This window comes from Humulus lupulus, chromosome 8 (genome assembly GCF_963169125.1).
Source record: "Humulus lupulus chromosome 8, drHumLupu1.1, whole genome shotgun sequence".
NCBI lineage: Eukaryota > Viridiplantae > Streptophyta > Magnoliopsida > Rosales > Cannabaceae > Humulus > Humulus lupulus.
The window spans coordinates 35,722,430-35,794,518 of record NC_084800.1 but is presented as its reverse complement, the minus strand read 5'-3'; the positions used below and the strand labels follow the sequence as shown (position 1 = coordinate 35,794,518).

Sequence of the window (72,089 nt, the reverse complement as noted above, 5' to 3'; positions counted from 1 at the left end):
TTGGTTTTTCAACTGGCATAAAAATCAAATTTTTACTTCGGTTTTACGTCCTAAAGTCATGATCTCAACTATCAAACTAACTCGTAACTCCTTAATGGCAGAGAAATATCATCGTATACAATATCACCCATTAAACCCCCTACTGTCATGCATCTCGACCCAGAAACAAATGAACTCAACAGTCAATCCACAGAAGCATGCACGGCTAAAATATAGAGCATAAAAGTTCTGGACTTTCCAGAAAAAAGACCGTGGAGATTTGAGAGAGTTTTCGAGGGTCGGAGAACTCGCAGACTGAATCTTGAAACGTTGGAAGACGGTCTCCAGAAGAAAAAGGAAGCTCTGATTTTAGGGTTTCTTGAAAGAGTGATAGCTTGCGTAAAAAGGAAAAGAAGACTTTGGAGAGACTATATATATTTTTGTCTGTGGCGTAAAAGGGGAGTAATCATCAGTTTCCTCTTTTTCGAAGCATGGGGAAGGGTGATAGCCGTCGAAAGATTAATTAGGAACCGAAAAGCCGTGATTATACAAGGGTAGGTTACTTTTCCCAAGATTGCACGAATTACTCTGACAAGTCTGGTGGGGTAGTCGAAGGGTCGTTTCCTTAAAAGTTTATTTATTGCTCATAATAAATAAACTTGGGGGGCAAATGTTATCCAAAAAACAAGCACGGATGACGTGGCAAGTGATTTCTAACACGTGGCTGACATCTGGCAGAAGTCTTGTTCGACCATCGACTAGAAAGATTTCCGTGGCGCAACGCTCAATCGGTATATACGACCAGCTTGGTCGTATACTCGTTATATTTGGAGAAAATCTTATGTAGTTATGATCATATCCGAAATTATCTCCCATGATTTCCTGAGTATTCGATTATTTAGGAAAGAATATATGTAACAAATTAATGTAATATTCCTTGAGCCTATAAATAATAAGAAGATAGCTCAAGGAAAGGACTTTTGGGCTTTCTAATTACTGGAGAATAGAGATTTACAAGTGAGCTTGAGCTATCACATTCGATATATTGTTTTGTTCTTCAGAGGTTGGTGAAACTCATTGAACCCTAGTTCTTTGATCACTCCTTTGAAATATTATATCAATAACAGCTCAAGTGGACGTAGGTTATTACCAGATTCTGGGGCCGAACCACTATAAATTCTTGTGTGCTTTACTGTTTTTGTCATTATTCTCATTTCAACATATCTGTCTACATCAAGAATTTTTGACTCCGTGTCAGTTGACCAAAATCGGGGTCAACATATACAGTATGATTTATTTTTTTCACAAAAATTTTGGTTTTAAAATGATTTTTTTTTTTAAAAAAAGAAAAAGAAATTTGTGGCAAAAGTCATTGAGTAGTCTGAAAAGTTACACTTAAGTCAATAAGTAGTTTTTTTAATAGGCAATAAATAGGCTGAAAGATTACACTTAAATCATTAAATAGATTTTTGGCAAAAGTTAGTAGGTAATTTGAAATATTACACTTAAGTCACTAAGTAGTTTTTTAGTTGCAAAATTCATATTTTATACTAATTTTATCTTATTTTTAATTAATTAATAAAAACATAAAAATAAATAATTCTAACATTGAAAAATTATTTGAAATTTATTTTACAAATAAAAAAAATAAAAAGTCATAACATGAAAATTTTATTTTAAATAAACTAAGTATTAATTAATTTTAAGTTGTATTTTTTTCTAAAATTTAATTTAACAAATATTGAATAATATTTTTAGATTATAAATTTTAAAATATATTTTTATTTTTAAAAGAGATTCTATTTATTATATTGATGTTATGAATATATATTTTTAGACATTTTTTTATTAATTAAGATAAAATTTGTGTAAAATGTGACTTTTTGCAACAAAAACAACTACTTAGTGACTTAAGTGCAACATTTTAGACTACTTAATGACTTTTGTTGCCAAAAAAACTATATAATGACTTAAGTGCAATTTTTGAGACAACTTCCTAACTTTGAAACTAAAAAATCTATTTAGTGATTTAAGTGCAATCTTTTGAGCTACTTAATGATTTTTGCCACAAATTTTCCAAAAAAAATTATACGATTTGATAAATAAAAATATATAAAATACTTAGAAAAATATCGAAATTATTAAAAATATTTAATTATGAATTTAATTACTACTGTTTCTTAAACTTAAAAACTTTTTTTTTGGGGGGGGGGGGGGAGTTTTTTGTTTTTATGGCTTTTATACCTATAATTTACAAAAATATGGGGAATTTTTTTTCTTCCAAATTATATGGGAAATTTTATATAAAAGCTCAAAATTTATGGAAAAATGAAATGTAACTATGAGAACAGAAAATTACATTCAAAACATAGATCAATTAGAAAAACATGGGCAAAATTGATTTCACAACAAATTCAGCACCTAAAATCATAAAATAGCTCAACTACCCACACTACAAAAAAATTGGGCTAATGCGTCATGCCTATCTCGGCATGCCCGTGTGTGTCCGCTGAGATAGGTCTTATTTAAATAAAATAAAAAAGAGGTCTGCCTTGGTTTTGAGCCCAGAATTTGGGCTATCTCGGCGAGCTTATTGGGATCGCCGAGATTGGGTACTTAACCAAACCCGACCCCCAAACCCTATCATTTTCTCTCAATCGTTCTCCCCTTTTCTCAAAGTCGACAATGCTCTATCATTCTCCCCTTCTCTCAATTGTTCTACCTCTCATTCCTTCAATCTTCTCTATCGTTTCTATTTCAATCTCGCTCTTGTACCTTCAATCCTCTCATATTGTGCGTGGAGGTTGATTGATGGTGAATATTACATATTTATTGATTTTAAATGTCTAAATAAATTAAGTTTAATTATTATTTTTATTGAATTAATATGATTTATTTTATATATGAAAATATTTGATATGATTTAATTTATTGTTATTTTGTAAGAATTAAATGTGTATTTTGGCACTTTGAATTAAAGAAGCCCAGCCCGTATGGTTAAAGCAAGCCCAAAAGACCCCAGGCTTAGTCCATCTCTTCTCTCCTCTCACCTATGCCTACCAGGTGTTGGCCCCTCAGCTCGCCACGCATCCCAGCTGCTGCAGCCCAGCCAGCCCCTGCGCTTGACGCATGTCCCCCAACCTGCGTGCCGACCCACGCCTCTGCCCGTGTGATTTTCCCCACGACCCAGCCAATTCTGGCCCACCTACCTGGTTTCCCTCCTTCAACCAACCATGCATGTCCATTCGCCTGCTAGCTGCCACAGCTTCAACGCGTTAGCACATCAGTCAATGCTCTAGATCAGTCTAAATGCCATCAACTCCATTTTGTCAATCACATTCCAACTCCATGCACAACAAAAACAAAACAAAAAATTAACAATTATAACAACAATACAAATAATATTAATAATAGAAATGATTTTAATATCAGATTCATTATTAATATTTATTTTGTAAGCCCAAACTTTTATTTATTAATTTTTAGTCCTTTATAAGCTCTATATATAAGAGCTCATTTTCCATGGTTTTTCATGTAATTTTTAGGTAGTAAAACTTTACAAAATTTTAGTATCATTTCTCATATTTTCTCTCTAGAATTGTTAGGAGAATGTATAACATAATAGGCTAACCTTCTTAGGAATGTTAGGATGATCATATATGCACTATGACTTTATTTGGTATTTTTGATTCACAATGCGCTTCAAGTTTATATATTCGAGTGAATTTTTTTTTCATCTCTTTTTCTTCATCTTATTATCTTTATTTATGTTTGCTAATAGTATATAGATTTTGTCAAGCATTTTCTATGTATTATCAAATTAGTGAAAATAATATAGATAATGTTATCCAAAAAGCAGGCACGGATGACATGGCGAGTGATTTCTGGACACGTGGCTGACATCTGGCAGAATTCTGTTAGAGTATCGACCAGTAAAATATTGCAAGCATAGGCAGTTGAGTTTTTCCTACGACCAGCATGGTCGTACACTCCGCATATTTCAAGATAATTTTATAAAGATCTTAGTCAATCCCGAGATTGTCTCCAATAATTCCTCATTATCCGATTAATTCGGAAAGAATATGTGTAACAAATTAATGTAATCTTCCTTGAGCCTATAAATAGAGAAAGATAGCTCAAGGAAGGAACTTTTGGCTTTCTAATTATCTGAGATTAGAGTTTTACGAGTGTATTAGAGCTATCATATTGGATATATTGTATTGTTCTTCAGAGGTTGGTGAAACTCATTGAAACCAAGTTCTTTGATCACTTCTTTAAAATATTATATCAATAACAGCTCAAGTGGACGTAGGTTATTACCAGATTTTGGGGCCGAACCACTATAAATTCCTGTGTGTTTTATTGTTTTTGTCATTATTCTCATTTCAACATATATGTCCACATCAAGCACTTTTGACTTCGTGTCAGTTGACCAAAATCAGGGTCAACATTATGGTGCTTTCATTGAGAGCTTAATACAATATTGTTGAAATATCAATGGCGAAAACAACCAAGAAGACTGGACAGGCGGCTAGCGCTGCACCATCTCAGCCGCCTCCTCCTCCTCTAAACGTGACCGAAGATGAGCCACATTTGGAGTTCGATGAGGACGAAATGGATTCTGAAACGATGGGGAATACCCTAGGGGTATTGCAGGACGAACTGGCCAATCTGAGGGCCAGCCAGGAAAGTGCTGCTGAGATTATGGCACGGCAGCAGCAAGAAATTGAGCGACAGCGCTTGGAACTGAGTGAAAGGCAGGTGGAGATGGACCGCTGTCAGAGGGAGGCCATGGCAACCCTCGAAGCAGCCCTACAGCTGGCTAGGAGTCAGGCTGCACCTGCATCGCAGCCTGATCAACCTTCAAATGGGCCACCCCAAAGGGGCCCTAATCCTAGCCCGCCGATCCAGCCCTCGAGCCCCCAAAGGCCCGAGCAGCCACCGATGCCTCAGGACAATGTCCCGCTGAGGGACCCTGAGGCAGAGCCTCCATCCCAGGCTGGTCGCGGCAATCCCCTGCAACCAAGGCAGAATAGGGCCGAACAGCCGCCCCGCAGTCCTAGACGCCATAGGGGCGAAGAGCCAAACCCTCCGAGTAGAGGACAACATCCTTCTGGAAATAGAAGGAACTCAGAGATAGGCTCTGCGGTCTAGGGCCCCCCATAGCATGATAATGCACGGGGACCTACCGACCAACGCAGGCCACCCTCTAATGCTCGGGAGGTTCCAGCACGGGAAGGCAACCGAGGGAACAGTCGATCCCATCATAGCTAATCAAGATTCAGAAATTGTCATGATTATAATGAGGCCGACTCAGGTAGAGGAAACGTCGGTCGGAGAAATGAAGAAATAGGTGGGGGCAGAAGCCTACCACCTAGGGATGACCAACCCGAAAGACGTGACGCTGGAAGGCAGCCCAGACAAAATAATGTCATTAACCGGCTCGGATCTAGCGAGTAGTGGAGAAGAGACGAAGATTTAAGAGACGTACTCAACGATCACCGGGAACGGCACGACGAGTACGTTCCTCCAGCACCAGAGGCCCCGACAATTCCTGGCGTCGTGCCGGCCCAGATAGATGCCCTCAACAAGGCAGTTCAACAGCTGGTCGGGGGAAGAACATCTTATATCGATCACGATAGGAGAAAGGGCACTCCTTTCGTTCAGAGGATAGCTATGGCAGAAACTCCTAGCAAGTTTAAGATGCCTACGCTTCCGAACTTTGACGGGTATGGTGACCCGGTATCTCACGTCAACAATTTTGAGATACAAATGGACATTCAGAAAGTGTCCAAAGACGCTCGGTGCAGGATCTTCCCTGCAACACTTTCTGATGCAGCACATGAGTGGTTTTTTAAATTCCCTCCTGCAAGTATAGTTTCCTAGGAGATGTTCGTGAAGGAATTTTACGGACAATTCTATGCGGGTCGTGTGCACCCAACTATGGCAAATCAGCTGGTCGAAATACGCCAGCAAGACAGAGAACCACTGAAAGATTACGTCCAATGTTTTATGCAAGCAGCTGCTGGAGCGAAAACAGTGGGAGATGAAGGCAAGATGATGTCCATAACTGCAGGGGTTAAGCATCGTACGCCTCTTTGGAACTGCCTCAGAAAGCATGGAGTCAGGACTACCCAGGAATTTTTGGATCGAGCTGATCGATACATCAAGCTCGAGGATGCCATTGCCAATGAAGGAAAAACCCCAGGCAAGGATAAGCGAACTGCTGAGCCCGCCAAAGCCGCCAATGGGTCGACACCCAACGACAACGGTAAAGGCAACGGGAACGGCAATGGCAATGGAGAATGGGGGGAAATGGCCACATAATGAGCCTTCCACCTCTGACAATAAACGAGCCAAGGGTAATCGTTATGAACCTCAGTTCACTAACTACACTGCCCTTATTGAGTCTCGGGGAGAGGTGTATCAGGCCACGAGTTTTAGCGTGCCTTATAAGAAACCTGCTCCCATTCGAAAAGATATTTCGAAGAGAGACACTACCAAGTTCTGACGTTACCATAATGCCTACGGACATGATACACATGAATGCAACCAGCAAAAGGATGAAATCGAGTTCCTTATTAGACAAGGACACTTGAGAAGATATGTACGGGCCTCGGGAAATTCCCAACGAGAAGCTTCAGGTGGCAACGAGCATCCGCCCGCACACCAACGCTCGCCACCTTTGCAGCCTGACCCCGTAGCTGGCACTTTACTCACCATCTGTGGAGGCCCACACCTCACGGGAAGCAGTGGAAAGGTGAGGGAACGATATGCTCGGACCCTATGTCACGACCAGGACATCGAGATGATGACTGTGGAGGAAAGGGCATCAAAGAAGGCTCGGTCAGAGGAGGGTGAGATAACCTTCTCTGATAGCGACGCCGAGCATGTCCGGTTCCCACATTTCGATCTGCTGGTCGTGGAGTTCAAATCGCCAACATGATGGTGAAAAGAGTACTAGTTGATACAGGAAGTTCAGTGAACATCCTGTACAAATCTTCGCTGGAACGCATGAAGTTGTCCGTTAAAGATTTGGAGCCCTGCAACCAAAAAATTTACGGCTTCTCTGGCGAGGGACTCACCCCAGCAAGGTCAATCAGACTTCCAGTGATAGCAGATACAGCGCCTGTTACCAGGACATTACTCGTTACTTTTATAGTAGTTGATTGTCCTTCAGCGTACAATGCTGTCATTGGAAGGCCCATACTGGTTGATCTCCGGGCCGTCACCTCAGTATGGAATTTGGCCATTAAATTCCCGACAGACGCAGGGGTAGGACGCGTGTTGGGAAACCAAAGAGAAGCAAGGGAGTGCTACAACGCCTCAGTTACAAAGGCGAAGAAGGGAACGTCAAAGAGCACTCCCCCAGATAGGTTGCATATGGTTATTGATACACAAGCCCAATCCGGTGATGGAGTCACTAAATAGGGTGTTGCCCAAAGTGAGGATAGGGATTTAGATCCTCGCTTTGGGGATTTTGAGGAAAATTTTGGACCCGTCAAGGACCTGGAAGAGGTCCAACTTGATGAAAAAGACCCGACCAGAGTTGTGAAGGTCGGGAAAAACTTAGAGGCAACCACGAAGCATGCACTGGTGGAATTTTTGCGAAAGAACCAGGAAGTCTTTGCCTTGTCACACAAAGACATGGCTGGGATAGATCCTGCAGTTATCAGCCATGTCCTGAACGTAGACAAAAGTTTTCCACTCGTGCAACAAAAAAGAAGGTTGCTCGATAAGGATAGATCGAAAGCCTTAAAAGAAGAAGTTGAAAGATTAAAGTAGAATGGGTTCATCAGGGTAGCTTTTTATCCGTCGTGGGTCTCTAATCCAGTACTGGTTCCCAAGCCTAATGGCAAATGGCGAACCTACGTGGATTTCACAGACCTCAATAAAGTCTGCCTAAAGGATTGCTTCTCACTCCCAAGGATCGACCAGTTGGTGTACGTAGACGACATGCTGGTAAACTCGAAACAAGCAAAAGGACATGTGAAGGATTTACAGGAGTGTTTCAACGTTCTGAACAAGTACCAAATGAAATTAAATCCTCTCAAATGTTCCTTCGAAGTTGGATCAGGGAAATTCTTAGGGTTCATTGTCAATTCAAGAGGAATCGAGGCCAACCCCGACAAGATAAGAGCCTTGATCGACATGAAATCGCAAAAAAAGATCAAGGATGTGCAAAGTTTAACTGGAAGAATTGCCGCACTAAGTAGATTCATTTCCAAGTCGACAGACAAATGCGTCCCTTTCTTTAATCTACTTAGAGGCAACAAGAAGTTTGAATGGATAGGAGACTGCGAGCAGGCTTTCCAAGCCCTCAAAGCCCATATGACACATCCTCCTATTTTATCAAAGCCTATGAAGGAGAAACTTTGTTCATCTACCTGGCGATCACCGAAGTTGCTGCTAGTGCGGTACTAGTACGAGATGAAGAAGGCGTACAAAAGGCGGTTTACTATGTAAGCAAGAGGCTAATTGGAGCAGAGTTGAGGTATCCTCCCATCGAAAGATTAGCCTATTGTTTAATCTTGGCCTCGAGGAAGTTACGTCCTTACTTCCAAGCCCATCCCATTACAGTCTTAACTGACCAGCCCCTTCGACAAGTTCTGCAAAAGCCTGAGGTGGCTGGACGCTTATTAAAATGGGCAGTCGAACTCGGGCAGTTCAATATTACATATTCACCGCGAGCAGCAGTAAAAGGACAAGTCTTGGCTGATCTTATTGCTGAGTTCACTGAGCTCCCAAACAACGAATAGTGCGAAGAGTCTAGTGCGCCTGAACCCCAGGATGAAGCTCCTTCGTGGAAGTTATTCACGGATGGATCATCCAACGAATCTCACGCAGGAGCAAGAGTGATATTGATAACGCTAGAGTGGCATCGATTTCACTGCGTTATTAGGTCCAGCTTCACTGCGTCAAATATTGAAGCTGAATATGAAGCACTCCTCACTGGGTTAAGATTGGCAAAAGACATGAGTATAAAGGTGCTGGATATTTACAGTGATTCACAGCTGGTAGTGAATCAGGTCCTAGGGGAATATCAAGCACGAGGCCTCAAAATGGTGACCTACTTAAACAAAACTAGAGATCTGTTGGCTCAGTTTGCTCAGTTTGAGAAGTATACCCTCCAGCAAATACCTCAGGATCAGAATTCGAACGCAGATGCCTTAGCCAAACTCGCAAGCGCGAAAGACGCTGACACTTTGAATATTGTGCCAGTAGAAAGATTGTGCGAGCCGAGCATACGAGCAGACAAAACTAATATGGAAATCCGGATGGAGGATACATGGATGGCACCATACTTGGAGTATCTCATGAATGGTGTACTACCAGCAGATAGAAACAAAGCCAGAACTCTTCAACGGCAGGCTGCTAGGTATATACTGGTCGATGGTGTTCTTTACCGAAGAGGATATTCCATGCCACTGCTCAGATGTATTACATCGGAAAAGGCTAAAGAGCTGATGAAGGAGGTGCATGAATGCTTCTGCGGGGATCACACTGGAGGGCAAAGTTTGGCAAAAAAGATTCTAAGGCAGGGCTATTTCTGGCCGACTATGAATGAAGACTCGATGGAGTTTGTGCGAAGATGCGATAAGTGTCAGAGATTTTCCAAGATCCCATGCACAGCTCCCAATGAGTTAAAGCAGATGCAGAGTCCTTGGACTTTCGCAGTATGGGGTATAGACTTGATTGGATCCCTGCCAACGGGAAAAGGCGGAGTGAAGTACGCAGTCGTAGCAGTCGACTACTTCACCAAATGGGCCGAAGCTGAGCTGCTCACTACCATAACGACCAAGAAAGTTCTAGACTTTGTCATCAAGAACATTGTTTGCCGATATGGTTTGCCTCAAAAAATTGTCTCAGAAAACGGCACCCAATTTGACAGTGACTTATTCACAGACTTCTGTGAAAGACATGGAGTCATTAAAAGCTTTTCTTCAGTCGTGCATCCATAAGCAAATGGGCAAGTTGAAGCAGTGAATAAAATGCTTAAGGACACCCTGAAGAAAAGGCTCGAAGATGCTAAAGGAGCATGGCCAGAACAGTTGCCCGAAGTCCTCTGGTCGTATAGAGCTTCTCACCGAACAGCGACAGGTCATACCCCGTTTTCCTTAGCATACGGGTATGAGGCTATGTTGCCCATCGAGTTAGATCCGCGCTCCCATCGACGAATTACATACGACTAGGACCATAACAGCCAACTGATGATGGAGTCCCTAAACTCAATTGAAGAGAGACGGGAAAGAGCCCAACTCCGAGTAGCTGCGTACCAGCAAAAGGTCGCCCGGTATTTTAACTCGAAAGTGAAAGAAAGAAAATTCAACGTCAGAGATCTAGTACTACGACGAGTTTTCTTAAACACCCGCGACCCAACTGCTGGAGTGCTCGGTCCAAACTGGGAAGGACCTTACCAGATTGAGGAAGTCCTTCATCTAGGCACCTACAAGCTTGCACGCTTAAATGGAGATCTCATTCCACGCTATTGGAACGGAGAACACCTGCGCAAGTATTATCAATAAACAGTCTTTTTAAAAGGACTGGCTTGTATTAATTTTTACTTTTTACAAGTTTCGAAAAAGGGTTAGCCACGTTGTATGGCTAATCGCTTATAAGTGTAAGATCTTTTTAAGATCACTCGTAAAGACATGTTTAGTCCATTTTTAATACGAGAATATAAGGGACTGTGCACAGCCAGTCATTCTTGCCAACCTTTGTAAATTTATTTTTACAAGTATTTGTTCATTACGTGTGTTGTTTCGCTATATTATGAGTGTTACGTTTCCTACCGAGCAGTAATGTTCGCACAGGTCATGGTCAAGGCAAGTGACCAAGGACCTAAAGCTCCTCGATTTCCTGTTATCCCCATTTCCTGGCGTGGGCCCAGGGCGGCGGTTTAGGCCCATGAATTGGGCGTTTGAGTGTGGGCCCGGCCCAAGCCCGCTTGGTACAGGAATATCCGAGGGGGCACGGCCCTAGTGCTCTTTCGGGGCCCTGATGGTGCTCTAGGACGGTTGTCCGGGAGACGTACAGAGCTTAAGCCCCGTTGAAGTACGCATGAACGTTCCCGGAGCCTAGCTCGATCCGCGCCTGTGGTAAACGAAGAGGGACAAAGGTAAACGTACTCGGATTAGGTCCTCCCCGGTTGGTAAGGGAAAGCGTTTGTGACTCTGAAGCCGCCCCACTCCGCGTGGGGGTTGTCCCCACTTTTCGTCTGCAGAAAAGGTCACCTCGGGATTGCACGTCGCTGTTTCTGATCTGCGCTGCCAAGTACTCTGACTGATCTTGTCCCCTGAATCTGCCTCGTAACTTGAAGTGCCCAGACCAAAAGCACTGTTTTGTCAGGCGAAGTGTAGCTTTTGGGCAACCTTATTGGGCCTTGAATAGTCTTGAATTTATGTATGTTTTATCTTTTATATTAGGCTTCCACTTGAGAAGCCAAGAGTATCCATATCTCTAATGGGCCCGGGTTATACCCGGCCCAGACCCAGTGTTCCCATGAGTCTATAAATATAGGCAATGGAACACTGGAAAAATGATCTCTCTTCAACTAATATACAGTTACTCTGCCAAAATACAGAGAGAAACACCATTGTAAAAGACTTTCCAAGCTCTAATACAACTGACTCGTGGACTAAGGCTCGTTAACGCCCCAACCATGTAAAAAATCTTGTGTTACTTTTCTATATTTCATATCTTTAGTCTTAGCTAATATTCATTAGCGCGATTTCCGAAAATCTCGGTAAACAGGTACATCGATAGCAAAGCATACCAAAAGGTATGTAAACACATGAACAAAATAAGTGAAAGCATGCTACGGTACTTAGAGTATTTTTCAAAATTTATATTTTGATAAATCAAGCCAAAGTACTATGCTAAGTTCGGTCATGCGAACAGATGTTATAATAGACATAAATATTATAATATCAAAATGCATTCTTTTACACCGCGAGCAGTACTGCTTGGATGTAATTGTTTAAAGTAAAAGGAAAGTTTGCTGCCCATGCAGCAAATTTAAAAATAAAAATTTAGTCTTTACATCACGACCCGTGGGTCGTGTAATTAAAGAAAAGAAAAAGAATAAAAAAGTTTAAGGAGCATTAGGAGCAGGAGGGTCTTGCTCAGCATTCTGGTTGGTCGCATCCTCGACAACTTCTCCTCCCTCCGCTCCGGCAGCTGGCTCTTTCTTCTTCTGCAGCCAATCGAGGAGTGCAGCGGGCTAACTCAGCATTCCTGGCATCCTCTGGAAGGTAGTTGAAGTTGGCACTCCGGTTGTGTTTCCAAAAGTCGTAGAAACACCAAAGTGTCGCATTCTTGTACCTCTCCAGATGTAATGCCCCAAATTTCCTAATGAGGTTTAGGACCTTGATTAGGAGGTTGGGAGGGCCATAATTGATTTATTATGGTATTTAATGATTTTATGCATGCTTACGTGAATTATATTATTATATGATAGTGAATGCATGCATATGGGAGTATTTATTATTATAAGGGTATTTTGGTAATTTGGCCACTGTGGGCGTAATTTTATATTTTGGGTGCATGGTTATGATTAATTAATATAGCCACATTATAAGGTGGATTGGTTCGAGCTTTTCAACATGAGACGATCATGAGATGTAAGTGTTCGGTCTAGTCATAACGGGTTTAAGTCCGGGGCTCGGGGTGAGTCTCGGGGTGAATATAATGATTAGAGCATTACCGGGAATTAAAGGGTAATGAGATATGATTTATTGGTATTTGGGAATATTGAGAATAGCGGGAATTGGAGAGCATTAATTATAATTAACGAGATAGGCGGGAATGGACGGTTTTACCCTTGGAAGCCTTTAAAGGGGTTTATTTGGCTTAAGGGCATTATGGTCTTTTGACCTTAAGAATTTATATCAGGTTTGGGGTTTGGAAGGTTGTAGAAACAAAACAAAAACAGAGAGCCCCATCCTCATCTCTCCCTCTCTTCCCGTACAAGCTTCTTCCTTCACTTCTCTTTGAATTTTGAGAGCCCAAATTGAGGAGTTGAGCTAGGAAATCAAAGGTGGAAGCTTAGGAATTTGGTTCAGCCATTGAAGGAGGTTCAAACTCGGATTTGAGGTAAGTTCAGCCATGAGTTTCTGGTTTATACTCTGTTTTGGGTTTAAACTTTCAGCTTGTGATTTCATGGTAAATAGTTGGAATTAATGGAAGTTTAGTTGATGTTTAACTTGGGCTTTGATGTGGGTGAGTTGTTGATAATGTTTAGTGGTTAGATTGAGTGTTTGGAGAAGGTTTGGAACTAGTTTGAAGGCTTGGTTCTAAGGGAATATGCAGGGGAGGTCGAGCTGGTGCGTTGCTGATTTTTGGCTGATCTGGGTAATGAGCCGCGGCCTGGCTTTTGTGTGCCGCGGCCTAAGGTGGCTTCTGAGGCAAATATGCCTTTGTCAGGGAGATGAGCCGCGGCATGGCTGTGGTGAGCCGCGGCCCATCAGGACAGATTTGACCAAAATTGTGTTTTTAGCTTAGGGATGTTTACCATAGGCCTCGGGGTTGATCCTACTACTTGGTTAAGTGGGGATTGATGTCCCGGAGGCTAGATATTGGTTCGGGAACTAATGTTGATCATTTTTATTGATGATACCTTATATTTGGTTATGACTAGGTGATCGCTAAAGGACTAAAAGTTGATCGTTCTCAAGGGTCGTTCTTTAAATCATTCTAGCTCGACTTTGAGGTAGGAAAACGGCACCCTATGTACATGTGACATGCGTGGCTATTCTTGATGCATGTTGGTTGACTGTTGAATGTGACATGCATGGCTATTATTGGTGCATGTTGGATTATGGAATATTATGCATATGATGCATGAGAAACATGTGATTAGGACATGCTTGTATACCGTGTATGATATCGTTTAGAGCTTGAGCCTCTGTGTTTATGCATAGTCCTAATTGTTCTAATACCTGTTAAGTAAGCATGCTGAATACCTTGGTTATGGATATTGGACATGTGATATATGTTTGGTGGCATGGCTTACCTGTGTATGGCGCTGACTTATTAGTCAGAATCGACAATTGTGTCAGATCCGTCTGTGAAGCTGTGACTTATTAGTTAAGTTCACAACGGGCTGGGCACTGGTCGTGTTTCACTGACCCAAGGGTTAGAAGTGGCAGTGCGTTGTGAACGCCAGGCCAAATAAAGATTAGATCTAATCGAGGTTGGCATTGAATGACTCATATGGGGTATTAATGCTGGACCGACCGGAAGGTCAATGAGAACTATAAGCGCTTGCCTGGTCTAAGACCAGATGATCATCAGCCAAGGTATATGACCCCGGTGACTGTTTGTCACATGGCTGGGGGACGCTTTCCTTAGTTACAACTCTAAAGTCGAGAGGATGGTTATGTTGGTGACTAATCACCATGCACCTATCCTAACCAAGCTTATGAAGGAACCACTTATCAAATAAGCCCTGGTGACCCTATCGTCGCATGGCTAGAGAAAGTTGTACCCACTTCTGTGACTTTTGGCTATTGTCACCTACCTGTTTTGGACCGTTGGTCCTGAATGGCTGTTACAATTACTGTTGATACTATATCATGTTACCAGATGATATTACATCATGTTATCTGTTGATACTATATCATGTTATGTTGTGTTTTCTTGCTGGGCTTCGGCTCACGGGTGCTACGTGGTGCAGGTAAAGGCAAGAGGAAGCTAGACCATCCTTGAGTTGGAGAGCTTAGGTGATGACGTGTACATACGTAGCTGCTCGTCCGCCACGGCCGAGGTTTAAAGTGGAACTAGGGTTGAACCCTGTTTTGCCGCTTAGAACGGCCTGTTGTAAATATTTTCTGTAATAAACTCTGAAACTTTATTTTCGGGATCCCAATGTATATACTAAACGTTCTAGTGAAACGTTACATCTTAACCAAAGTTTTTAATCCCTAAACCGCTAATCATACTTAGTTCACGATTTTGGCCAAATAACTCGGTTAGCGAGTTTAGCACCGTTTACAAGGCACACCGTAACGGTCCCTGGAGTTTGGGGGGTTACACCAGATCTTTAGCATTGGTGAGCTTCAGCTGCTCCACGTGGCTCTCAAGAACAGCTACGGTCTTGTCCTTAGCAAGGTGCTCCTCCTTAAGTATCTTGACTTCGCGATATTGGATTCGACTGGACTCCTGGAAATCGTCCTTCTGTTTCTTCAAAGTTGCCTGAGAAGCTTTATTCTCCGTCAGCTTTGCCACCAAAGCATCCTTCTGGTGGGTAACCACCTCTAACTCCCCAGCATGCCTAGCTTCTGCAGCCTAAAGCTCCTCGATGGCTTTCGCCTGAAACTCCTCGACGGCCTTTGCTCGAGCCTGCTCGATAGTAGCAGTGGCGCGGGTACGAGCGGCAGTTATCGTCAGCATGGCCTGCAGTCAAGGAATAAAGGTTAGACTATATTACAAGAAGGAAAAGTAAAGACCAAGAGGAAGAATACTTACACTGGCCACTTTGTTAAGAGCCCTGTTAAGGATCTGATCGACCCCCATGCTCTCAGCTTCAGCCATTGCCTCCCTGCAACGGTCATGCTTCAAGATATGAGAAAGGCGATCTTTAGCTGATCGCAGGGAGCGGTTCAAGAGTTTGGTCCTGGGAAGTTCTGCCTGCGGGGTCTGTTCTCTTCGGGCCGCAGGCGGAGGGTTGGCAGCAGGGGCAGTCTCCTTTTCAGCAGGAGCAGAAGGTTGGCCAGTAGGTCTGTCCTTGGATGGATCATCTGTTCAACCCTTCTTGGCCGGGGGTGCTTGGCTTAATTCGCCATTATGCCTCCTGGCTGATTTCCATCGAACCAGGGGGACCTCCTCTTCCTCTTGGGTCTGATACAAATTGAAAATGTTGGGGGAAGCCATCTCTGCAGATAAAGAAAGACATGCCGACAGTAAGACAAAGGCGGATAAAAAATCATGGAAAATCAGAAAAGAGGTCACAAAGTTTAATACCCGAGCTACAACTACTGGTCGCTATACTACTGACTCTATTAGTCATACACTCACTATCTGGCATGAAGAAGTCTGGCCCTAGATTTGGAGTATACGTAAAACTGTCGTCCCCGTAAAACAAGTGACAGGGAATTGGCAAGCTATTTAAAAGCAAGATAACAATACCATTTTCGTCTGAGGATTCATCCAGGTCTATGATAGACTCTGTTGCCTTTTGTTGCCCCTTGCCTTAGGACACAGAAGGCCTCTCTGCTGAAGGGACACCAATGGGTTCCCTGATCGTAACCCCCGTTGGCCTCCTTCGGGGAGGAGACGCCGAAGGTTGCTGCTCGGGATCCCCCTCGGCCGTGGCATCTGCCACCATGGGTCCTCTTGTTTCATGGCAAGGAGCCAAGAGGCCAGATAACCTCAGATTTTCATCAGTGACCAGGGACTTAACGCTTTTTTCAGCGTCTGCCATCCTGGTCAGTGCGTTAGACCTCAACACCATGTCTGGTGTTGGGTTCGGACGTAACCATGGTCCTAAAAGGCACAGTATACTTTAGATAAGTGCAGAAGATTTTGCTAAGGAAAAGTATCGACCAGTGAAAGTAGCATTTACCTCCTCAAGCGAAGGCCAGGTTGTTCGTAGTCATGTCTGGCGTGAGGAAGTACTCTCTATTTTACTGCCCCACGTTGGAAATGTGGGTAGTGTCACTCAGGAACGTTCGGCTTGTTTCCTGGTGACAGAGATGAAAAAAACCCATCCCATATTGTTAAGGGTTGGACTTAAGGTCAAAGAGGAAGTTGACTTCATGAGGAGTGGGTTCTGGCCATTTTTTGAGTTTATAAATGATATAGAGTGCAGCCAGCATTCTATATCCGTTTTGAATAATTTGAAAGGGGGCAAAACCAAAGTAGTTGGCCATCCCCTGGTAGAATGGATGTAGAGGGAGGATAGCCCCCGCCTCTATGTGATATCTGGACCAAGCGCTATAGACGCCCCCAGGCAGGTTAGCTCTTTGGTCAGCAGCAGGGATAGTGAGATTAACCCCGATAAGAGGATACTTCCTACGATAATTGGCAAGCATCCGGGGAGTCACCTGGCTGGTAGGAGAGAGATACCACTCGACATCAGGAAGGTTTTGTTGCCGAGGGCGAGCCCTGACTTGAATACGAGGGTTTGGGGCATCATTTTCTCGACCACTAGTCGAGGGAACCCTAGCCTGCGAATTAGGCTGGGCAGGAGAATTTGGATTTTTCAGGGTTTGGTTTTTTCTGGCCGGGAGACATAGAACGGGCCATTTGAGGTGGTGATGGATGAGGTCTAGAAGAAACTCTGGAAAATGGAATCTCGTGAACTCGGTCGATCGGTTGTTCTTTGCCTTCAAGCAGTTGTGCAAGAAGATCGTCGTCGATGGGCCGCTCACCTCCCCACAAATCTGGCATTAAAATCTGCGAACAGAAGAATGGGGAGGTGAGGATGAAGAATTTTGAAAGTTTTTTAGAATAACGCTGGTCGAGTATAAAAGTTAAGCTTTTATACAACAACATTCTAACAAAAAACTAAATTTTTTGCATGAACAGTTTGATAAATAGATCAAAAAGTGAAAGCAAAAAGTTTTTCGAAAAAGCTTTTTCAACTCCTTTTAGGGCGAGAAAAACTTGGTTTTTCAACTGGCATAAAAATCGAATTTTTACTTCGGTTTTACGTCCTAAAGTTGTGATCTCAACTATCAAACTAACTCGTGACTCCTTAATGGCAGAAGAAATATCATCCTATACAGTATCACCCACAAAACCCCCTACTGACATGCATCTCAACCCAGAAACAAATGAACTCAACAGTCAATCCACAGAAGCATGCACGGCAAAATATAGAGCATAAAAGTTTTGAGACTTACCAGAAAAAAGATCGTGGAGATTTGAGAGAGTTTTCGAGGGTCGGAGAACTCACGGACTGAATCTTGAAACGCTGAAAGACGATCTCCAGAAGAAAATGGAAGCTTTGATTTTAGGGTTTCTTGAAAGAGTAATAGCTTGCGTAAAAAGGAAAAGAAGACTTTGGAGAGACTATATATATTTTTGTCTTTGACATTAAAAGGGAGTAATCATCAGTTTCCTCTTTTTCGAAACATTGGGAAGGGTGATAGCCGTCGAAAGGTTACTTGGGAGCCGAAAAGCCGTGATTAGACAATGGTAGGTTACTTTTCCCAAGATTACACGTATTATTCTGACAACTCTGGTGGGGGTAACCGAAGGGTCATTTCCTTAAAAGTTTATTTATTGCTCGTAATAAATAAACTTGGGGGCAAATGTTATCCAAAAAGCAGGCACGGATGACGTGGTGAGTAATTTCTGGACACGTGGCTGACACTTGGCAGAATTCTGTTAGAGTATCGACCAGTAAAATATTGCAAGCATAGGCAGTTGAGTTTTTCCTACGACCAGCATGGTCGTACACTCCGCATATTTCAAGATAATTTTATAAAGATCTTAGTCAATCCCGAGATTGTCTCCAATAATTCCTGATTATCCGATTAATTAGGAAAGAATATGTGTAACAAATTAATGTAATCTTCCTTGAGCCTATAAATAGAGAAAGATTGCTCAAGGAAGGGACTTTTGGCTTTCTAATTATCTGAGATTAGAGTTTTACGAGTGTATTAGAGCTATCATATTGGATATATTATATTGTTCTTCAGAGGTTGGTGAAACTCATTGAACCCTAGCTCTTTGATCACTCCTTTGAAATATTATATCAATAACAGCTCAAGTGGACGTAGGTTATTACCAAATTCTGGGGCCGAACCACTATAAATTCCTGTGTGTTTTATTGTTTTTGTCATTTTTCTCATTTCAACATATCTGTCCACATCAAGCAATTTTGACTCCGTGTCAGTTGACCAAAATCAGGGTCAACATATAATATCTTTTTCATTTTCTCCATCTTATTCATATATATTTATTTTTGTTAAATCTATATAGAATTAGTCATGTTCTTTCTATGTATTTTATAAATAGTAAAAGTAATATTGTGTAAGGTTTTATGTCTAATCTTTTATTGTATTATTGCCAATGGTATAGTGTCATTTTTAGATTTCTCATAAGATTTATCTCATCTTTCCATAGTAAAGAATATTAATCACTTAAATATATTTTGTGAGATATGTTTGTACTTTAATGTTAAATCTTCCAAACGAATAGTTGAGATGTGAATTATTCATTTGTGTAATTTTTGTGAACCAAATATTCAAATAAATAAGTATGCATATATGTGACTCTTGCTCCTTTCTACTTCTTACATTTTTTTATGTTGACGCGGTTCTTCGCCAACAGGAAATTTAGAAAAGAAGATAAAGGGATTAGTGCTAAAGGTGAACCGAAACAGATATATGATCTTAGGAAAAAAAATGGCTACTCGAGACACGTTTTTTAAGTGGTTCGAAGGTTAAAATCCTTCTACTCCACTAGTCGATATTATTGCTATATTCAGGGGATACAATTATAGGGTGTTTGTTACAAGAGAGAATCCAACCCTTATTAACTCCCAAGGTCTCCATTTTTATAGGAGAAGGCACCTGGGAGTAGGTAAGAAGGCCATTCCGTGACCTTCTTACCTATCATGTCAACTCTGTGACCTTCATGATTAATTCCTAAACCTGACACATAAGTGTGGTCAAATCAATAGGTATGGGGAGGTTGGGCCGCACGGCCCAACCTAGTTGAGGATGTCTGAATACGCACGTTCCTGCTGCGTGTCCGAGAAGTCAGGGATATATCAGACACGTGATGTCTGATATATGCACGTTTACCTTGCGTAGCTGACTTTATAAAGGGTCACAGCCTTCAACCCCAGCTCGTACTGCGGGCTGGATGCTTGACCCGACCTTCGGTCGTCAGAGCCCGGACTCTGTCTTTAAGTTACCAGAGGCGAGCCCTCAGATTACCTCGAGCTAAGGAGGTGTGACCTTACGACGCAGCTCCGGTTGCGGGGGATGTCCACGAGATAGCCATGGTTAGGCCGTAGCTCAGCTTGCTAATCAGCCTGTGGGAAAATCAGGGCGTACATGTTACATCACACTTTTATCCTATCTTTATTTCTAATCTCAAAAAAAAAAAAAATCACTTGTTGTAATTTTCTCACATTATTTATCTCTAAAATTTTTTATTGTTAACTTTGTTTATTTATCTCCTTGTGGAAAACACCGCTTAGTGGAAGTCACGTTTGGTCACCATAGCTTAGGTCGTCCATCCAAGCCGAATAACAATAACAAAAGAGAAGCATCGCACAAGGAGTCATCTTTGCATATCAATTCTAGTCGCCCATGCACTCAGGATCACCTATATGCTTCTGGTCGCCTATTTTAGGTAGCCAAACACCACAACGAAGTCTGATCACCTATTATTCAACTCTAGTCACATAAAATAGGGTTGCTTTTTGTTCAAGACAATGGACCCAACTTGTAATTTTGTGTGTCATTTTCAGGCCCAGCCCAATAATTCAAGCCCATATTCCAATTGTGACATGATTCCTCACTATAAATAAGAGGAGGAAGGATCCAGACAAAAGCAGAGTGGAGAGAGAGAGGGGGGCCACCTACCTCTTAGTGCCAAACACTTGGAAGCTCCATACTAGAGCTCTCAAATGTAAACAAAGCTTGCAAACTAATATGCCAACCACTATAAACTATCTCTTCATTTATTACTCTTTATAGTAATTACTTTGCATTAATCCTACATCAAATACTTGAGTCCACTCTCACATAACCAATATTTGGATGCTTGACGAGTTTGTCCAACAACAAAAAAAAAAGTCAATAGTAATAAGTTGTCACCACATGAATTATAATTATCAAAGGCTTGAAAAAGGTGCTTGCCATATTAAGGGTTTGAAATGAAATATGCCAAAATAATATATATTTAATATTTATTCTAAAGTAACAAATGTCAAGTTATCTTAAATGTAATAGGTTATTTTGATGGTAATCCTAGCAGGTTACCCATATATAATAGATAACTGGTCACTTCTAAGATAGTAACAAGTAATCTTGATGGTAACCAGTTACCCATAATATAGGTAATTAGTTACCCCTAAGATGGTGGTAACAAGTAATCTTGATTGTAACCAGTTACCCATAATATAGGTAATTGGTTACCCCTAAAATGGTGGCAGGTTACTTTAATGCAAACATCCAAATACAAATATATATAGGGGCTTCACTTTAAGCCCTACTGGTAGGGCTCTTCACTGTTCTCGACTCGTGAACAGTTTTCGGAGCAACGTTTTTTATGACCGTGTATATTGTAGCTATTTAGAGTATCCTATAAATTTTCAGAAAATTCCGAATAGTTTACAATACCGAAAACTAGGGTCAAACATGTTTTTCACGCGCATAAAAAAAATTAGTCACGCGTGCAACAACATGTTTGAACCTAGTTTTCGGTACTGTAAACTATTCAGAATTTTCTAAAAATCGCGCCGGTACTCTAAATAGCTACAATATACACTGTCTTAAAAAAAATCGTGCCAAAAACTGTTCAAAGGTCGAGAACACTGAGAGCCCCACCAGTAGGGCTTAAAGTGAAGCCCATATAGAAGAATTGTCATATACAATTCTTCTATATGGGCTTCACTTTAAGCCCTACTGGTATATATATGAAAGTGTGAATGGTAACCTATCAGGTAACCAGTTGGTTAACTCAAACATAAAAAAAAAACATATCGTACAAGAAAAAACTAGAAAAAAATTGATTTGAAAAAGATAGAAAAAAAAAATGGAAGGGGAATAGAATAAATGGAAAAAATGGAAGGAAAATAAATAAAAAAGAGAAAAAAATAAGATGAAGGAAAAAAATAAAAAATGAAAGAACAAAAGTCTTAAAAAATGATTCCAAAAAATTATATAAAAAATAAAACAAATAAGGATAAAAATAAAAAAAATTACAAAATTAACCTCCCAATTTTTAAAAACTTAATTAAGAACAAAAGTATGATATAAACAAAAATTATACAAAAATATGGGAAACAAAAGCCATAAACATATAGTATTATAAAGAAAAGCCATAAAATAAGAATTTTTTAAAATTTCCATATTTTTGTAGACAATTGAAAAAAGCCATAAATTATGTGATATCAACTTTTTTTTTTTGAAAGGGTTAAAACTTAAAAACTTGATTGTCATTTTTTTTCATACACTAAATTGTGGAATAGCAAAAACACTTAAAGGATATTTATCTTAAAACCACTCAAAATTATAAATTGTTATATGTTTCTCAACCAATTATCATTCAATTGTATATCAAATAAGTAAAAATTTTAATAATTAATCTGTATAAAATTATTTGAAAAAAAAATCAAGTCTAATGATAAAAATAAAGACTATTTTGAATATTATTTTATTATGATGTTAATATATATATTTTTGGATAATTCTCAAGTAGTAGATGGACTACTGGTGCACTTCTTTTATGTCTTCAGCAATTGGAATATTATAACTCTATTTTTTTATATGACAGTGTACATCGTAGTTATACAAAACATCCTATTAGTTTTTGAAAAATTCCAAATAATTTACGATGTCAAAATCAGAGTTTAAATATTATGTTGTACTCTTGTATAAAAAAAATAGACACATGTGCAACAAAAATGTTTGAACCCTATTTCGACACCTTAGAATATTTGAAATTTCCTGAAAATTTGTGGAATGCATACTATAACTACATTGTACACAGTCATATAAAAAAAATGGGATTCTAACTATCTATGTATTGAAAAAATAAGTCGAAAATAGTTATAATCCCAATTTTTTTATATAACGGTGTACATTGTAGTTATTTATGATGTCTTGCAAATTTTTAAAAAATTCTTAATAATTTATTAGTGAGATTTGTGCCCTTAAAGTTTATTTCTATATGAACAGTTATGAGATTTGTGCACTCTCATTTGTATTTAACTATACATGTCATTTATCATGAATAACCAATATATTATTGATACGATCTTGAATTAAGTATATGTATATTGGTACATATTTATAAGAGGATTTAATTCAAGATAAGAATATAAAATTGTGTGTAATCGCTATATAAAGTGAGAACTTTATTTAATAAAGATTATGAATATGGTATATCTTCTACTTAAGACTGAACAATTTATTCTAGTTGTTACGTGTAGCGACACAAATAGGTAAAAGTGTCGTATACAATATAGATTGTACAGGACTAGAAAACGAAGAAAGAAAGAATTTCTGATAATCTCCGTTAGAATATAGAAGTTCAACATTCATCAATCGATGGTCGTTCGAGACTTGACCTTAATCCTAAAGTAAGTAATGGACTATTATTTGTGCTTTTATGACTATTGACTTATCGGGCAAGGCTCAATATTCCTACGACCGAATTCCTGTTATCTTTGATTTATAAAATTACACGTGGCTAAGAACATACTTCACATAAATGAAATCAACTTCTTACTTAAGTGGAAGCAGATTAGTTGTTCCTTTTAGTGTTGATTCGAGGCTTGAACATAGAGTGCTTAATTTCTATTAGAGAACTTAAATTTCATTATGTAATTAGATTTATAGAAAATGCTCATTAGAGGATTAATGGAACCAATTGATAAATACATAATGAGAGAGGTTAGCGGACATTAAGACCTAACACTAATTATAAACAACTAGCGGAGGGTCATAATTCATGTAATGACTAAATTAATAGACGAATTTATAATTATAACTTCTAATAATATAAGACTATAGTTTTGAGATATCAACTATGAATTTCTAATGGAATAATTCATAGTTAATAAATTAATTAATGGAACTAATAGTTAGTGAAATTAATTAAATTATTGGAGCTTTAAACTATGGGTCATATTGTCCTCATAATTGCTCGATAGCACAGAGATATGATTTTAGTGTTAAAAATATATAATTGAAAATAATAAAGTATTATTTTTAATCTCACAACATAACATTATTTATGAAATAATATTTAATGAAAAATAAAATTATATTGATAATTTTGTGAAATTAGTTTGAACATATTTAATTTTGTAGTATAATTATATATCAACATAAAATAATATGATAATGACCTACCACAGGGCCCAAAGTTGTGTAATTGGTGGACTGTGGTCCATGCATAAGCCCAATGAGAATAGAACTAGGTCTTCTCTTTGGTTTTTCTATAAAAAGAATATAATACCAATGAGAGAAATATATGTTTTTTCACGTTATTTTCCAAGAGAGAAAAATAAAGAACTTTGTTCTCTCTATTTTGTGAGAAGATCACTCTCTAAAGTGTTGAGATTTAAAAGCGTATGTTCTTGTGTATCCTATCGAATGACACAAACATCCACCTATCTCCTTCTCTTTGTACGAGTCATAGTGTAACGCCCTGGTTACCCCAGAACAGTTATGGTGATCGGTGAACCGAAAATTTGACCCGTTACCCGAGTCCTTTGGTTAAAAACGTGTTCTAAGTGTTATTAACAGGCTAAGGTGAAAAATCAATAAAAAGGAAAGGATATGTTTTATTTAATACATAAAACTGTTCATGGGCCCACAAGAGCATTTACAACTCAAAAAGGTCATTACTGTTTCAAAATTTCAAACCCGCCGACCTAAGCGGCAAAAATAGGGTATTCCCCCTAGTTCCTCTGAGAACTCCTTGGCCGTGGTGGTCAAGTGGCCGCATATGTACACATCACCACCTAAGCTCTCCACTCAAGGCTGGGTGAGCTTTTCTTTCCCTTTACCTGCACCACATAGCACCCATGAGCCAAGGCCCAGCAAGAAAACACAACATAACATGATATAATATCAACAATGATCACAATAATCATTCAGGACTATCAGTCCAAAACAGATAGGTGACAGTCGCAAAAGTCACTGAATAGGGAATAGCTCCCTTCAGCCTTGTCACGATAGGGTCACCGGGGCTTAACAGGTAAGTGAACCTTTTATTAACTTAACCAGGATAGGTGCATGGTGACTGAACACCAACATAACCTTCCTCATGACCATAGAGTCATAACCCTGGAACATCGTTCCCTAGCCATGTGACAAGCGGTCACATGGGCCTTAGACCCTGGCTCTAAGTAACTAGTCTTAGACTAGCCAAGCGCTTATAAGTTTCATCGACCTTAGGGTCGGTCCAGCATTAATGCCTTAGAGCCATTCAATGCTGATATCGATTAGATCTAATCTTCATTCGGCCCTGCGTTCAGGATACTTATGCCGGTTCTGACTCTTAGGTCAGTATCCCTGACTAGTCAGTGCCATATACGAATAAACAATATTCACTAGCATTTAATATGCAATCCATTTCCACATTTATCAATCAACATGCCTCAATAACAATCCCGCATGTCATATATACACAGGGTGCAGTTTTCTTACCTTAGGTTCGAGCGAGAGATATTATAAGGACGAACACTGAGAACGATCGATCTTTTAGTTCCTTAGCACTAACCTAATCACAACCAATTATAACCTACATTAATGAGAATCAACATGGATAGAAACATGCCCACACGGTGAGTAGATTTGATCCCGGGCCTTAAGGATTGAAACCCCAAGTCAAAAACCCTTAAAAACACTCAAAACGGGACTTTGAAGGAACAGAGTAGCACTACAGCGCTGACCCCTAGCACCCCAGCGCTATACTCAGAACCTCCAACACGCCCAAATGCCCCCTGAGTAGCGCTGTAGCGCCCTAGGGTGGGCGCTATAGCACTACCTCCAGACCAGATGCCCCCTGAAACCTCCTTCTTCATCTCCTTCGATTCTAACCTGATTCCTATGCTTCCAAATCCCATTTTTGATGCCAAAAGCCATCCTAACATACCCCAAACACCACAACCATAAGAACCCTAGCCAAAACTCCCAACCAAACCAAGATCTCAACCTAGAAATCTCAGCTGCAAAATAGAACTAAAACAGGGCAAACCAAAGAATTCAATGGTTAGAAACTTACCCAAAGCTCAGCTTATGATGCTCTTCAATGGAGGAACACACTCCCAAACTCCCAAGGCTTACTTCCCAAGCTTGAATCCTCAAGAATGGCTCAAAAATCTCAAAGGAAACAGAAGAAAAAGATGGTACGGGAAGACTCTCCAAGTTGCTCTGTTTTTCCACCTCTTTCTCAGCCAAAAATGGTTATATCTATCCTAGGGGTGAAATGACCATTATACCCCTAAGTCAATTTAAGGTTTCTAAAGACTCCCAAGGGAAAAATTTGTATTTTCCATTTATCTCGTTAATCATAATTAACGCTCTCCAATTCCTGCTATTCTCAATAATCTCAAACACCAATAATTCATATCTCGTTACCCTTTAATTCCTGGCAACGCTCTAATCCTTAAAATCACCCCGGGACTCAACCCGAGCTTCGAACTTAAACTTGTTGTGACTAAACCGCTAATCAATATTCCAAGATCATCTCATGCCGAATAGCTCGAACAAACCCACATTATAATGTGGTCTCAACATATATCATCAACATGCATACAAATATGCAATTATACCCTCAACGGGCCAAATTACCATCACACCCCTGTAATTAAGAACGTGGACCTGCATGCATGCATTTAACATCATATTATAATATAATTCACGTATACATGCATAATATCATTTAATGGCATAATTAAGAAAGTACGGCCCTCCCGGCCTACTAATCCTGCCATTAAACCACATCGGAGAATTCGGGGCATTACACACATAGTATGGAAGATGGTTGATTAAGAGGTTAAGACACTATTTAATCTACATGTAACATCTAGAAAATGTATTTGTAATTTTCTTTTTTATTCGGATTCATGTTGCATAAGAAATATCTCATTCTAATTATAATTTCTAGAGTGATTCGATCTTATACTTTAATAATTGTTGTTATTGCGTATTATGTTATCTCATGTTGCTACACTGTCAATCACATGATCAAAAAACCAATATTTATTATGCCAGAGACAAAGTTCAAACATTATATTGAAAGCGTGCCTATTTTTTTTATACACATGTGAAACATGATTAAACTGTTAGGAAATAGAATTATACAGTGTGTACATAATCATTGTATTTAATGCATTGATATGCAATCTGACAGCCTATCATTAGTTTGTTAGAGAATCCCTAATTTCTTGGTACATATTTCTTTTGTGTGCTGTCATTCTCTAGAATGTTATGCATATTGTATTTTGGCTCTATAAATATCATTATACATAGCGGCCACAATCACCGTGCTGCAGTTACTCAAAAATATTCTGTTATATCATTTTTTTAAGTTGGTATCAAGAGCCAGGCCAGACGTTAGTCATGTCGACCGGTGAAACTACACCACCTAGCAGCGGTTCCGCAGCTACTGGAACAACCCCACAACAACAGTCTTCAAACACTACCCAAACTCAGACCCCTAACACATCCATACCTTATTTCGGAAGTGCCCTGAATCAACCCTTTGCACTCAAACTTGATCGAAACAATTTTTCACTTTGGAAGAAAATGGTATATGCGATTGTTCGAGGAAACAGACTTGACGGCTACCTCAAAGGAACCAAAACCAGACCAATGGAGTTTATCAAGACCTCTACAGACGGCAACGATGGAGAAAACTCAAACGTACTGGAGGTGAATCTAGAGTTCGAAACCTGGATAGTAAATGACCAACTGCTACTAGGGTGGCTCTATGGCTCAATGACAGAAGGAATCGCAACAAAAGTGATGGGATGCGATTCATCCGCTGCTCTATGGCGCGCACTCGAAGTAAAAAATGGATGAGTACAGAACGAAGATTCAGACGTCAAGGAAGGGAGCACTCTCAATGGCTAATTACCTAAGGCAGAAATGACAATGGGTTGATGTACTCGCCCTTGCAGGTGACCCATACCCTGACTCACAGCTTGTAGCAAATGTACTCACTGGTTTAGATGCCGAATACTTGCCTATTATTGTTCTAATTGAAGCTAGGCAGTCCACCACTTGTGTAACGACCCAAATTCGCTAATAAGGCTTAAGGGCCTTGATTAGTGTGCCTGGAGGGCATAATGGGAAGTATGTGTGATTTTAATGATTAAGATGCATGATTATGATTTTAAGCATGTTATATGACTATGTGTATTATGTTATGTGATAATTATGTTATGTGATTTGTACCACGTGGGTGTGGTGATATCAATGTGATGCACGTGCCGAGACGGTCCTAGAGAGCTAGATAACTCAAAAGTCGCAACGGGATTTTATACCTGGCTCGGGAGGAGCCTAGGGGTACTTCGGGGATTTTGTAATTTAGTTCTTGTGAGATAATGGTAACTGGTGATTTGGTAACCTGTGTAACTGTTAGTAACCATAGAGAGTAACAAGTTTTGTTGGAGAAGTGGTAGAATTGTAAAGTAAGTAAAAGGACAGGAGTGCCCTTGAGGTTTAGTTAGAAAGGGATATTAGTAGAGGGATAAGGTGGTCTTTTGGCAGTGGTATAGATGGCTTTGGCTGAGGGAAATGGATATACACGATTCTTTTATGCTAAGTGTAAATGAAATTAAGGTTTGGAAGGCTAGAGAAATCAAGAAGGGAAAAGGGTGAATTGAGAACCTAGAAGGCAAGTGAAAGAGGAGTGGAGTTGTGTTCTTTGAGGCTAGTAAAGGGTTTAAGGGTGTGGAATCAAACACAGATCAAAGTCTACACTGAGGTAAGGATTTAGTCCCTGTTTTGTTAAGTTCTGAATTTGATTTTGGAAGGAATTGAAAGATAGCCATGGCTTGTTTTGCATGGAATTCAGCTGGTTTGTCAAGGGGAAATTCAGTTTAAAGCTTGGATTGGAGGAAGCTCAAGTTGAATTTCTGATTGAGGTAAGGGTATTAAACATGTTTGAAATCTCGTAGCTGTTATGTTTTAAGAATCTAGAGGTCTGGTTTGCACTTTTCTCAAGTTTTGGTTTAAGTGTTTGAATCTGAAACTTAAGTATGAATTCTGGGATTGGTTGCGTAATTGAGCTAGATTATGATGTTTATAAGTTGTTGAATGGTCTATTTGGGGTTTTGAGTTGGTTTTGGGGCTTAGGTATGAGTTTGGAATGATTTGGAGTGGATTGGGTTCGGGAAAAACGCAAGGAAAAACCCAGATTTCTGGGCTCGCGAAGGAGCGCCGCGGCGCTGTTCTTGCACGCCGAGGCGCGAGGCTGATTCTGGGCAGAGCAAGATCTCTGACTTGCTGGGCGCCGCGGCCCTATAGGGCAGCGCCGCGGCGCTAGGCCAATTTCTGAGCATGGGATTTTGCAATTTTGAGCCTTTGCTCGGGGGGTTCGGGGGATGTCTTCGGTGCATTGTTTTAGGGATTTAGGGGTTTCGAGAGTGTGGGATTGGTTCTGGAAAGTAGTCTTGGATTGGTTAGTGATAAGGGATGTTTCATTTGTGTTGTGACTAGGTCTTTGGAGAGGCTCGGGGTAGAGGACCGTGCTCGCGGTTTTGGGGCATCGGAAGCTAGTGAACTGAAAGGTAAGAAAGCTGCACCCAGTTAAATGTTTGTGATGGGACTAAGTGCTCCTGAGAATTGTGTTGTGTCAATGTTGGTATCATGCCATGGGACATGTAAAAGCGGCCTAAGAGTGTCGTACATGATATTAGCGCACAGGGGGCGGATTGGCCACTGGTAGCCAAGAACAACAGGATAACGGAGGGAGCAGCCTGAGAGTGCTAGCCCTGGTTATCATTTGTGAACTGTACATGTTATGAATTGATATGCTTAGTATGTGGAATACTTGATGGTACTGATTGATTATACGGTTGAGATTATGTAATGCAATATGAGATATTGACTTGTCTGCTAATTGCTTATGCTCTGTTGTTGTTGTGTATTCTTGCTGGGCCTTGGCTCACGGGTGCTACGTGGTGCAGGTAAAGGCAAGGGCAAGTTGGACCAAGCCTGAGGTGGAGAGCTCCTAGGTGAAATGTACATAGCCAGCTGTTCGATCACCACGATCGAGGAGTGGACCAGGACAGGGATTACCTAATTGCTCGTTTTGCCTTAGTATGGCTGGTTATTGTACCTGAGTCTTATAACTTTTGTAAACGGTCTTTGAACTTAATATTTTTGGGATCCCGTGTAACAGATGATGCTTTTTAATGAAAATGTGGCTTTTGAGACCAAAACGCTTTTAACCCTAGTTCCTTAATAGTTTCAATAACACGATTTTATTTAAATGACTTGGGTTAGCAAGTCTGGCACTTTATAAATACACAGTGTAACGGTCTTGGCTATCCAGGGCGTTACAACTTGGTATCAGAGCGTCCTAGGTTTATGGGTTCTGAAGACTGGCTGGATATGAACATTCACCGCGAGAGACAAGCTCAACTCAGGGTTTGGTAATTGTGTATACATGATTATGTGCTTAAATGATTTGAGTGAGATATGACTGTCTGATGGATAGGGAGCATGAGATACTGATAGGGCCTGGCCCTTGACTACTGCATGATGTTATTGAGGCATGCTTATTGGCACTGTTGTGCATGTGAATGAATATTTGGATAAATTGCTACACTTTGATTGTTTGTGAATGATTGGAGTTCCAGAGATGGATTATGAGAGGATTATTACCCTGTCATCATAGCCTAATTGTCGAGTCGTTGATTGCAGATTGACTTGAATAGTTATGCGCTCAAGGAAATCCACACGACTAGCTGGCAGGTCTGGGGCTAGAGATGATGATCAGGGCCCGACCCCTCCGCCAGTCCCTGAGAACTGGCAACAGTTAATGGCAGATATGCAAGCTAGGCTTCAGAGCCAAGATGAACAGATTCGAATTCTGCAGCAGGCTCCATCTGGGAGTGTTGGCCCCGCTGTGCCACCGGCGATGGTACCTGTGGTACAGCCAGTTGATGTTGGAAATAGGTTGGAACCGTTGTATGAGCGGTTCAGGAAGCAGCAGCCCCCGATCTTTGAGGGTGGACCAGATCCACTGAAGGCTGAGCAGTGGATGACCTTGATCACTACCATTCTTGATTTTATGAGAGTGGAAGGACATGACAGGGTGGCCTGTGCCACTTATATGCTGAGGGAGGATGCCCGAATCTGGTGGGAGGTGGCATCACAGACTAGAGAGGTGGCTACATTGATTTGGGAAGGGTTTAAGGACCTGTTCAATCAGAAGTATTACAACGTTGCCATCAAGGCAGCGAAAGTGAATGAGTTCGTGGGGCTGGTTCAGGGCGGTATGATAGTTACAGAATACGCCTTGAAATTTGATAGACTCGCGAAGTTTGCACCAGATCTTGTGCCTACTGATGCAGCTAGGCAAGACAGATTTGTCAGAGGGTTGAATGCTATGATATCCTGAGATGTAAGAATTACCACAGTTCCTGGAGAGACTACTTATGCCCAGGCTGTGGAGAGGGTTCTTATCGCTGAGGAAGCGGAGAATAAAATATGGAGGGAGAGTGCTGTGAGGAGGGAGGGTCGCAGGGCGGTGCCTCCATACTTTGGTTCTGGTAGGGGCGGAGGCCCCAGTGATTTGAAGAGGAAGACTCCTGATGCTCCAATCGCTCCTAGGTCTGATAGGGAAGGTCGGGGTACTCAGGGTGGCCGTCAGGGAGGCGGTGATTCATGGAGGACTTATCCAGAGTGCACGAGGTGCAAGAGACGCCATCCGAGCGAATGTCGGGCTAAGGCCTGCTACGTGTGCGAGGTGGTGGGACACCTCAGGAAGGATTGCCCGACAGTGAAGAAGGGAGAGACAGGAAAGGTGGACAGCTTGACTCCAGCTCGAGTGTTCACCCTGACGCAGACAGAGGCCGAGGCTAGTCCCTCGGTAGTGACAGGTCAGCTTTCTAGTGTTGGCACTCCCTTTACTATTTTGATTGATTCTGGTGCTACGCATTCATTTGTATCTGATAAGGTAATTGATAGATTATGTAGACCTAGTGAGTATAGTGCTTCAGGGTTTGGGACTATATTGCCTACAGGAGAACTGGTAGTATCTAGGAGGTGGATTAGAGCACTGCCAGTGATAGTTGATGGTAGGGAGTTATCAGTAGACTTGATTAAGTTGAGTATGGAGGACTTTGATATGATCCTAGGTATGGATTGACTGGTTAGATATGGGGCTACCATTGACTGTAGGAAGAAGATGGTAACTTTTGAGCCAGAGGGCGAGGATCCCTTTGTTTTTGTGGAAGCGGTGCGTGGACCCCGCGTACCCAGGATATCTGCATTAATAGCCAGAGATTTGTTACAGGGTGGATGTATAGGTTTCTTGGCTAGTGTGGTGGATACCACCAGAGTTTCACCAGTTAGACCGGAGGAGACCAGGTTGGTTTGCGAGTTCTTGGATGTGTTTCCTGAGGATTTTCCTGGGTTGCAGCCACGTAGAGAGATTCAGTTTGTTATTGAGTTGGCACCAGGGACAGAGCCAGTGTCGAGGGCACCATATAGGATGGCACCGGCGGAATTGAAAGAGTTAAAGATACAGCTGTAGGAGCTTCTGGATTTGGGGTTCATCAGACATAGCTACTTGCCATGGGGTGCTCCAGTTCTGTTTGTTAAGAAGAAGGACGGGACTTTGAGGATGTGTATTGACTATCGAGAATTGAACAAGTTAACTATTAAGAATAAGTATCCCCTACCGAGGATTGATGACTTGTTCGATCAGCTGCAAAGTAAGACGGTGTTCTCAAAGATTGATCTTCGATCTGGTTATCACCAACTGAGGATCAAGGATGAGGACATACCTAAGACGGCCTTCCGAACGCGGTATGGGCACTATGAGTTCTTGGTCATGTCCTTTGGGTTGACCAATGCTCCAGCAGCCTTTATGGATTTAATGAACAGGGTGTTCAAGGATTTTTTGGATCAGTTCATTATAGTCTTCATTGATGACATCTTGGTGTATTCCATTTCAGAGGTGGAGCACGAGTTTCATCTTCGACAGGTTCTCCAGAGGTTGAGGGAGCATCAGTTGTATGCTAAGTTTAAGAGATGTGAGTTCTGGTTACCTGAAGTGACATTCCTTGGGCACATTGTAGGTGCAGATGGGATTAAGGTGGATCCATCTAAGATAGAGGCGGTTAGGGATTGGCCGAGGCCAAGGAATGCCTCGGAGGTGCGGAGTTTTCTTGGGTTAGCAGGTTACTACAGGCGGTTTGTAGAGGGTTTTTCAAAGATAGCAGCACCGATGACAGAATTGACAAGAAAGAATCTGAAGTTCATCTGGTCAGACAAGTGTGAGGGCAGTTTCCAAGAGTTGAAACGACGACTTATTACAGCGCCAGTGTTGAGTCTTCCTTCGGGAGAAGGGAAGTTTGTTGTCTATTGTGATGCATCGAGGTTGGACTTAGGCTGTGTGTTGATGCAGAATGAGAAAGTTATAGCTTATGCGTCACGACAGCTGAAAGAGTATGAGCAGCGATATCCTACTCATGACCTGGAGTTGGTAGCAGTGGTTTTTGCACTGAAGATTTGGCGGCATTATCTTTATGGGGAGAAGTGCGAGGTGTATACTGACCATAAGAGCTTGAAGTATTTCTTTACACAGAAGGACCTGAATATGAGACAGAGGCGTTGGCTGGAGCTGGTAAAGGATTATGATTGTGATATTCTTTACCATCCAGGGAAAGCCAATGTGGTGGCAGATGCATTGAGCCGCAGAGGTCCAGGTCAGTTGTACAGTTCGGTTCAGATCTCGAGAGAGTTAGCTGATGAGATGGTTAGAGCAGGAATAGAATTGGTGGTGGGCCGGTTGGCTAATATTACTCTGCAGTCGACCCTGCTGGAGCAGATCAGAGAAGGGCAGTTGACAGACGCTCAGTTACAGAGGGTTAGAGAGGATGTCTTAGCGGGAGTAGCTAAGGACTATTCTGTTTCTGAGATTGGTTTACTTCGGTATCAGGGATGGATTTGTGTTCCAGCTGATGAGGGGATCAGACGAGAGATACTAGATGAGTCTCATACGACGCCGTACTCACTTCATCAGGGTACCACGAAGATGTATCCGATCTGCGGACTTTGTATTGGTGGCCCAGGATGAAGAAGGATGTGGTGGAGTACGTTGCCAGATGCTTAACCTGTCAGCAGGTGAAAGCTGAGCATCAGCGACCAGCAGGGTTGCTTCAACCCTTGGGTATTCCTGAATGGAAATGGGAGGAAATTACCATGGATTTTGTGGGAAGTTTACCCAGGACCGTAGGACTTCATGACTCAGTGTGGGTGATAGTGGATCGATACACCAAATCAACCCATTTCCTTCCAGTGAGGTCAACATATACTGTGGATCAGTATGTTGAGTTGTATGTGAGGGAGATCGTACGTCTCCATGGGGTTCCTAAGTCTATAGTGTCAGACCGGGATCCTATTTTCACTTCTAAGTTTTGGGGTGGTTTACAGAAAGCTTTGGGAACTCAGCTGAAGTTCACCACAGCTTTTCATCCTCAGACTGATGGACAGTCTGAGAGGACGATCCAGGTATTGGAGGATATGCTCAGAGCTTGTGTGATTGATTTTGAGGGTTCATGGAGTAAGTACCTTCCGTTGATTGAATTCTCGTACAACAATAGTTATCAGTCAACGATTGGAGTGGCTACCTATGAGATGTTATATGGGAGGAAGTGTAGATCACCCATTCATTGGGATGAGATGGGTGAGAGAAGATATTTGGGACCAAATATGGTTCAAAGAACAAGTGAGGCCATAGAGAAGATCCGGGATAGGATGCTCACATCTCAGAGCAGACAGAAAAGCTACGCTGATCCTAAACGTAGAGACGTGGAGTTTCAGGTTGGTGACCACGTCTTTCTTCAAGTTTCGCCTTTGCGAGGGGTGAGGAGGTTTGGTAAGAAGGGCAAGCTGAGCCCTAGATTCATTGGACCATTCGAGATCCTGGAAAGGATTGGTCAGGTGGCTTACAGGTTAGCTTTGCCGCCATCGTTGTCTGGGGTTCATGACGTGTTCCATGTCTCCATGCTTCGGAGGTATGTCTCAGATGTGACTCATGTGTGGAGGCATGAAGATTTGGAGTTACAAGAAGATTTGGCTTATGAAGAGCAACCAGTTCAGATCTTGGATCGAAAAGATAAGGTGTTGCGGAATAAGACAATTCCTTTCTTAAAGTGCTGTGGAAGAATAGTAAGGTCGAGGAGGCGACTTGGGAGCTTGAGACAGCTATGCGGGATCAGTATCCGGAGTTGTTCAGGTAAATTTCGAGGACGAAATTCTCATTAGGAGGGGATAGTTGTAACGACCCAAATTCGCTAATAAGGCTTAAGGGCCTTGATTAGAGAGCTAGATAACTCAAAAGTCGCAACGGGATTTTATACCCGGCTCGGGAGGAGCCTAGGGGTACTTCGGGGATTTTGTAATTTAGTTCTTGTGAGATAACGATAACTGGTGATTTGGTAACCTGTGTAACTGTTAGTAACCATAGAGAGTAACGGGTTATGTTGGAGAAGTGGTAGAATTGTAAAGTAAGTAAAAGGACAGATGTGCCCTTGAGGTTTAGTTAGAAAGGGATATTAGTGGAGGGATAAGGTGGTCTTTTGGCAGTGGTATAGATGGCTTTGGCTGAGGGAAATGGATATACACGATTCTTTTATGCTAAGTGTAAATGAAATTAAGGTTTGGAAGGCTAGAGAAATCAAGAAGGGAAAAGGGTGAATTGAGAACCTAGAAGGCAAGTGAAAGAGGAGTGGAGTTGTGTTCTTTGAGGCTAGTAAAGGGTTTAAGGGTGTGGAATCAAACACAGATCAAAGTCTACACTGAGGTAAGGATTTAGACCCTGTTTTGTTAAGTTCTGAATTTGATTTTGGAAGGAATTGAAAGATAGCCATGGCTTGTTTTGCATGGAATTCAGCTGGTTTGTCAAGGGGAAATTCAGTTTAAAGCTTGGATTGGAGGAAGCTCAAGTTGAATTTCTGATTGGGGTATGGGTATTAAACATGTTTGAAATCTCGTAGCTGTTATGTTTTAAGAATCTAGAGGTCTGGTTTGCACTTTTCTCAAGTTTTGGTTTAAGTGTTTGAATCTGAAACTTAAGTATGAATTCTGGGATTGGTTGCATAATTGAGCTAGATTATGATGTTTATAAGTTGTTGAATGGTCTATTTGGGGTTTTGAGTTGGTTTTGGGGCTAAGGTATGAGTTTGGAATGATTTGGAGTGGTTTGGGTTCGGGAAAAACGCAAGGAAAAACCCAGATTTCTAGGCTTGCGAAGGAGCGCCGCGGCGCGAGGCTGATTCTGGGCAGAGCAAGCTCTCTGACTTGCTGGGCGCCGCGGCCCTATAGGGCAGCGCCGCGGCGCTAGGCCAATTTCAGAGCATGGGATTTTGCAATTTTGAGCATTTTCTCCGGGGGTTCGGGGGATGTCTTCGGTGCATTGTTTTAGGGATTTAGGGGTTCCGAGAGTGTGGGATTGGTTCCAGAAAGTAGTCTTGGATTGGTTAGTGATAAGGGATGTTTCATTTGTGTTGTGACTAGGTCTTTGGAGAGGCTCGGGGTAGAGGACCGTGCTCGCAGCTTTGGGGCATTAGAAGCTAGTGAACTGAAAGGTAAGAAAGCTGTACCCGGTTAAATGTTTGTGATGGGACTAAGTGCTCCCGAGAATTGTGTTGTGTCAATGTTGGTATCATGCCATGGGACATGTAAAAGCGGCCTAAGAGTGCCGTACATGATATTAGCGCACAGGGCGTGGATTGGCCACTGGTAGCCAAGAACAACAGGATAACGGAGGGATCAGCCTGAGAGCGCTAGCCCTGGTTATCATTTGTGAAATGTACATGTTATGAATTGATATGCTTAGTATATGGAATACTTGATGGTACTGACTGATTATATGGTTGAGATTATGTAATGCAATATGAGATATTGACTTGTCTGCTAATTGCTTATGCTCTGTTGTTGTTGTGTTTTCTTGTTGGGCCTTGGCTCACGGGTGCTACGTGGTGCAGGTAAAGGCAAGGGCAATTTGGACCAAGCCTGAGGTGGAGAGCTCCGAGGTGAAATGTACATAGCCAGCTGTTCGATCACCACGATCGAGGAGTGGACCAGGACAGGGATTACCTAATTGCTCGTTTTGTCTTAGTATGGCTGGTTATTGTACCTGAGTCTTATAACTTTTGTAAACGGTCTTTGAACTTAATATTTTTGGGATTCCGTGTAACAGATGATGCTTTTTAATGAAATTGTGGCTTTTGAGACCAAAACGCTTTTAACCCTAGTTCCTTAATAGTTTCAATAACACGATTTTATTTAAATGCTTAGGTTAGCAAGTCTGGCACTTTATAAACACACAGTGTAACGGTCTTGGCTATCTAAGGCGTTACAACTTGGCAAGAACTTCAGGATATACTTTTGAGTTATGATAGTAAAATGGAAAGAATCAATGCTCTCTCTGGATCAAAGACTCTCAGTGGCCTTCCTAATCCCACTACCAACTATGCCAACAAACCAAATAATCTAGGAGCAGGTCGAGGATACTCTCAAAATGACAATGGATCTGGCAACAGAGGAGGCAGCAGCAGTAACAGAGGTGGTGGCAGATCCAGAGGTCATGGTGGTCGTGGTGGTGGTCCCAAACCAACCTGCCAAATCTGTGGCAAGTACGGTCATTCGGCAGCTCACTACTACAATCGGTTTGATGAGAGCTTCATGAGTTCAAGTCCATCTGCTGGAAAAACTCAGGACAAAGGAGGACAGAATGCTTCAGCCTTCGTGGCTACACCTGAGATGCTAGATCATGAAGCTTGGTATGCTGATAGTGGGACTAGTAACCACATTACTGCTGAAGGAAGCAAGATGCAATCCAAGGTCGAGTACAATGGTAAGGAGTCTCTAAGTGTGGCTGATGGTAATAAGCTAACTATCTCACATGTTGGAAATGGAGTATTGCCAACACATCATCCTAAATCTCTTTTATTGAATGATGTTTTGCTTGTACCTAAAGTCACCAAAAATCTCATTAGCATCTCCAAGTTGACCTCAGATAATAGTGTGGTTGTAGAATTTACTTCTCATTTCTGTTTTGTGAAGGACAAGGCAACAATGAGGGTGATGCTCAGAGAAGTGCTTAAGGATGGACTCTATCAACTTCTTCCACCTATCAATAAGTCAGCTACATCAGCCAAACACCAGTCTCAGTCGTGTCTTTCCTGTTCTTCTAGTTCTTCAAGTCCAGTTAGTTATCATGTAACTCGGCCCATGGCTGAGAAGTCTTCTACTGTTTCAATCAAGAATAAATGGCATCAAAGACTGGGTCATCCATCCAATAGAATTTTAGAACTAGTCTTGAGTCAATTGAATGTAAAAAAATTCAGCAATAAAAATGAGTTTTTCTGTGATGCTTGTCAGCTTGGTAAATCACATGCCCTTCCATTCAAAACTAATCATTCTCAAGCCGTTTTTCCTCTTGATCTCATCCATACTGATGTGTGGGGACCGACACCAGTCATGTCTAATACAAATTTTTGTTTCTATATTCACTTTGTTGACGACTACAATCGTTTTACTTGGATTTACCCCTTACGAGCCAAATCTGAAGCCTTAAATGCCTTTAGTCAATTCAAGACTCTTGTTGAGAATCAATTTGATAGGCGTATCGAGAAACTTCATACAGACTGGGGTGGTGAATACCAATCCTTTACTCGCTTTGTTCATGAAAATGGCATAAGCTTTCAACACTTATGTCCACACACCTCTGCTCAAAATGGGAGAGCAGAACGCAAGCACAAACACATCGTAGAAATGGGTCTCACTTTGCTTGCACAAGCCGGTGTTCCCCAAAAATATTGGTGGGATGCTTTTCAAATATCTGTCTATTTAATAAATAGACTTCCTACACCACTCCTACCCAACAAATCCCCTTTTGAGCACCTTTTCTCTAAACAACCAGATTACAAATTTCTCAAGGTCTTCGATGCTGTGTGTTATCCTTGTCTTTGTCCCTATCAAGCTCACAAGTTCCAATATCACTCCACCAAGTGTGTTAAGCTCGACTACAGTGACAACCACAAAGGATATAAATGTCTAAGTAGTACAGGTCAACTTTATATTTCTAGAAATGTGGTATTCAATGAAAATGAGTTCCCTTTTAAAGCCGGTTTTCTAAACACTCACCAACCTGAACAATCCATTTCTGTCCATATCCTTTCCTGGTTCATGTTTCCTACTCCAGTTTCCTCCTCTCCACACACTCCATCTTCTTCAGGTGGTCACGTTGATGATACTTATCTGGGGCATACCAATAGTACATCATCCGAATTGGAACCTCATACTCCACTAAACAGTCAGGTAAATTCCAATGAACACTCTGCTCCTGGTTCAGATTTTTCCCATGCATCTAGTAGCTCTTCTACTGCCTCAGATATGTCTCATAGCCCACCAGGTGCCACTACATTTGACACAACTACTGACCATGAGCAGCCAGTGATCCAACCTAATGAAGGGGCCTCAACACATCCCATGGTGACACGATCAAAAGCTGGGATTTATAAACCAAAAGTGTACCTTGGGCAATCACAGTGGTAGCGTATTAGTGAAGAACCACATTCAGTAGAAGAAGCTCTGTCTCATGAAGGATGGAAACAAGCTATGATGGAAGAACATAAGGCACTAATGGATAATGGGACTTGGACTTTAGTTCCAAAAACAACTCATATGAACATTATAGGCAATAAATGGGTATTCAAAGTAAAAAGGAACTCGGATGGATCATTTCAAAGGTGCAAGGCATGACTTATAGCTAAAGGGTTTAACCAAAGACCCGGAATTGACTTTGGTGAAACTTATAGCCCCGTGATTAAAGCTTCAATAGTTCGGGTTATCTTAACTATAGCTGTTGCAAAAGGATGGGATGTGAGACAATTGGACATTAATAATGCCTTCTTGAATGGACATCTTGAAGAGGACGTGTTCATGAATCAACCTCAAGGATTTGAAGATAAAAACAAAGATGGTTTTGTGTGCAAGCTGTCCAAATCTTTATATGGCCTACGACAGGCCCCTCGGGCTTGGTTTAATAGACTAAAAGCTACACTCATTAGCTGGGATTTTAAGAATTCTAAGGCTGATCCATGACTCTTTTTCTTCAAGTCTTCAACACTGGTTATTCTTGTGCTGATATATGTGGACGACATCATTGTAACTGGTAACAACACTGCCAAACTCAAGCAATTTACTGAGAAACTAAATCAGCACTTTGCCTTGAAAGATCTCGGTCCCCTTCACTATTTCTTGGGAGTAGAAGTTAAATGAGATGAAACAGGGATGTACCTAACTCAAGCAAAATATGTAGAGGAATTTCTACAGAAAACAGGAATGCTACACCTTAAGTCATGTCCCACACCTATGACAGTTGGTAGAGTTTTGTCAATCACTGATGGAGAGCCTCTTCCTAACCCGACAGACTATAGGAGCATCATTGGGGGCCTACAATATCTAACACACACCAGACCTGATATATGTTATGCAGTAAACAAGTTAAGTCAGTTTCTCAAGGCACCAACCACGACACATTGGAGTGCAGCAAAAAGAGTGCTGAGATATCTCAAAGGGACACCACTTCATGGACTGCATATCTAATACAATGAGAGGCTTGGCTTGACCGGATTCTCAGATGCAGACTGGGCTTGTTGCCCAGATAATAGAAGTTCTATAGCTAGGTATTGTGTGTATCTCGGTGATACTTTGATCTCGTGGTCCTCCAAAAAACAACCAGTTGTCTCACGCTCAAGTACAGAATCTGAGTACCGAGCCTTAGCACAAGTGGCAGCAGAGATGTCATGGGTTCATGCTCTACTCAAAGAACTTGGTTTTCCTCTGCCATCAATCCCAGTAACTTGGTGTGATAATATGGGTGCTAGTGCTCTAGCTTCAAATCCAATTTACCATGCACGAACAAAGCACATAGAACTAGACGTTCATTTCATTCGAGACAAAGTTCTAGACAAGTCCTTGGATATCAGACACATTCCTTCTTCAGATCAGATTGTCGATTGCCTGACCAAGAGCTTATCGCATTCTCAATTCAATTTTCTTATCAGCAAACTTGGAGTGGTTCAAATCCCACTCAGTTTGAGAGGGGATGTTAGGAAATAGAATTATTAAGTGTGTACATAATCATTGTATTTAATGCATTGATATACAATCTGACAACCTATCATTAGTTTGTTAGAGAATCCCTAATTTCTTGGAACATATTTCTTTTGTGTGCTGTCATTCTCTAGGATGTTCTGCATATTGTATTTTGGCTCTATAAATATCAATACACATAGCAGCCACAGTCATCGTGCTGCAGTTACTAAAAAATACTGTGTTATATCATTTTTTAAGTTAAACAATTTGTTTTCGACACCACAAATTATTCAGAATTCATACAAAATTTGACAAATGTCTTAAATAAATATAATCTACATCGTCATATAAAAAATTAAAATTGTAAATTTTTATATGCCGAAAATATGAGGGGTTCTCCATATGCCTATTTTTTAGGGGTGCATTATAGAATTATCCTATTACCCTAATAAATATTGTTGTTACTAGTTTATTAATAATGGGTAGTATTTTGTTTTTTCCAATTTCCAGATGCTCAACAATTAAAGAATTCAGGAATGACTTGGTACGACTAATTAATATTGCTTCAAATCACCCTGTGAATGTGATAAAATATATATGTTTTAGGATCTGAAGATTACAATTTTTGCATGACACCTCTTTAAAACATTTAATTGTCCAACCATTTTTGAAAAGAGGACATGAAAGTTATGCAAGGAAAATGTTTTTACGCCTAAGCAGATCAGTAACGAATTATGAATAGAGCACAGTCAATATAGGGCAGCACGAAGTCTCTGATTTTTTTTTCTTTTTCAAAATAACATTTTTTAAATATCTAACAAATAATCTCAAAATTCGTATCTTAATAAAATTAAAGATCTTTAATATTTTACAATATGCAGTCCCCAAAACAAAAAATCTCACCCTATGCCACTAAGCACAGTCCTTTTGTTAAAAGAATAATTCACACACAAAGTTGTTTTCATAGATCAAATCCATGAGTAATTTAAATAAAACCCAATATTTACTGCCATTTTTTTTTCAAAATAATTAAATGATTTTGAGACAATTTCGAATGAGGAAAATATTTTTGAAAAAATTTAGACATAGCTGGAAAAAAAATAAAAAAGAATTATAATTATATATTTTAAAAATATATTCCATTTATTAAATCATGGAGGAAAAAGTAGTAGGAGAAAATGAATGGAAGAACTTGCTATAACTTTCATATTAGCCTGCAAGTACCCATTCTTACTGATAGAGTAAGCTTAAGTCTCTCTTTCATTCATATATTATAGTAACCAGTAGATTTCTATATATAATGGCAAATAGCATTTACCATTAGAATTTTAAAGTGACAAAGAACATTAGACTCACTTGGAGCGAGAGAACACCACTGATTCCTTTTTATGTTTTTTGGAAAGAAAAAAAAAATATCTAGGCAGCTATAATAATATCCTAATAATAATAGAGTATAAAGACTAAAGTAGAGATATTTATATCTACAGGCTACAGCTGGCTGATTCCAAATAAAAAAAGAACTGTACTCCTCAACGACGTATTCCCTTAGTGAGAGCGCCTGTCCACGAATATGCTCAACTAATTTACTAATCGAATACGACAGGATTTTTATTCTCACACACAATTATTTATTAAAAGTCATGTCTACCAAAATAACTCAATAAAAAAATAAAAAATAAAAACTATGTTTATGTTTTCGTGGGCTTTGCTATTACCTATATATATATATATATATACAAATAATATTTTGGTTTAATTTTTAGAAAATATTAAATAGCGTTGATGTGCTCAAGCTTACCACTTCTATCACTTAGATTAGGGTTGTGCAGAAATGATCCAATCCAATAACAAACTGACTGATACAATGTCAGCCGACCGCTAAAAATTGGATATCCAATCATGATTGGATTGGATTGGATGACATTTTTAAAAATCCAATATTGGATCGGTCGGTTCTTGGATGACATGTAAATCCAATGGATCCAACCGACCGATCCAATCCAATAATGATCCAATACCATCCAATTAATATTCAGATAAAAAATATATTATATATATTTTTTAAAGTTAAAATATATTATATTTTATTACATTTCCTGTTTACATATATTATATTTGATGTACTAAACTTTTTTATTTAATTATGATGTATTATTGTAATTTTATGTTGGATTCCTACAAATTATTAAGACTTATGTTTTTAATTTTATATTAGATTTGTGTTGTAAACTTCTAAATCATTACAATTAAATATTTTTATTATTTGGATGAGTAATTAGTGTTTTTATAATTGAAATAATTTTTTTTTTTTTAAATCAGCCTAAATAAAGGTTGTAAAAGATCAGATGGATCCGATCCGATCCAATGGATAACTAATGGATGCATCCAATGGATGGAACCGAACCGATCCAATCATCCATTGGATCAGATCGGATCGGTTGGTTCAAGATGATTGGATCGGATCGGTTCCAAAAATCCAACATCCAATTGGATGATTGGATCGGATCGGATGGGCTTAAAAACATTGGATGTCATCCAATGAACACCCCTAACTTATATTATCAATCTTTATTTTATAGCAAATAAATCTCAATCTTTACTTTTAGGCTTATTTAGGTCTACAATATTATATTTTATTAAATAAATTATAATTTATAAGTGTAAGATATGATTTTAACAAAAAAAAATTAAAAAAAAAAAACATAGTACTTTTTTTTCTTTAAACATTTTTTAATTAATTAATCATTACTAAATATATTATTTTTGTAATTGACTTAAATATTTTCTTAAAATTTTGAAAATTAAAAAAAAATACATATTTTAAATTTTAGAAGCATTAAATTTATTAAAATTGTTTTTATTTATAACATCATTTTTATCTCACTACACATATTACTATTTAAACTCTTCATAAATTGTGCAAAATTCTTTCCTTTGGTGAGAAAAAAATAATGTTATATATAGAACTTTTATATTTGATAAGAATATTTAGGTTAGTTTACCAAAATAATATATTTAAGAGCAATTTGCAACAAAAATCATTGAGTAGTCTGAATAGTTACACTTAAGTTACTAAGTAGTTTTTTTTACGGCAATAGTCAATAAATAGGCTGAAAGGTTGCAATTAAATTATTAAATAGATTTTTTGGTGGCAAAAGTTAGTAAGTAATTTGAAATATTACACTTAAGTCACTAAGCAGTTTTTTAGTTGCAAAAGTCATATTTTATACTAATTTTATCTCAATTTTAATTAATTAATAAAAATATATAATTCTAGAAAATTATTTAGAATTTATTTTACAAATAAAAAATAATGTATATTTTCTAAAATTTAATTTAAATAATATTGAATAATATTTTTATATTAGAAATTTTAAGATCATTTTTTATTTTTAAAAGAGATTTTATATATTATATTAATGTTATAAATATATATTTAAAGATATTTATTGATTAATTAAAATTGTGATAAAATTAGTGTAAAATATAACTTTGCAACAAAAACAATTACTTAGTAATTTAAGTACAACATTTTAAACTACTTACTAATTTTTTTAATAATTTAAATATAATCTTTTGAACTACTTAATGATTTTGGACCAAAGTGGTGGGAACCACCCTTTAGAAAATTAAGTTGTAAAACTATTAGTATGGGAAGTTTAAAAAATAGTTGAGATTTTAAAAAATTACTAAAAATATAGAATCTGAAAAAATTGTAACAATTGCAACAGTAACATGTTATCTTTATTTTTATAATTTATGATGTGTAATTGTAATTTACGTGTGAACATGGGCCGAATTATTAATACTAATGGATCAAAATTAAGAACTTAATTTAAATTAAACATTGAGTAATGCGATCTCAACACCACACAATATAAAAAGTAAAGCGCATAAAAAACTTTTGCATATTGATTAATCTGAAGGATAATACCAATGAAGGTAGAAAATTACACAAAAACAGTACATAATACATGTATAAACATGAAATTAGGTAGAAGGATTTATTTAGTTTTTTGTTTTTGTATCGATGATGTGCTTGGAGTAAAAAGAAGCAACATTTAAAAGACATCGGCGAGAGTGGGGAGCTTGACCTCACCCTTCTTCTCTAGAGGAAGGGTGATGTTACCGACGATAGGAAGATCAATGGTGAGACCAATCTCGAGCTCGTAGTCAATGTCCCAATCCGCACCAATGTCCTTTACCAAGCTCACCAGCAAGCTGTGAGCCACCTTCATTTGTACTTCCAGTAAAGTCCTGTCATGCCCCTTCAGCGATCCTGGGTCCGGAATTGTACCCGATGCTATCTCTCTGTTTTTCATTTCAAACAAATCCAATATGTATTTATGATGAGGTCATATGATCAAACAAAATCTTCTTCATAATCTATTCTATTTACATACTCTCAAAAGTTTTTGTATCAATTCATTATACATATAGATGATCAGTGATCTATCGATATACACAGAGACCTGCTTTTTGCCGGCCCCTAAATCCACATCATGTTATATAATTAAGTATATGTTTCTTCGGAACAAAATCAAGGAAAAAAGAAAAGAAACAGAGATCTTCGAATGAAAAAAATATATGTTTATAGATCCATAGAATTAATTATGTGAAATATAATGATAAGATATAATAAGAGGGGAATGGATGATGAGTGTCGAACCTTCCTGCACTTCTGAGGAGATAGCAGATGTCACAGATAGGTATGTCAACGCCGTAGGGGTTATCCACAGTGATCTTGGCCAGGTACTCGACGGAGCTAAGGCTCACGCGCTTGAGATCCACGTCCGTCACACTCGCCTCCGGGGTCTTCACGTTCGCCGCCACTTTCTCTGCCAAAAACGCCTTGGCCTTCTCCAAGAACGACATTTTTTTTTATTTCTTCGGAAACCAAAAAACAGAGAGGTTTCTTTTTTCTTTTTTTCGACTTTTCCTGAATTGAATTGAATAAGATGTGATGAGATCAGATAGAGTCGGTGTGATACTAATATATATATATATATATATAGATAAATGATCAAAATTGAAGACAGAGTGTGGGTTTTTAACACGTAGCTTATGGCGATGCCGCGATTCGGACACGTAACACCATACGTGTGGCACGTGATTATCCCCGCGTTAACAGATCTGTGATTGATGAGTATTTAGTATAAGGGGAAGGGGACGCGTTTGGATTAAGATATATGGTGGATTATTTATTTATTATGGTAAATGGGACGATATGATGATAGGTTCTCTTTTATCCTATTTACGTCTATTTTCAGTATTTTATTAATAATTTGATGTATTTTTCAATCGATCAATTTGGAAAGAAAGAATAGAAAATAGGTATATTCTCGAAGTATAATTAGCTGGGTCCTACCATATATATATGTATTATCGTCATCTCAATTCAGAATGAACAATTAGGTTCCTTTTAGGCTCCCCACTTACTTCCCATATTAATATCATCATTTAAGATCTCCATTTATAAGAAGAAGAAAAAAACATTTTATTTCAATTTCTTTTCTACAAAGCATGAACTCTATTAACTATACATAATATTACCAAACAACTAAATACCGTTCATTAAATTAAATGTCATATATACTATACGTTGAATTTAATCAGAATATTGTTCATCAATCAATATAAATACACATATAGTATATGTGAATCAATTCCTTTTAAATTATTATTATTATTATTATTATTATTTTCTTTCTTGAAATTAATTTATATAGCTAACACTCTGACTTTTTTCCTTTTTCTAGAATGAGACTGGAATATTAATGTTTTAGTCTTGTTAGTTACGGTTTATTAGTTTTAGGTTTCCAAACCTCACATATTTTTCAAGATGTGACCATGATATTTTTATAGGTGACTGATAAAAGTCACAATAATAAACAAATCATATGTTAGTAATTAAGGTGTGTAAAAAATTATTCGAGTAAAAATATTGTAATTGAGTGCTTGTATAAGCTCTTGATGATCTTATTCTTATCACCATTCCACCATTTACTTCTTTGAGTTGATAATCACTGACTTCGAATTATGTAAAATATTATAACATTATTATCTCCCTCTTCAAGAATAGAGGGAGAAGCTAATTAATTAAGTGAAGGTAAGGCAATGAGAATGAGATATAATACATATCACCAAACTCGCGTCAACTTTTGTTACTCTCAGATATGGTTTTTATATTATCTCTATGTCCGTTGATTTTTGGAACATCGCAGTACATGCATATTGCTATCAGAAAATAAGTTGAATGTTTTATATATATATATATATATATATATATATGTGGAGAGCTCTTTGGGTAGGGCAGGCCGTCTTAAATATTTCTAAAAATTTGGGCCCCTAACAAATAAAAGAAGTTTAACTAAAAACTAATAATATTTTCAAATATTATTGTTACGATTATATATTTTACAAAATTTAGCACCAAAAATTCAAACTATTTTATTAAAATTGTTATTTTTCCATTACAAACTTTAAGCTAATATCAACATTCTACTTAAAAAGAGTCATCCTTCGCACACTTTTTGAAGCAAATTCATCAACAACTCTTCATATTTTACAGTCTCCAAAATATCATTTTCAATCGCGATCAATGCTAATCCATTAAGTCTTTCTTGTAACATGGTAGACCGCAAGTAGGACTTCAACAACTTCAATTTTGAAAAACTTCTTTCTGCAGAAGCAACTGTCATGGGAATAGTCAACAAAATTCTATACGCAATAACTGTATTAGGAAAACAATCTAAGCCTTTCAAAAACTTTAATATATCAATAGCTCTCATTTTTTTCCTAGGCAAGATTTTTGTTAATAACTTTAACTCCACATATAATTCATTCCCATCATATAATTCATTCCCAGTATCATAATGTTCACTCCACATATGATTCATTCCCATCAATATCATAATGTTCATTATGTTTCAATGCCTTTTCAAAATGACTACAACAAGACTTCAAACTTGCATTGTCTAACGATTGGAGCTTGTCAGAAGTAAACAAGAAACCAAAAATATTTTCATATTCTTGATATTGTTCAAATCGCTTAGTAAGAGAAACAATGGCTTGATCAACAAGGTAAAGAAAATAATTAACTCTAAAAGATTCCTCTCCAGATAACTCAACAGATGTATTCAAATTCTCATCAAATTGTCTTTTTCTTCGAATTGTGCGCCTTTGAGAAAAAACTGGATCAATATTCATTTCAATAGCAATTTCCTTAGCATTATTCAAGGCGTTATAAAAACCAGTTTCTCTATATCCCATGAAAAAAGAAATTAACCCTTTTATTTTTTCCATAGCAACATCAATAAGCATATCCTTTGATTGTAAAAGCTTGCTAACTAAATTAATAGCAAATAATATTTCAAACCAAATAATAATTGCTATTAAAAACTCAAAATCACCAAGCTCATTTGTTGTTAAGGATTTTGCTTCACTTCTTATTTTAGAATCAAGTTCATCCTTTTCCGACACTTCAAGTAAAGCTTCTCTAAAATCTGACATTTTAGATCTTATAGCTTTAACACTATCTACACGACTCTCCCAACGAGTGGATGACAATGATTTTGGAGTCAATCCTTTCACATTATCTTTCAAAATTTGCCATCTCTTAGTAGAATTGGCAAAAATCGTATAAATACGCTGAATAACTCCAAAAAAATCTCTAGCTTTACTACATGATTCAGCCATGTCACATAATGTCAAATTAAGACTATGACAACCACAAGGAGTATAAAAGGCTCTTGGATTTATGTCTAAAAATTTCTTTTGTACACCTTGATGTTTTCCTTTCATATTTGACCCATGATCATAACCTTGTCCCCGCACATCAAATATGACAAGATTAAGTTTTTTCAACTCATTTTGTAGAACATCAAAAAGTCCGTGACCAGTTGTATCATTCACATTTAAAAATCCTAAAAATTATTCTTCAATGCTAACAGAATGTGAAGAAACATCCACATATCTCAATATCAAGGACATCTGCTCTTGATGACTAACATCAGGAGTACAATCAAGTATCACAGAAAAATACTTTGCTTGTTTAACTTTTTTAATGATTTCAGTTTTAATTGCAGAAGCAAGCACAAGTATTAACTCGTTTTGGATGTTATGTCCAAGATAATGATTATGAATATCATCATTTGTAATGCATTTAACATGTTCTTGGATAATAGGGTCAAACTCTGCCAACATTTCAATTAAGCCCAAAAAATTTCCATTACTATTTTGATACAATTTCTCATTAGAACCACGAAATGCCAAGTTATGTTTAGCAATAAATTTCACTATTAAAATAATTCTTAGTAAAACTTTTTTCCAATGATCTTTTTCTTTTTCAATTAGTCTTTGAGTAGCTTTATCAATCGTTTGATTCTTTTCGAGCCTTAGACGCAATTCATACCAAGTGGTCATATTTTTAACATGTTCCATACTGATTTCATGCTCTTTAAGTCTTTCACCAATATGTGCCCAATCACTAAAGCCTTCATTTGTTAACATGCCTCTACCAATCCCACTTTTAAAAACTTTGCAACAAAAACAAAATACTCTATCTAACTCTTTTGAATAAACAAGTCAATCTCGATCACACTTCTCTCCATTTGATAAAACTCTAGTATACAAATTAGCAGTGAATCGTCTAGAAAATTTAGCTTTAGAACCACTCATAATAGAACAATCTCTTTTTGGACCCTTCATCACTAATAAATCAATCATTTTTTAATCAAGAGCATCCCAATTTCTTGGATCAAATATATCAAGCAAATGTTCAAATGGGTTTGATTGCTCTTCATTGTTATTATTATTATCCTCTAAAACATCTTCATTTTCAAGTGAATTATTCAAATGATCATCATCACTATTTTTAGTATTAGAATTTTGATTTTCCATATTATCATTTTCAATGGGCACGTCACTATTATTTTTCACACTATCATTTTCAATGGGCACGTCACCTCTATTTTTCACATCAACACTTTCAGTTTGATTCTCAATACTAACATTCTCATTAGGAACCATGTTTTCAGGAATTTCAACATCAACAATGTCATAATTATGATTTTCTAAAGAAACTTGTGGTTCTTTTATAATAAATTTATCAAGAGCTCCTCTTTGAGATTGAGTTAACTCCTCAATTTTTTTCTTTTTCTTACGTTTTTCATACCCAGACTCATGTTTTCTAATCTTAGGAGGCATAGTGAAAAAAAAAACCACAAGAACTAATATAATGTTTCAAAGAACAATCAATATAGTAATAATTTATTAAATTAGAAGTGAAAAAAGGAACAAAAGAACCTGGTATTCGCTGCTAATTCCATCTTCAAAGTTTAAAAGCTTCAAATTGAAAAAATTCACTCTCACAAATTTACAGTCGCCAATTGCCCAATACCCTTTTCAATTAATTTTCTGATCTATGCAGTGATATTTCTACAACAATAAAAAAAAAAGTAGTACTAATAAGTAGTGATTAATTAATAATTAAATAAAAATTAGTGATTAATCTTAATTAAAAATAGCAAATAAAAATAAAATATAATAGAACGATTAACGATATTAAAGGAGAATGAACATTGAACACTAAACAAAACAACATATTACATATTTTTTTGGCAAAAAAACAAATCAAGAAATAAGAAAGAATAAAATACTATATGACAAAAAAAAAATTAAATTCATATTTCACTTCTTTGTTCTTCATATATATTAAAATATATATAGATACCTTACTTTAAGCTTGACGCCTTGATGGAGAGGTTGATGCATTTGAGACCAAATTGACGTTGATGCCTTGATGGTGAGCCAACCAAAAATAAATAAAAATGAATCAACATTTCACTTACTGCTATTTTTTCTTTTTTGTCTGCAAAAGCCTACCTATCCCTTTCTATTCATGAATTTTACTCTTGATTTTTAATATATAATATTATATATATATGATGAAAGCAACTGACCGTTTGAGAGTTTGACTAAATATTTATGAATTAACAATTTAACATTAAAAGTGGGATTGAGAATAAAAACAGTCTTTAGAAATGGAATCTTTCCTTTAAAAGTGGGAACAGTTTGATTTCATTTATTTTAATAAAAAAAAACTGAAAAGGTAAGTAAATGAATTGGGCCCTTTAGTTTATTGGGCCCTGGGCAATAGCCCAGGTTGTGTTAACCCAAGATATGTTTCCAAGAGGGGGGGTGAATTGGAAATTTAAACTAATTTCGGAAATTTAAAACTTAATATGCCAAATTATGCAATAAATCAAATTTATCAAGTAAAAGCAAATAATATGGCAATCAAATAGATATAGCAAATAATCAAACTTGTAATGTAACGAGTTGAAGGTTAAGAAATTGCAAACTCTCGAATTTTACAAGGTTCGGTAGAACTAAGCCACCTACGTCCTTGGTCTTCAAAACTATGGACCTAGCTTTGAGTTCAACTATCGATCCAAGTTAGCGGGCTTGACTAACCCTTACAACCGGGAATTTTTCACCAAGGTATTTCCAAACCTCTTACAATAGTTTTCCACCACCAAGGACTATCAACCTCTTTTTCGGATTGTTGAAGTGTCAATCTCACTCTAACCGGGTTGTTTACAAAACCGGTGCCAACCTCACCTCAATCACAATATGGGAATGTGTTTGATATTACAAGCAAAAATCACTCTAGAAGTATGATAATACAATGAGAAACCTAGAGTGATTAGCAAGCACACTTAGAAGAAATAAATACAAATTTTGGCTCAAGTGTGTGAATATGTGTTTGGATGAGTTAAACTTTTAAAGCTCTTTGAAATCAATGGATTTGGTTTGGTATATGTAATAAATGCTCAGCCAACATCCAACTTTGAGTAAAAAACGAGTTTATATAGAGTTTGGGAAAAACTAGCCGTTTATAGTCGTTAGGGATTAATTTTCGAAGCTGTCTGCCGCGAACCGGAAGTCCGGATGGGGAACCGAAATTCCGGTTTGTAAGCAACCGGAATTCCGGTTGCCAATCTGGAATTCCGGATGGCAAACAGAGAGCAAAATCTGAATTATGCCTATTTTCCCGTTTTTCAATTCTTTATAACTTTTAGCTCGTTTATCCGATTTCAAAAATTCCAATTGCGTTACGACCGTATCGGGATGTATTTTCTTAAAAGTGAATTTAGGATATTTATTTCTCATTTTAAAAAATCACTATTTTTTAGTACGTGAGTGAGCCAAATTTTATACTTATGACTTAAAGTATACTTGCAATCACTTTACAAGACTAAGAAATGAAATTAAACCTTTATCTTGAGTTTCTTGAGTCTTGAAGTCCATTTCGGGTCATTTCCGGAAAATTTGGTAAAATGACCATTTTGCCCTTGGTCATAAGTTTAACTTTGAAATGCTAATTCACTTTGGTTTTTGCTACAAAATCAACAAATCATTAGTAACAAATAATAATCAAATATTTGTTAATCATCAAAACAATGATACTTAAGAGTTTGGGTCAACAATCTCCCCCTTTTTGATGATATCAAAAATTTGATTATTTTAAAAGGGAAAGAAGATATTTTTAAATATGAATATTAGATTAGCTCCCCCTTAATGTGTGCAAGGGTAAAAGAAATTTACCTTTTAGTTTTACCTTGCATGATTTTGTAAACTCCCCCTCAATATATCACTTAAGTTCAAATAACATTGTTAGTCTTAGATATTGAGGTTTTGCCAAACATTAAAAAATAATCCTATCACTTCTCCCCCTTTTGATTCATCAAAAAGGATGGCAAAGGAATTCACAAAATAAATGGCAAAAATCAAAGAAAACATAACTAGCCATTGATTGAAATAACCATCAAAGTCAACCAAAAATATACAAGAATATGATGCACATGCTATGATGGTGGATGACCAAATCTATTTTACCAAATGATGAAAATAGAGAGAATAAGGGTGAGTTTTGAGAGATTTGGGTAGATAATGAGTGTAAAATCATGTGTGGGGTGTTTTGTATGAGAGAAATGGGTTGAAAGAGTTATTTTTACCCTTAATACTAAACTTCCCGGTTCATCCGGAATTCCGGATGGAATGTGCCCAACCAACCGGAATTCCGGTTGGTCATATATCAGCAGCTTTTTCGTAAAAGTTGTCTAAAAACTTCGTTTTTACTCCGAATGACCCGAAACTTTTTCCAGAACCTTAAATATGATAAAATGAAGATGCTCAAATAAGAAAATCAGCAAAATGTTGAAAATTGAAGATTTTGGGTAGATTTTTCGATTTTAGTCAAGAAAACTGGAAATGTACCCAAAATGAGTTTTATTTATCCAAATTGAAAAATTCTTTTTGCAACACCTCAAGAATGTTAAATGTGAGGTGTGGGAAGTTACAGTTTCGAAAAATGATGAAAATTGAGCATTTTGGGCAAAATTCCTCTTTTAGGCTTAAAACTTTTAAAAATGCACATGTAAAATGCATGAAATGCATTCAAACTATTTTTCAACCATTTAGAACCTATAGGCATACTAATTTCATAAAAAATTTTCAACCATTTAGAACCTATAGGCATACTATTTTTTTTTATGATAGTTATAACAGACATATCATAAATTTTTTAAATATTCTAAATAATTTACGGTTCAAGCAGTTTAAACAGTCGATTACACATATATAAAAAAAACCAGACATGCATAATGCAACTGTCCGTTTGAATCCAGATTTTAGCACTATAAATTATTTGGAATTTTCCGAAAACTAATAAAATACTTGCTATAACTATAATCTACTCCGTCGTATAAAAAAATTTGAGTTATAATAATTTCTCAACGTAACAAAAGCAAAAATGCCCTTCATAACAATTTCTCAATATATATAAATATTCTTGTACTTGAATTCCCTATATATATATATATATGATATTCCAATTTAATAAACATAAAATATTGATTGATTCGATCAGCACCATCGGTGCAGAGATTATGATGATCATAGAATATTTATATTATTATTGGTACCCAATAGATAGAAACATATATATAAATATATATTGGAGTTGACAAATATTACTATAGCTACTATTATTATTCAAAATAAACAAAAGGAAAAGTAGTGATAATTAATGAAAGAGAAGAAAAAAAAAAGTTATAACCTATGATTAATTATATATGTTATATTGCACTGATTTCTGATCAATATTCCATACACTTAAATTAGCTGAAGTACATGGATTAGTAAGTACGTACAAAATCACCAATTACTCTTGCAAATTAAAAAGAATAACGATCGATATATAAAAGTTTCCTTCTTTATAGTATATATCATGATCTCTGTTTCTTTATAAGATCATGATATATTGGGACTGTTTTTTGGTCATGATGATTACATATATATATATATATATATATCCTACTACAAACTTTTACATACCTATATATATGTACCAGAAAAGAGATCAGTGTGATATACATATACATATACATATATATAGAGAGAGTGCAACTGATTATATATCTGCTTAATTAATAAAGTAAGGTACAAATAAAAGAAAGATGGAATGATTAGAAGCTAGAGAGGAACTGCATTTGCCTGAGAAGTGGGGTTAGGGTTTCCATAAGTTTCTCACAAGGATGATTGTGAATTCCCTCGTACGTGGTCACCACAATGCTCGTGTCCTTCGATAGCCTCTGCACTTGCTTCTTTACGTTACATGTGTGATGCGTGCATCGATAATAGCTCCTTTACATTTGCAGATCAATCAAAGAATCAATAATTAATTAATAGCTGTAGCAGCTATATATATATATATATATTAATTAGCAAAGCCATGCATGCATGTTGAGTGAGAAAGATTGGAATAATATTATAACTACTACTTACACTTTACGTTTAGTAATTAATATATAAAAACGTTAATTTATGTCTATTTACTTAAACTTTTCTTTGTGATTTTAATATCTGTCAATCATGATGCAAATTATAAATATATATTGGATAAAATATTATAATAACATCCCATAATTAATACTTACGCACAATTATCGTAATTATTTCTAATGAAAAGAATAAACAAAACAAGTTATGACATACATGAGAGGGCATGAATTAATTTGAGTTTATTACGTGGAATTCCCCTTTGCTATTTCAATTCTCTAACAAAACAAAGAGCTTTTGTTCATATAAATATGTATAGATAGATATTACTTATTTACATACTAGCTAATTCAACATATGCAATTAATATAATTATTAACTAATATTCCAGCTCAACCTAATTTTTACTCTACAAGAGAACTTAAATAAGAGAAGTTAATTAACGTGCTTGAATCTTGCTGTGAAATCGATCATCAGTTCCATACTTTCACATGCATACAAGTATATAAGCCGATTTTTAAACACAGTTTCGAGATCACATGCATTAATATGCTTCTCGATATAATAATTCAAATATATATATATATGAGTAAAATATAATATGATGAGATCAAATTAATTGAAATGCCAAATTCTCTCGATAACTTACATTCATGCATATGTGTGTGTATATATATACATATATATGACAGATACATCATACATACATCAGTAGTATATATTATTGTCTCCTATATATAAACATCTGACTGTTAAGCTTTCTCTTGATGAAAATTTCCTGTACGTGTTTTACCCGGCCGAGCTGTACTGCCTTTTGTCTTTCTTTTATGTAGATTTGAGATGATCACACAATTCTGATTAGTTCTATTGATAGTAAATCAGATATATTATTCTATCATTAATCCAATATTTTAGAACTTTTCTTGATAATATCGCTTAGCAGTTTTTTAAAAAAAATTAAGTACTGCAACATAAATATTGAATGAAACAAATTTTGACAAATAAACAATAATATATACAATTAGCTACATGTATATATATATATGCATGGTATAGTATACCTGGGATATGCACTGTTCTTGACAGCTTTCTGTCCATATTTTCTCCACCGGTAACCATCGTCAAGAATATCATCAGCACTCCTCGTCTGAAACGCAAACCTTGGCCGAGCCGCCTTCCTAGTCTTCCCAGGGGCTCTCCTCTTATTACTCTGATTATCTTCCTGATCATGATCACCATCTGCTTCACTATTGTTATTGTTACTATTATTCTGCAACACTGTTTTTGACCTACAACTAATACTATTATTCATCGTCATCTCATCGGCGGTGATCCCACCTGTTTGACCCGAGAAAAGGCTGATCCAATCGATTTCCTGATTAGGGTTAGGGCTATTATTCATTAATAACGTTGAGGACGATGTTGAGGATGGAAGCGAAGGCGGTGAGAAGAGGAAATTAGGAGAACTAATTTGGGGTGGTAATGATGGTAAAGATGTTGGTGGTGGAGGCAGTAGAGTTGTTGGAGGTGGATGTTGGCCTTCCATGGCGGGTGTATAGGATTTTTGGTACAATCGAATGAGAAGACGTAGTGTTGTAGAGAAGATCGAGGAAATGAAAATGGTTGAGTATGGAAGTTTATATATATATATATAAGGGAGTTTTAGAACAAAGAAAGTTTTAATAAATAGGATGGTGGAAGGTGAGCTAAGAGGTTGGACTGACCCACATACATGCATATTATATATTTATATATATATAGAAATAGAAATAGAAAGAATTGGTTTGGAGTGAGATTAGAAGATTAGGCCGTAGGGTATATATACGTATATACGATCTTGTCTCTTACAAGTATTGCCTAAACTTTATTTAAAAACAAAATAATATATAATAAAAGTAGTCTAAACTTGCAGGGTAGGGTAAAGGCCAACTACATTTCAACTACTTCGGTTCAACTGCCCTTCTTCAAACGAACGAGATAATAGAAGACGTGCCTCAAAATGCTTATCGTTATCATCTATGCATGATTTTGCATGATTATTCAGTCCTTGTCTTCATCCATTTTTTTATTTTGAGTTTATGAAAAAAGATGCATATATAGTTGCAACTCTATGTGACTATGACACAAGGTTTGAAAGTGCCGCAAAAACGAGTTTTGAGTTCGATAGTATAGACACTGTTTACCAACCAATACAGGACACGGCGAAGCGGCTTGTTTTGACTTTTACTCGTCAACATCTTTGCCAATAAATTTGAAAATGCTGATGCTAGAGCCACGTACTTTTTTACACACAATATGTACCGAAACTATTTATTTAAAAAAAAAAAGATTGTACAAGGTACATTACAATTACAAACCAGACTGCAAATCTAAATGAATCCATAAACATCAGATAATACAACTTGAATTAGTTCACTTCTGTACTAACAACTGTGAGAGAAGGATACCACAAAAGAGAGGCGATAACCACACGGCAAAGACCCAAGACTTGAAAAGTGTAATTGTAATTAACCCAAGACATCCTGACAGAGGTGGTGGGTTTTATTAACATTAAACCCTCTTTAAATTAAACATTTTATTTTATGTAATAATATTATTAGTTATTGGTGAGGTTGGGTGTTTTAATTTTAAACAAAAATAACCGCTGAAAAATGAGAGAATAAACAACAAATTGTTGTCAACATTTTATCGAAGGTTAAAGATTGAGTATTTAAATTAAAGGAATAATGACAACTGCTCAAGGGTAACTGTCCTAGGGAAAACAGATTTGTTAGATTTTAAGGAGAAAAATTTCTTTTTCTCTTGTTTGGATTGAGTCAATAAATTAAGAATTTTTTTCTAGAAAAATTAAAACTTAAATATAGTATAATTATTTAAAATTTACAACAACATTCGAAGTGACGATAACAGAGTCTATGCTAGTATGCTTCATATGCATTTTTTTTCCTTCACTAGAAAAGATACACAAGTTATTGAAGGTGGACTGTGAGAGGCAAACCATGATCAACTCAATAAATTATTGCTGTGACTAAGTTTTTTTTTTTTAAAAAAAAAAAAAGCTAGGCAAATTGCAGGAGTTGATGCACTCAAACATGTATGTGCTAAAAACTCAGGTTGAGATGAATCACTGTTCCCCTGTCATAGCAACTCTAAAAGATTTTCAATTTTTATCAAACTTCAGCTTCTGGATTGAACATGGTCAAAAGTCATCTTGTTGACTCAATTGCAAAAATTTCATACATAGAGCGGAAGCATGTGTAAATCAGCTGATGATCATCTTCTTAAAAAATTCAGCTTGCTCGGGAAAATACTCCAGAACTTCATCCTTGGTCACCCAAACAAAATCCTCGCACTTTTTAATGTTGAACTTGTTGGTTGCAATAACTTGAGACTTGAAGAAGAATCGCTATTTACGCACACATTAAAAAAAATCATCAGTACCTATGGAGCAAGTATACTTAATTACACTTGCAGGCACCATGGAATAGGAATATACATATATATGTATGTATACTTAATTACACTTGCAGGCACCATGGAATAGGAATATACATATATATGTATGTATATCCATGACACGAAAATAGATTAGGAAAATTATACCTTCAAAGATGGAGATTCTGCTTGATTCTCGGTGGGCTGTATAGCTATGTGGGCCATAGGGGCATTTCCAACAAAATAAGTATTGGATAGGTCTCCTATCACATTTTTCAATGCGGACTCTGCACACTGTAAATTTAAGTGAGCTAAATATCAAAGAGGATGCAGCACAAGATTAGTGATTTCCAGGGAAAAGAATCATCACCTTTCGCATGGTCTCCTCTGATTCGTAAACTTTTTCAGGAAAATGCCACACAGGCTTACCAGTAGAGTCCCCATCTGTGGTTCCATAAAGAAGAAGATAAAGCCTTCTATCGAGTGCTCTCTGTAATGACCTGAAGAAAGAAATGGCGGTTTACATAATCAGTCACAGCATCTCCTGACAAAGTGTTGGGTTCAAAATAATGTTGAAGAAAGAAAAATCAAAATTGTCTAGGAAGAACGAAAGAGAACACTTGGTGTTATCAAAATCTTAGCACTTACAGCGTGACACACCTGCTATAATCAATAATCAATAATCCTAGTGCTGATCAATTATTCTGAAATTGGTAAATTCATGTACTTTGTATCTCCACACTATTTACATAAACAATACGAAAATTTGGAGGCTAGTGAGCGATACATGGGGTTTTCCTTTTAACTTGGCCTTACAAGAATTTATCACTTCATGTTTAATAAAGTAGACAATCCATTATAAGTACCAACAACAAGGATTACAAGTAAAAATATATAAAACCGAGAAGAAAAAATAAGTTGAGAAGTAATCACTAGTTATAAACATCAATAAAACCCCATTGACTATCCAGATTTATTTTTATACTGGATCCTCCCGCCACCCTTTTGAGTTTCTTGATACTATAAGCTAACCAACTTTCTCACATATGCCAACTTCTATTAATAGAATTGAATGACAAGTGACAACCATAAATTATAAAACCATATGGCATCGTATTAAGAACACTAAATTTTGTTTCTGCTTAAAAACTAAATTTTAATATGAAGTCCAGGGAGTCGCAATGAAAAGCTCAAGTCAAAAAATTGAAGTAATAAAACAGATTTGATTAAATAAATATAATTCTAAGCATGTAACATTAAAACATACTCCGTACTTTTTGTCATTGTTTTTGTCAGCTTCAGTTATTCGTGGAGCTGGTACATAGTCAATGTGGTAGTCCCCTTTCCCTCTGCACAAAATCAAGTGTTAACAATTAGCGGTAAAATGCTCAATTTGATTCCCAGTTGTATATAAATCAACAAAGCAACATAAATATGATTTAAGAAGTAAGGTCTCTCCAAGTCCTGCGTGATATTCTGAAGGCTTTTTCAGCCATTTCTGGGTTGAAGATTAAGTGTCAATTGTTGGGGCCTAATGTGGCGGAGGAGGTTGTGAACTCTCACGCCTCGATTATCGGTTGTGAGGTTAGAAAATGACCAATGAAATATTTAGGTCTCCCATTGGAAGATAATTCGAGGGTTCAGACCTTTTGGGAGCCAGTTTTGGCTAAGTGCGCAAAAATATTAGCTGGGTGGAAGTGTGTTTTCTCTCTAGAGGGGTCAGCTTACCTTAATTCAATTGGTGCTTTCGTCACTCCCAGTATATTATTTGTCGCTTTTTAGAGCTCCTAAAAGTGTTTTGAAAGTGTTGGGAGAGAATGATGCGTGATTTCTTTTGGGATGGAGCTCATACTTCGGGTTCTTAGCATTTGGTTGCCTGGAATGTTGTTTGTAAACCTTTATTTCAAGGACTTGGGATTGGAAATTTAGAAGGAATAAAGCTTTCCTTTTGAAGTGGTTATGGAGATTCCCTTTGAAGCGTAATTCTCTTTGGCATAAGGTGGTATCGAGCCGTTACGGGCGGGCTGAAAATCTTTGGGATACAAAGGTGGTGGAGAGATTTACTGTGAGGGGCCCATTCCTTTATGGTGAGTATACGAGGTTGGTTCATTTTAAAGTGGGGTGTGGTGATTCAGTGAGGTTTTGGGAGGATGTGTGGATTGAAGGGCAAGCTTTGAAGGATAGGTTTCCGAACTTAGCAGTTATTTCCCAAGCTTAAAACGCTCCGATAGCTGAGTTGGGTGTTACTAGGGAGGTGGGAGCAGGAATGGATTGGAATTTGCGTTTCAGAAGACCCCTTTTTGATAGAGAAATGCCTTCTCTGGTTGAGTTGTTAAGGATCCTAGAGTTTGTTTATTTGCCAGCGACTCTGGATGATAGAAGGGCTTGGGAGCCTGAATATAGCGAGCTTTTCTCTTGTAAGTCTGCTTTTCAGAAGTTAAGTCTCGCTGATGGGCAAGCTCTTGTGCTGTGGGCTAAGATATTATGGAAGAGTTGAGTTCCTTCTAAAGTCAAGGTGTTTGGATGGCTATTGTTTGTTAAGAAGCTTAGCATTAACGATGTTCTTCAACGTCATCGCTCAGTCATCTGTTTTTGTTTTGTGATTTGACTTGGATGTTATGGTCAAGAGTTTGGGGTGAGCTTGGCTTAAGTTGGTGTTTGCTGGGATCCTGCTATCAGCTGTTATGTTGTGGTTTATAGGGGATAAGCGGTTGAATAAGCTATGGAGGTCTACAATCTTGGCCTGCTTTTGGGCAATTTGGCTAGAGCGGAATAACAGAATATTTTTATGATAAATCATCTTCGTGTGATCATATTTGGGAGAGGGTTAAGTTCTGGGTGGCCATTGGGGTGTGTATCATACAAAGGATTTTGAGGGGTTATCCTTCTTAGACCTCACTAAGGAGTGGAGTAGTTTTTTGATTGTGTAGTGGGGTTGTATAGTTGTCTGTTTTTTCTCTTTTCTCTTTTGTGTTTGTTTTTGTTTGTTACCACTGTTTTCCTCCGCCAAAAGTGAGAGGAGGTCAGTCTAAGACAAGGACCTCTGTATCTTTTTTTTTCAAAAAAAAGTTTCTTTCTGCACTCACTTACACATCAATTTTGGTAGAGTCCACGTTTTAGCCACACTAGCATAATCTAAATTGAGTTTCAACAGCAGTAATACCAACACAAAAGAAAAAGACATGGAAAAGATAAACAGGACGACAAGAGCATTAAAATCTTGGCCTCTATAATAGTGTTACTATGAATAAAATGCACCTTTCTACTATGAGAAAGTTAAAACTCTGATCAAAATTAACAGAACACATGCAAAAAAAATTGAGGACTTTTATAATAGTTTTGCTATAAATAAGGTGCATATAATATACCATGAGAATGTGAAGTTTCACTTTTAACAAATGAAAACTATGCAAAGAATACTTCAAAAAGTCAAACATCCAACAATCCATTGTTGAAAACAAAGGAACTTACCGGGAATTAGACTTATCCAAAAGCTCATCAGGATATCTTCTTCGGAACTGCTGTTGCCATCTAAACCTAAAATAGTACAGAAGAGATGGTAAATACCAAAAAACCAGAACAAGTATATATTAGTTAGAAGCTTAATTCTTGATTAAAAAAATCCTAAATACAAGAATTAGCTTTTGGTTGAATAAATGAGATTGTAATTATCATTTACTTTCCATTCACCACTTTGTGGTCGCAAAAGTAAAAGAATACTGAAATCTAAAAGGTTCCTTCGCTGTTCCATGTTCTTAATCAAACATGATATGTATAAGGTCATCAATTGTTCCAACTCTCTGGGGTCCTTCCTAAGAATTATCAAATCATTATTATTATTATTAATTTTTTTTAAAATTTAAACATTCCTATATTTGGATAGGTGATTACCAACAATGAATCCTAGAGAGTCTAGGTCAAGGTATAAACTAAGAAACTAATCGAAATGATTGCAATCTGTGCTTCCAGACATTCACTACCTCACATATCAACGGCGACGAGACTGCATTAATTAATTGCTGCTCAGAATATCACTTAGCAATATATAATAAGGTTTTTTGTTTTAATAAAAGGCATTTTTCACAAACATTTTCCTTCCTTTTTCAAAGCAAGATACAGTCCGAAGGTTCGTAAATAAGTAAATTTTCCCCAAACAGAGATAGAAAAGAAAAATGAAAATTAGAATAGATGGAGAGCTTACGAGAACTCCTGGAAGGCGTAGACGACGGGGTCGATCTTGGGAACAACTACGGGCAACCTCTCGAATAGAACGGAAGCAACGATTCTTTCAGAGCTGGTGGAAAACCCTCTCTGCCTCAAGACAGGTCGAATCAACGACTTTAATGTTCTCTGCATTGTAAATCTAAGTCCCCGAACGTCAGAAACAAAATGCATATACGTAGAGATATAGAGAGAGAACTGGAGCTAGAGAATAATAAGGTTCACCTGAGAAGGGGGGTTTTGGGTATGAAGTGGAGGCGGGCGCAATGGAGGGTGATAGCTCAGTCGAAGGTTTTTCCCCTTTCGCCGGTTTTTCTTTGTTTTTCCATATCAATTGGACTTGTTAGAAAGCCCAAAGCCCATCCCCATTTGTGGACCCAAACAAACTCGGACCATAAATGTGAAATCCACTTCATCAAATTATGAACTTATTAAAAAAAAAAACCGGTTTTTCTTTGTTTTTCCATATCAATTGGACTTGTTAGAAAGCCCATCCCCATTTGTGGACCCAAACAAACTCGGACCATAAATGTGAAATCCACTTCATCAAATTATGAACTTATTAAAAAAAAAAAAGGTCTTTTTCATAATTACCCGTTTTTAGACATACTTAACTAGATATAGCCAGCATCAATCTCTTAACTAAATATATCCGATTTTAAAGCTGTGATTCCTATATTACCTTTACTCATACCGGTTTTATAGTTATAGTTCTTCCTCAATCGATTTCTTCCTCTTCGATCGAACGATTTCTCATTCTCCCATAGATTTTCCACCACCAGCGATTTCTCCTTCTCCCATCGATTTTCCATCACCATCGATTTCTCCTTCTCCCATCGATTTTCCACCACCATCTCCACTGCACTGTTGTTCATCAAATTTCCTCTTCTGTTCCTCTGCCACAGCTACTCAAATTTGCTTGGTGAGTTCTTCTTTCTTTTGAGACTAAATTTCTCTCTTCCTTCTTTCTCAATTTTTATTTTTTTTTTAATTTTTTGAACTGTATGTGTTTGTTGCAATCATACATATAAATTAACATTCATGTGTGTATAAAAATTTAGTGAAGTTAAATGAAATTGAATATTCCATATTATACATAAGTTAAAATGCCTTCTAAGTGTTTGTTAAAATTACTCAATAAAACTGTGACTATGATATTGCAAAAAATCTGCCATTGGGATCATTATCATTATCATGGAGAGTTTTTCTTCATTTTCACAAATTTATAGTGCTAGGAGTTTGTTGATAAAATGCCTCTATGTAAACTATAAATTTCTGGTATAAAAAAGAGTTTGTTGATCTTTGTTTATATGATTTTCAGATTTATATGTTTTTATTTTAATGCTACATTTGGCTCTTTGATTTGGAATTAAATATACTCGAATAAATTCTTAAACTTGTCTGATGTTTGACATGTGTGCTAGCCATTTTTTGGATCATTATTCTTGTACCTATTTGTCCAAAATTGTTGGTTTAATTGATTTTACATTTGTACTTGATAGAGCAAGTCTTGATCTAAGAAAACAAACACCTGCTGCCAACTTGAACAAAGAATTAGATTTTATCCTGACATTAAAGTTGAAGGTTTGTAGCTTGAACTCAATGAAAGCTTTCGTTGATTGACATGATTATGTTAGATATTATACTAAGGTTCTGTTAAATTAATTTAGAGTTTGTTTATATGTAACTGTTTACCTAAATGAACAACTGGGTTTGGATATAGCTGTTAAAAAATTGTTTTGGTGTATTAATGAAACACTATAAATACAAAGCACAGTAGCTCAATCCATTACTTGATCAGAGCTTTTATCAAACACTTTCTATTCTTTAAATGCTATCAGCCAAAAACATCAATCCTCTTCTTCAGCTTTCCCTTGATTCTTTTACTTTCTTGATTCTTCAATGCCTTCCGACACTTCTCACAGTATTGCTCCAGTGGTAGAATCTCCCGCCCCTCCAATGAAAACTCCTTTGTCTGGCTTCTCTGCCCTCACTGCTTAGCTATTGTAGAATACAGAAGGATTTGTTTGTCTTGACTAGCTTTGGCATATGTTAATGCACATTGTAGTTGAACAAGCAATCTGACCTTATCACCCAAAGTAAAGGCTTTTGAATTGGCAAGAATTATTTTATCTTCAGCATCTCTCAATTTTGATTTTAGTATGTTTGTCTATGCAACAAGCAAGTCATTAAACTTTGCATTGCTCCTTTCCAACTTGCTCAAATAATTTTCTTTAGCCTTCAATTCTTCCTTGGAACCTTCAAGCTTTGATTTTAGCCGAGTAGCTGAACTTTTCAAACTTAGCTGGAGTGTCTGCAATTTACCAAACAAATGCCATGAAACATTTGATCTAAGCCATTTAAAGCTTGCGGTTTAAATTTTAACGCAAGTGGTTTAAATTTTAAGCATTGTGGTTTAAATTTAAAGCTTAGTGGTTTAAATTTCAAACCTAGGGGTTTAAAGATACTTGGTTTATAATTTAAGCTTAAATGAATAAAAATTTATAAATTGTGGTTTAAATATGATGTCATTTAAGCCTTGTGGTTCAGATTTATAAATAGTGGTTTAAGTTTTAAGACATTTGGTTTAAAATTATAAAAAATTTATATTAGATTTACACATTACATTATATAGATTAAAATAGAGTATGTTTATAATTTAAGCCTAAATGAATAAAACTTAAACCTTGTGGATTAAATTTTGATGTCATTTAAGTTTAGTTGTTCATATTTTAAGATATTTAAGACTTGCGGTTTAAATTTTAAGGCAAGTAGTTTAAATTTTAAGTCTTGTGGTTTAAATTTAAAGCTTAATGGTTTAAATTTCAAAACTAAGGGTTTAAATATACTTGATTTATAATTTAAACTTTGGTGGAGATATCAGCCCTCTTGAAAGGTTGTGGTACGAGAGTTTGAGCCTCTCATATGCTCATTTGTAAATCTTTCATTGTTATTAATAAAGTTGTTCTTGAGAAATTTCATTATTGGATTTGGAAACTAAGATATAATTGTTATTACCTAAGAAAGATCTATCACATTACAAAAAATCTTATGCAAAGAATAACATCTATTTACTTTTGGAAGATCATGAACTATTTTTATTATATGTAATAAAAATGGTAACTAAAAACTATTATATGATTCTTTACAACTCACTCGAAAGTGCATTCTTAATTCCTTTTATGGATATGTCATGAGTAAGTGAGTTTTAGCGATTTTCTTTGTTTCCCAACTACACAATATATATACTTTTTGCTATTGATTTTCTTGGTCTTATAGAAGTGCAAGATGGTACTTCATTGATTATGCAACATAGAGCATTAAGCTCTTCCTGACTCCCATCTGCAGAATACTTTGCATTCAGCAGCAGAAACTCAGATTCTTTCAACTCTTTATCAAGCAATCTGACCTTATCACCCCAAAGTAAAGGCTTTTGAATTGGCAAGAATTATTTTATCTTCAGCATCTCTCAAATTGGATTTTAGTTTGTTTGTCTATGTAGCAAGCAAGTCATTAAATTTTGCATTGCTGCTTTCCAGCTTTGATCTCAGCCGAGTAGCTGAACTTTTTAAACTTACCTGGAGTGTCTGCAATTGACCCAACAGCTCTTTTGAAATTCCCACTGAAACCATAGCCATATTATCCACCACAAACAATTTTTCCCGAACATCTTCTGTTTCATCTCCCATGCAGTATACTTGTTCTTCTGATGAGACCAGCCTTTGCTTTAGCACTTCTTCAACTTGTCTTATTTCTGTCATTTTCTTTTTGAGATCCATTTCTCTTGCCAAAATTATTTCCAGCATCCTCAAAATATGTCTTTGTTGTTCAGCAGATTGAATCCTAATTTTAAGAACAATGTTGTAAATTATGAAAGTATTAGTTTAAATTTTTAGCCATTGAATGTTTGAGGTTTAAATTTTGTTGTAAAATAACATTATTATCTTCATCTTCACGATAAACATCTTTTGCATTACTTTGATTCTTCTTATTGAGTCACAAATATTATTGACACTTAGTTTTGCAAAAATTGTGTTTGCCTTGAGTTGAGTGAAGTTAAGGCAAAAAGTATATTGAATTGATTTTTTTTTTTTTAATTTCTATCCAAGATAAAGGAATAAGCTCTCATGGTTGTGTTATTTTTTATTGCAGAAAATGGATAAGATAATGTTATTTGTAGTTTTTAACGGAAGATGGAATGCAAACAACAAATACATTGATCATGAAGTGAAAACATTGATGGTGGAAAAGGATATCAAGTATGTGGAATTGGTAAACAAGATATACAAAGAGCTCAGATTGAATGAAAGATTGATTTCAACAAACTTGATTTTTGATGCAAATATAGATACAAGCAAAGGAATGAAGATAGAAAGTGATGAGAATTTACAAGTTTATCTAAACTTGAACAAGATTGTGGAAGAGTTGAAAAAATGTCCTCTCATTGTTGAAGTAGAACAGAGAAATCAAACCATTTCTTTGCCAAGAGAGGCTAGCATTCCATCTGCTTTAGCAAGCAATGCAACAAGTCACAGTTTGACTCTCACAGACCCCAATACGAATACTGCAAGCACTAGCAAGATGAAGAGCGCCTCAACACAAGAATCCAACAAAATTACAGAACACGGGCAAGAAGCTCAATCACCTCTGCATGTGTTGCCGAATATGGAGATTGAAGACATAAGACTCAATTATGTTTTCAAGAATAAGATTGATCTAAAACATACACTTGCGAAAATAGCCATCAAGAAACCCTTTCAGTACAGAATTCAAAAATCATGTTCAGAAGCATTTTGGGCAAAATGCATAGATGAGAATTGTGGCTGGTATGTACGTGCAAGAAGCTCAAAAGTATCAGACTACTTTCGAGTTATCAAATACCATAAACACCACACATGCTCCTTAAATCACAGAAATTTTGAAAATAGACAAGCAAGTGCAAAAGTCATCAGTAGTTACTTCAAAGAGAAGTTTCGTGACCCAGGATCAACCTATCGACCAAGGCAAATAATAAGAGACATGAGAGATGAACATGGGGTAGGTGTAACATACAATAAAGCCTGGAGAGCAAAAACACTTGCAGCTGATGATGTTAGAGGGTCAAATGAGGAAAGTTATGCATTGTTGCCTTCATATTTGTATATGCTACAGTTGGCCAACCCAGGAACTATCACAAGAGTATGTAAAGATGAAGAAAACAGGTATGAATAATATTTATGATTTGCATTCCTATATTCAAGGCTTTACTGTATACAATCCATATCTTACATCTCTAGGAATTGATTGTTTTTTTATTTAAATTTTACAGGTTTAAATACATGTTTATTGCTTTTGGGGCTTCATTAGATGGATGGAAGCAATGTAGACCAGTTATAGTGGTAGATGGAACATTTTTAAAGACGAAATGTGGAGGTACACTGTATGCAGCTTGTGTTAAAGATGGAAACAATCAAATTTTTCCGCTCGCCTTTGGAATTGGGGATTCAGAAAATGACAATGCATGGATATGGTTCTTTACAAGACTAAAAGAAGCAATAGGAGATCGAGAAAACTTGTGCATAGTATCTGACAGGCATAAAAGCATCAAAAATGCAGTTGAACAAGTGTATCCTGGTGTATATCATGGAGTTTGTCTTTATCATTTGAAGCAAAATCTAAGGACTAAGTTTAGGGGATTACATGTGCATGCCATATTTGAAACTGCTTCAAGAGCGTACTCAGCTCAAGAATATTATTCTGCCATGGCTGAATTACAGAAAATTAGCCCTGAAATGACCACTTATCTTTTGGAAGCAAAACCAGAAAAATGGGCTCAGCCATTATTTCCAACGAAAAGGTATAACATTCTTACAAGTAACATTGCTGGATCTATAAATGCAGCAATTGTACATGCGAGAGAATTGCCTATAACGTCGTTAATAGAAGCTATAAGAGAGATGCTTCAAAGATGGTTTTCAACAAGAAAAGAAGCAACAATCAACCAATTTGTTGAGGTGACAAAATGGGCAAATGATGAAATGGAGATCAAACTTGATGTGGCATTTCGAATGAAGGTATGTTATTAAAGTTACATTTATTTTCTTTTTGTTCAGCTTTTAAATTTATTGCTTAATAATTGTATTGTTTCACAGGTAGATGCAATGAAATCTAGTGTCACATATGGTGATCAAGTGTTTGTTGTCGACTTGGAACAACATATGTGCACATGTAATGAATTTCAACTAGAGGAAATTCCATGTGCACATGCTATTGCAACAATTGAAAGCAAGTACTTGGACAAGTACAAATTTTGCTCAAATTGGTATAAAAATTCTGTTTTGAAAGAGACATATGCAGGATCAATTAATCCTCTTCCAGATAAAGTTGATTGGAGTGTCCCAGATGAAATTATAGGAGATAGCATGAAAGCTCCAAAATTCAAAGTAAAACAAGGACGTCCCAAGAAAAAAAGAATTCCATCAACAGGAGAAGTTCCCAAGCATGTTCGAACAGTCAAGTGTGGAAATTGCGGAATATTGGGGCATAATAGAAAGAATTGTAAAAGCCAACCAATTCTAAAAGAAGGATAACATTGAGTTGTGAATTGTATACATATCATGATAATTGAGATTGATTATTGTCCTTGAGTACAGTGCATTATGCATGAAAGCAGGAACTGTTGTTATCTGTTGCAGTCTAAAGACTATAAAGATGCAATGTTATACATATTTGTTGCGTTGTGGACTTGTGGATAAGAATGTTAATACATTTATTAAAGTACATCTTATTTTTTATTATATTATTATCTATTTAATTTATGAAAAAAAAGAATTGATATTAGTGAGAGATGAATTTGACAGAAAAAGGTTATAAAACATGATAGAATATCATCTTGAAATTATGACAAATTTATCAGTTAATCTTATTTATTTAAGGCTTGCGGTTTAAATTTCTAGGCAAGGTGTTTAAATTTAAAGCTTAGGGGTTTAAATTTAAAACATAGTTGGTTAAATAGATTTGGATTATAAATAGAGCTTAATGGATAAAAATTTGATACCATTTAGCTTTGTGGTTCAAAATTTGATTCCATTTAGCCACGTGGTTCAAAATTTGAAGCCATTTGCATTGTGGTTTAAAGTTTTAGGAAAGTGGTTTACATTTAAACCTTAGTGGTTTAGATTTAAAGCTTAGTGGTTTAAATTCTTAGGCAAGTGGTTTAAATTTAAAGCTTAACGGTTTAAATTTAAAAGTTAGTTGTTTAAAGAGAGTTGGATTATAAAAATAGCTTAATGGATAAAAACTTTTAATTTTGAGATCAAAATTAGATGCCATTTATCTCGCCGAGGCGCATAGAACCTTTACACAATTAAGCCGCGGCGCTCAGAATGAAAGAAAAAAATGGCTATTTAAATCACTGGGCGCCGCAGCTCTAATTTATTTGGGCCGCGGCGCACAGTTCGTACCCTTAATAATATATATAATTTTTTTTTTTTGACAATCACAACTTCTTGTCTAATTTTTTTATCAATAAAGAAATTTGGTTTAAATTTAAATTTAAAGAATAGGGGTTTAAATTTAAAATGTAATGATTAAATGGAGTATGATTATGATTTAAGCCTAAAAGATTAAAACTTAAACCTTGTGGATTAAATTTTGATGTCATTTAAGTTTATTGGTTCATAGCTTAAGCCATTTGAGGCTTGCAGTTTAAATTTCTAGGCAATAGGTTTAAATTTTAAGCTTTGTGATTTAAATTTAAAGTTCAGTGGTTTAAATTTAAAACATAGTTGGTTAGAAGATAGTTGGATTATAAATAGAGCTTGATGTATAAAAATTTAATGACATTTAGCCTTGTGGTTCAAAATTTTATTCCATTTAGCCATGTGGTTCAAAGTTTGATGTCATTTGCATTGGGGTTTAAAGTTTTAGGAAAATGGTTTACATTTAAACCTTAGTGGTTTAAATTAAAAAACGTTGGTTTAAAGAAACTTGGATTATAAGTAGATCTAAATGTATAAAAATTTGATTCAATTTAGCCTTGTGGTTCAAAATTTGATGCCATTTAGCATTGAGGACCAAAATTTGATGTTATTTGGATTGTGGTTTAAAGTTTTACGCAAGTGGTTTAAATTTAAAACTTAGTGGTTTAAATTTAAATCTTAGGGGTTTAAATTTTAAACATTGAGGGTAAAAGAGACTTGGATAATAAATAGAGCTGAACGTTTAAAAATTCATAAATTGTGGTTCAAAATTTGATATTATTTAGCCTTGTGGTTCAAAAATTGATACCATTTAGCCTAGTGGTTCAATATGTGATGCCATTTGGTTTCTTGTTTACATTCTTAGGTAAGTGGTTTAAATTTAAAGCAAAACGGTTTAAAATTAAAGTTTAGTGGTTTAAAATTAAAGCTTAGTGGTTTAAATAGACTCGGATTATAAATAGAGCTTAATGAATAAATTTTTTAAAATCGCGATTAAAATTTGTTGCCATTTACTCCGCCGCGGCGCACAGAACCTTTAGAAATTAGAGCCGCGGCGCTCAAAATATAACAAAAAATGGCAATTAATGTCACTGTGCGCCGCGGCTCTAATTTATGTGGGCTGCGGCGCACATTTCATACTTAAAAATAAAATATATAATTTTTTTTTTTTGCCACTAACAACTTCTGGTCTAAAATTTTTGACGAATAAAGAAATTAGGTTTAAATTTAAAGGTTTGGGTTTTAAAATTAAAGTTTAGTGGTTTAAATTTAAAATTTTATTCCATTTAGCCATGTGGTTCAAAATTTGATGTCATTTGCATTGGGGTTTAAAGTTTTAGGAAATTGGTTTAAATTTAAACCTTAGTGGTTTAAATTAAAATACTTTGGTTTAAGAAACGTGGATTATCAGTAGATCTAAATGTATAAAAATTTGATCCAATTTAGCCTTGGGGTTCAAAATTTGATGCCATTTAGCATTGAGGACCAAAAATTGATGCTATTTTGATTGTGGTTTAAAGTTTTATGCAAGTTGTTTAAATTTAAACCTTAGTAGTTTACAATTAAAGCTTAGGGGTTTAAATTTTAAACATTCAGGGTAAAAGAGACTTGGATAGTAAATAGAGCTTAATGTTTAAAAATTCATAAATTGTGGTTCAAAATTTGATGTTATTTAGCCTTGTGGTTCAAAAATTGATACCATTTAGCCTAGTGGTTCAATATTTGATGCCTTTTGGTTTGTGGTTTACATTCTTAGGTAAGTGGTTTAAATTTAAAGCAAAACGGTTTAAAATTAAAGCTTAGTGGTTTAAATAGACTTGCATTATAAATAGAGCTTAATGGATAAATTTTTTAAAATCGCGATTAAAATTTGGTGCCATTTACCCCGCCGTGGCGCACAGAACCTTTAAATATTAGAGCCACGCCACTCAGAATGTAACAAAATATGGCAAATAATGTCACTGCGAGCCGCGGCTCTAATTTATTTGGGCTGCGGCGCCCAGTTCATACCTAAAATTAAATATATATATTTTTTTTTTTGCCACTAACAACTTCTGGTTTAAAATTTTTGACCAATAAAGAAATTAGGTTTAAATTTAAAGTTTAGGGTTTTAAAATTAAAAATAATTGGTTAAATAGAGTTTGATTATAAGTAAAG

General features: G+C 37.0%; 4 protein-coding genes and 1 pseudogene across 5 annotated transcripts; 1 reads left to right on the top strand and 4 right to left on the bottom strand.

The window, feature by feature from the left end:
• Positions 1-44,848: 44,848 nt before the first annotated feature.
• On the bottom strand, positions 44,849-45,954 carry LOC133796779 (desiccation protectant protein Lea14 homolog). Its single transcript, XM_062234430.1, has 2 exons — positions 45,640-45,954; positions 44,849-45,281 (listed from the first exon to the last, which is right to left on the bottom strand). The coding sequence occupies exons 1-2, from the start codon at positions 45,843-45,845 to the stop codon at positions 45,032-45,034; spliced, it is 456 nt and encodes a 151-aa protein (XP_062090414.1). The 5' UTR covers positions 45,846-45,954; the 3' UTR covers positions 44,849-45,031.
• Positions 45,955-47,485: 1,531 nt separating this feature from the next.
• On the bottom strand, positions 47,486-50,177 carry LOC133795262 (uncharacterized; annotated as a pseudogene).
• Positions 50,178-54,211: 4,034 nt separating this feature from the next.
• LOC133793683 (probable WRKY transcription factor 24) lies at positions 54,212-56,539 on the bottom strand. The gene is made up of 2 exons (XM_062230983.1): positions 55,877-56,539; positions 54,212-54,680 (listed from the first exon to the last, which is right to left on the bottom strand). Exons 1-2 carry the CDS (start codon positions 56,359-56,361, stop codon positions 54,503-54,505), a joined length of 663 nt encoding a protein of 220 aa, XP_062086967.1. The 5' UTR covers positions 56,362-56,539; the 3' UTR covers positions 54,212-54,502.
• A 1,029-nt stretch (positions 56,540-57,568) lies between these two features.
• LOC133796778 (large ribosomal subunit protein mL46) lies at positions 57,569-62,835 on the bottom strand. 2 transcript variants are annotated; one of them, XM_062234429.1, is made up of 7 exons: positions 62,697-62,835; positions 62,452-62,613; positions 61,722-61,787; positions 59,525-59,599; positions 58,621-58,750; positions 58,419-58,544; positions 57,569-58,221 (listed from the first exon to the last, which is right to left on the bottom strand). In XM_062234429.1, the coding sequence occupies exons 2-7, from the start codon at positions 62,604-62,606 to the stop codon at positions 58,078-58,080; spliced, it is 696 nt and encodes a 231-aa protein (XP_062090413.1). In that variant the 5' UTR covers positions 62,607-62,613; positions 62,697-62,835; the 3' UTR covers positions 57,569-58,077. The 2 variants fall into 2 exon arrangements, with proteins under 2 accessions (XP_062090413.1, XP_062090412.1); XM_062234428.1 differs by having other exon boundaries at positions 62,452-62,744.
• Positions 62,836-66,626: 3,791 nt separating this feature from the next.
• Positions 66,627-69,040, top strand: LOC133795261 (uncharacterized). The gene is made up of 3 exons (XM_062232717.1): positions 66,627-67,672; positions 67,780-68,524; positions 68,603-69,040. The coding sequence occupies exons 1-3, from the start codon at positions 66,627-66,629 to the stop codon at positions 69,038-69,040; spliced, it is 2,229 nt and encodes a 742-aa protein (XP_062088701.1).
• Positions 69,041-72,089: the final 3,049 nt, after the last annotated feature.

What these genes read in the sequence shown, in the direction of transcription:
- LOC133796778 (XM_062234428.1), bottom strand. Translation starts at nt 62,645, where the DNA reads ATGCATTTTGTTTCTGACGTTCGGGGACTTAGATTTACAATGCAGAGA. An exon ending in TACGCCTTCCAGGAGTTCTC is followed by an intron (nt 61,788 to 62,451) that starts GTAAGCTCTCCA and finishes GTACTATTTTAG; the next exon opens with GTTTAGATGGCAACAGCAGT. An exon ending in CAGAGGAGACCATGCGAAAG is followed by an intron (nt 58,545 to 58,620) that starts GTGATGATTCTT and finishes TTAAATTTACAG; the next exon opens with TGTGCAGAGTCCGCATTGAA.
- LOC133796779 (XM_062234430.1), bottom strand. Translation starts at nt 45,845, where the DNA reads ATGTCGTTCTTGGAGAAGGCCAAGGCGTTTTTGGCAGAGAAAGTGGCG. An exon ending in CTCCTCAGAAGTGCAGGAAG is followed by an intron (nt 45,282 to 45,639) that starts GTTCGACACTCA and finishes AATGAAAAACAG; the next exon opens with AGAGATAGCATCGGGTACAA.
- LOC133793683 (XM_062230983.1), bottom strand. Translation starts at nt 56,361, where the DNA reads ATGGAAGGCCAACATCCACCTCCAACAACTCTACTGCCTCCACCACCA. An exon ending in AAGAACAGTGCATATCCCAG is followed by an intron (nt 54,681 to 55,876) that starts GTATACTATACC and finishes GCAAATGTAAAG; the next exon opens with GAGCTATTATCGATGCACGC.
- LOC133795261 (XM_062232717.1), top strand. Translation starts at nt 66,627, where the DNA reads ATGGATAAGATAATGTTATTTGTAGTTTTTAACGGAAGATGGAATGCA. An exon ending in TGTAAAGATGAAGAAAACAG is followed by an intron (nt 67,673 to 67,779) that starts GTATGAATAATA and finishes TAAATTTTACAG; the next exon opens with GTTTAAATACATGTTTATTG. An exon ending in ATGTGGCATTTCGAATGAAG is followed by an intron (nt 68,525 to 68,602) that starts GTATGTTATTAA and finishes ATTGTTTCACAG; the next exon opens with GTAGATGCAATGAAATCTAG.